At 44.2% G+C, this 60,948-nt stretch overlaps 1 protein-coding gene across 1 annotated transcript; it reads right to left on the bottom strand.

The window, feature by feature from the left end:
- Positions 1-1,056: 1,056 nt before the first annotated feature.
- On the bottom strand, positions 1,057-27,778 carry LOC147747643 (uncharacterized). The gene is made up of 2 exons (XM_086925798.1): positions 25,794-27,778; positions 1,057-1,096 (listed from the first exon to the last, which is right to left on the bottom strand). Exons 1-2 carry the CDS (start codon positions 27,764-27,766, stop codon positions 1,057-1,059), a joined length of 2,013 nt encoding a protein of 670 aa, XP_086781924.1. The 5' UTR covers positions 27,767-27,778.
- Between the last annotated feature and the right edge of the window lie 33,170 nt (positions 27,779-60,948).

Below are 60,948 nucleotides of genomic sequence, written 5' to 3'. Positions count from 1 at the left end.
AGCTAGGGCTAATGGGAAGGGCATATCGCCCATTCGGTCTTGCAAGATTTTCTGGGCTGAGCCCACTCCACAGACCCTCCACCTTTGGGTGGTACTGCTTTGGTATCTGTTCTAAAACTAGTTTGGTATCTGTTCAAACAGGATAGCGGACTTCTTTGCCGAGAAAGTGGGTAGGATTTATGCCACTTTCCCTATCTCAGCTCAACAGGGATGCGTCAGAAGCGAAGGGGTATCCAGGATTCCAGAGGCGGACTGCATCTGTGATTTTGTAGTTCCCAGTGAGGACACACTTAAAGTAGTAGCCAACAGCATTAAGTCCGGCTCACCTAGAGATCTGGCCTCCCCTAAGATCTTGAGTGGGATGCTCACCGTATTAGAACCTTACATCAGGCATCTTCTGGAGCTCTGTTTTCTTCAGGAGTCATCCCGGAAAAATGGAAAGAGGCTATTGTCATTCCTCTAAAAAAGAAATCTAATATCAGCATAAGTCAGCTGGGTAATCTTCGCCCCATTTCCCTTTTGCCTTATCTTGCAACGGTAGCAGAGAAGGTGGTAAACACTCAACTGAGTGCGCATATCAATAATTAAAACCTTCTCCACCCTACACAATCTGGATTCCGTGCCACTTATTCTACAGAATCAGCTCTGCTTTTATCTACTGAGTTTATTCGTAGACGGGTAGATGCAGGACAGACGGCGGCTCTAGTCCTCTTAGATCTTAGTGCCGCCTTTGACACTGTTGCCCATCACACGCTATTACTGCGCCTCAGAGAAGGCAGCGTAGACGGTAAAGCGATGGAATGGTTGTGTGCCTTTCTACGTGACCGTTGTTTTCAGGTGTCACAGAAACCTTTCCTCTCAAAGTGTCAAGCTGGACCAGGGGGTCCTACAAGGTTCCATACTTAGCCCCACTCTCTTTAATTTGTAAATGACTACTTTGGCTGAGATTGTGGAACGGTTTGGAGTTAGTGTGGTGTCATATGCTGACAACACACAACTTGTGGTGACCCTGACCCAAGCTTCTGAGGAGGCAGCACAGAATTTCTCACTGTGTCTTCAAGAGTTGGCGTCCTGGATGGCCTCTAATTGCCTGAAACTAAATGGCAATAAAACAGAGGTTTTAGTCATAGGCAAGGCCACCTCGATCTGGTCCTCTGTCTGGTGGCCCCAAACATTGGGCCAGGCCCCCTCCCATAAGGATCTGGTGAAGAACTTGGGAATATGGCTGGACACCAAATTGTACTTTGAGACCCAAACCAGGCGAGGGATGGGAAGCTGTGTGGGAATCTTACGCACGCTCCGGAAGACCCTAGATGTGCTATGGGAATGTTTTATATCTAGGAGCTAATATCAAGTGTGTTCAGAGACTCTAGCACATCCAGAATGCGGCTGCACGTCTTGTTTTAATGCTCCCGAAGAGAGCTTCATCCAGCAAGGCTCCTGCTGCTCTGCACTGGCTTCAGATGAGCAAACGTGTCCTGTTTAAAGCTATGTGTATCAGTCACTGTGTTCTGCAGAAGAAGGGCCCCTCCTATCTATATGATCTCCTTACGTTCCCACGTGAGGTTTAAGATCTAGCAGAACAGGCCAGGTATGCATACCAATCATCAGAAGAGCCAGGATGGCCGGACGCTCCTTTAGTTTTGTAGCGGCTTCTTACTGGAACAGGCTCCCAATGGGGCTCCGGCTGGAATTATCGGAGATGACCTTTCGGAAAAAGCTCAAGATGTGGCTTTTTCCATCTGATAACTCCATTGTCTGATTTCTTTCTTGTCACGCTGGCTTGGTACGGAATCTTGTCGCAGCGCGGGGAAGCACTAGCTAGTGCAACCGGGAGCTCTATAAACTTAATTTGATTGATTGATTGATTGATTCTGAGGTGAGGGATCTGCAATTTGTATACATCAGAAGAACAAGTTTCATACCATCGGCAACACACTTTCTGGTGTATGCTCTAACTGCAGATTCCTCACTGCCTTTCCACCTCCCCGATTTTTGGAGTGGTCTCTTTTTACCACCTAAATAGGTCCCACATTAGATATTGACACTGGCACCTCCAATTGATGTGTGCATTGTGTCAGAGCTGGATATAATATCAGGCAAGAAACTCTTCTGCGTGAAGGGATGGCACTTGTATACGGCTCCCCTCTATCACTTCCAGTGCAGAATAAAGTCATTCCGGAGCCTCATTACACTACCTAGCGGCATGCAGGAGCACAGCTAGGAAAAGTTTCAGTATCCAGTCTGGCGCCTGTGGGATATCCTAATTTGAGGAATCTGCAGTTAGAGTATTCAGTAGAAAGAGCAATATCAAAGGTAAGCAATTTGTTATTCCTCTCTCCCCTTTCCACCTGTCTCTTTTTTCCATTGCCCTCTGCTAGTTTTGTCCTCTTTCGCAATCCCTTTTCTTTTTATTTATCCTTCTCTCTGTTTATCTGGCACCCCCTTTTCTCTGTCTGGAATTAAATTATCGAAAATAAATGACACCAGTGCTTGCCTGTCTTTAACTACACAGACCACTATTCTGTTTTTACAATTTGAAATGTCACATTAGACATAGTGCATGACAGCTCTCAGAGTCACAGGAGAAATGGTTTATGGAATGCGCATTCATGGCGAAGACTCCAGAGAAAGGAAGTGAAATCTTTGTGGAACCTTTATCCGAGGTAGACTAGTCAGGTGGGAAATACACTCTTTCCGTGCATCATCTTCCGCTCTACAACACCGACTCCTTGGTACTGGTCAGTTCGTCACAAGGCTCTCTACCTTGTAGATCAATCAATCAATCAATCAATGCATTTATATAGCGCACTACTCACCCAGAGGGTCTCAAGGTGCTAGGGGAGGGGGTCCGCTACTGCTCGAACAGCCAGGTCTTGAGATGCTTCCTGAAGGCGAGGTGGTCCTGGGTCAGGCGGAGGTGGGTCGGGAGGGAGTTCCATGTCTTGGTGGCGAGGTAAGAGAAGGACCGTCCCCCTGTGGTGGCTCTTTGGATGCGGGGTACGGCTTCGAGGGCGTGGCCGGTCGATCGAAGCTGGCGTTTGGGAGCGTAGAAGTTGAGGCGGCTGTTGAGGTATCCTGGGCCTTGGTTGTGTAGGGCTTTGTGTGCGTGGGTGAGGAGTCGGAAGGTGATTCTCTTGTTGACCGGGAGCCAGTGCAGGTCTCTCAGGTGTCCGGAGATGTGGCTGCGACGGGGGATGTCCAGGATGAGACATGCTGAGGCGTTCTGGATCCGCTGGAGTCTCTTCTGGAGTTTGGCAGTGGTTCCGGCGTAGAGGGAGTTGCCGTAGTCCAGGCGGCTGGTGACGAGGGCCAGGGTGACCGTCTTCCTGGTCTCGGTGGGGATCCACCGGAAGATCTTACGTAGCATGCGCAGGTTGTTGAAGCATGACGAGGAGACGGCGTTGACTTGTCTGGTCATGGAGAGCGAGGAGTCCAGGATGAAGCCCAGGTTGCGTGCGTGGTCTGTTGGTTTGGGTGCGCTGCCAAGGGCGGGGGGCCACCAGGAGTCGTCCCAGGCGGAGGGTGAGTATCTCAGGATGAGGACTTCCGTCTTGTCCGAGTTCAGTTTTAGGCGGCTGTTCTTCATCCATTCGGCTACCTCTTTCATCCCTTCGTGCAGGTTGGCTCTGGCGGTGGCGGGGTCGTTGGTGAGGGAGAGAATCAGCTGGGTGTCGTCGGCGTAGGAGATGATGTTGAGGTTGTGCTGGCGTGCGATGTCTGCGAGGGGGCCCATGTAGACGTTGAAGAGGGTTGGACTGAGCGAGGAGCCTTGAACGCCGCAGATGACTTCGGTGGCTTCAGACCTGAACGGGGGGAGGCGGACTCTCTGTGTCCTTCCGGCGAGGAAGGAGGTGATCCACTTCAGTGCCTTCTCCTGGATTCCGACGTTGCTGAGTCGCTGCACTAGTGTACGGTGGCAGATAGTGTCGAAGGCCGTGGAGAGGTCTAGGAGGATGAGGGCTGCTGTTTCTCCGCTGTCAAGCAGTGCTCGGATGTCATCGGTGGCTGCGATCAGGGCGGTCTCGGTGCTGTGGTTGGCCCGGAAGCCAGACTGCGAGGGGTCGAGGGATCCGTTCGTCTCGAGGAAGGCGGCCAGCTGCTTGTTGACGGTCTTCTCGATGACTTTTGCAGGAAACGGGAGCAGCGAGATGGGGCGGTAGTTCTTGAGGTCGGTGGGGTCGGCTGATGGCTTCTTTAGTAGAGCGCTGAGTTTGGCGTGCTTCCAGCTCTCCGGGAAGGTAGCGGTGTCGAAGGAGGTGTTGATGATGTCCCGCAGGTGGGGTGCGATGACAGTGTCGGCCTTGTTGCAAACGTGGTGATGGCAGGGGTCGGTAGGAGATCCGGAGTGGATGGAGTTCATTGTGCGGACGGTGTCTTCGGTGCTGATCGGGGTCCAGGCGCGGAGGGTGGTGGTGGGGGGCGGTGGTTCGGTCGTGGCGTGCGTTGGTTGAGTGCTGAAGCTGTTGTGGATGTCCGCGATCTTGTTGTGGAAGTAGGAGGCGAGGGAGTTGCAGAGGTCTTGCGACGGGGTGATGTCGTTGTTTCTGGCGTTGGGGTTGGAGAGCTCTTTAACGATGTTGAAGAGTTCCTTGCTGTTGTGTGCGTTGTTGTCCAGTCATTCCTTGAATGCGGTTTTCTTGGTGGCGTGGATGAGTTGGTGGTGTTTTCGGGTGGCGAGCTTGAGGGCAGTCATGTTGTCCGGTGTTGGGTCTCTGCGCCAGGTTTTCTCGAGGGCTCGGCAGTTCTTCTTGGAGCTCTTGAGTTCTTCGGTGAACCAAGGGGCTTTCTTGCTGCCGGGTCTGCTAGGCGGGGTCTTCAGAGGGACAAGGTCGTCTGCGCAGTTGCTGATCCACTTTGTGAAGTTGGTGGCCGCCTGGCTTGGGTTCGTTGCGCTGGTAGGGGGGTTCATGCTCAGAGAGGTCGCGAGCTGGTCGGCTGTGATCTTGTTCCAGCTTCTGCGTGCAACCTGCTGCTGGTGGTGGTGGATCGTGGTCCTTCTGAAGCTGAAGTGGAGGCAGCTGTGGTCCGTCCAGTGGAGTCCGGTGGCGTAGTTGAAGACGATGTCCTTGCTGGATGAGAAGACGGGGTCCAGTGTGTGACCGGCGTAGTGGGTGGGGGTGGTGACCAGCTGCTTTAGTCCCAGGTTTGCGAGGTTGTCCAGCAGGGTGGTGGTGTTGCAGTTGTTGTTGTTCTCCAGGTGGAAGTTGAGGTCCCCGAGGAGGATGTAGTCAACGGAGGGGAGGGCGTGCGGGCTGATGAAGTCGGCGATGTCTTCGCTGAAATTTGTGCGTGGTCCCGGGGGTCTGTAGATGAGGGTGCCTCTGAGGGTGGTCTTGGGTTTGATGTGGACCTGGAAGTGCAGGTGCTTGGCGGATTGCCAGCTTCTCATTTAAAAAACATTCAGCAACACTAGTCAGGTAACAGAATTCAAAAGTACAAATATGCCTATTGCTTTTTCTAGGACGGTGGATACATTATGAAACCAAGATAGGATCTAGCAGGGTACCCTGTTTCTGGAAAAATATTCCTATTCCAGATCATTGGGCTCTGTATCTATGGAACAGTTACCACCATCCAAGAAGCCTCAGAGGGGAGTTTCCTCCCATACCAAAGTGGTAGGCTGGTTATCAGAATAATAGCTTGCGCAATTCGTGATGGCTGTCAGGCTGTAATCTTCCTCTACAGCAATATAAAAGAAATTGTCTGGCTACATTCCCATGTCTCTACAAACTACTTCTGTGTCAGCTCAGAGACCGTTCCTCTACCTTTTATACCACTCCAGTTTGTGTTGCATAAGGTGCATAGCACAGCAACTGTAATTTCGACCAGGAAGAAAAATCTTTAATGAACAGGAACCATAATAGTGAATCGATATTAAAGCTTTGGTGAAAAGTTTAAATGTTTGCTGGCAACAGAAAACTGGAAATGACAGGAACTCCCCTGCAAGGTAAAATCCAAAGTATCTAGAGTGATCCGAAAGATGGCTGATGCAAATTCTATTATAATCAAGGCTTCCGGGTTTCTGTTTTTACAGATAGAGACAGAAAACAATGTGTTTCCTGTCTGTATTTATTTTTAAAAGCTGAAAAATACTGAAAATGGTGCTTCTTGTGAGAAACTCTCAATGCTGTCTTTCATGAATTCTAGGCAATTGCTGAGCAGGCAGAACGCATTGAGGGTTAAAATACAGGATGAGATTTCCTTAAATACAGGCATATGTTAACATATATTTGTAGTATGATACTAATATGTACCTGTAAGTGTAGTCTATTGTTATACGTGGCTGCTTATTTTGCTAAAATTGATAGGCGTCCATGTTTGAATGCACATCGAAGAATTATATAAACGTGGAAATGTACCATTTTACAGCTACATTTATTCTTGGAACACAAAATAAATATAGATACATACCACTAAGATGGGCAAAAAATAAATCTGGATAAATACAGATGGAATTGATAAAAAAATAAATACCATAAAACCGGGTGCCCTAATTATAATATACCATGAATATGAAGTTTTGTATAAGTGATGTAAAAAGTAGCACATGGCTGAATCTAAGTAACTGGAAGGGATTGGTTGTGTTAACACAATATTAACATGTTTCAGTATTGCCAGGTTGGATTAAAAAGTTGTGGTGAATAAAGACATAGCAGTAATATTTAAAGTTTATATTTTTGCAATAAATAGCCATTCTGAATGCTGTGTTCATTTGTGTTTGTCAAAATGTAAACAAACATTAGAAAAAGAAAGATAACCGTGTCTAACAACAATACAATTTAGAAACTATTATGGGAACTAAGGGCCAGACTAATATTGGGAATAGCGATTTCCAAATTGTAATTTTCTCCAGTTCACTATTAGGAAATCCCTATTCCTAATGTATATATTTTTTTTATTTTTATTACTCATTCCTAGTGGGTCTCAAAAAGGTTTTATACTTGCTTTACTCTCCATGAATTAGTATTCTTGTGTACTTTACATCATAACACAGAAGACACAGGGCCACACCTCTCTCTCCAATACATATATATATTTACTGGAAAAAAAGGTTTCACTGATGTTATAGTTAGAAAATAAAATTTAAAAAACCTTAGAAATGCACTAAAAGCAAAAGATCACAGGGGTGTTATAGTTAGGTTCAGATATTGCACACATAAAACCCCATAAATTCTGCAGTTCTAGTGATCTCAAGAAACTATAATTAGTGCCCTAGGGTAACTATAACTTGCCCCCCCCGCCAGGCAGTTTTCTCATCAATAAATGTATCAAATGTTACAGGGATATTATCAATGATGTCTTTGCAAATGGCATGACTGATGTAATATGCGGGGTAATTAGAAGTGCATGGCTCGGGAGCAAGTTATAGTTTCCTTAGGGCATGACTGAAAGTTCCTTGGGATAACTATAACTGCTGAATTTCTATGGTTTTATATGTGTAAAATCAGAGCCTAGCAATAGCGTTGCTGTAACCTTTGGTTTTTTTGCTATTATTTATTTTATTTATTTATTTAATTTCTTGTATAGCGCAAGAATCGACCCCGGTCGAGGTATCTCCGCGCTTTGCTCGCCAGGATAGTGAGAGATGAGCTTTTCAGATGAGCTAGAGTCTTGGTAGCTAAACTAGGGCCAGTTATTCCTCTAGGAACAGGTTGGTTTTAAGCATTTTCCTAAAGGATAGATGGTTGGAGATTTGTCTGAGACTGAAGGGCAGGTTATTCCACAGGGTCGGCCCCACAAGGGAAAGAGCGCGGCCACCTTGTCTGGTCTTTTTAATAAGAGGGGGTTTTAGTAGCAGTTGATTGCTTGAACGCAGAGATCGATCTGGTTTATTAAGTTGTAACTTTTGGGTCAAATAATTGGGGCCATTTCCAAACAGGCACTTATGGACGGTGCAACAGATTTTAAATTTGACACGTTGCCGTATTGGGAGCCAATGGAGTTCTCTCAGTAGGGGCTTGGAAGGGGTTCTTGTGGGGGCGTTCAGAATCAGTCTTGCCGCTGTATTCTGGACCACCTGTAGCCGATTTATGGCATCCTCGTTAGCTAATATCAGGAGCCCATTACAATAGTCTAATTGACTTATCACTAGGGCCTGTACCAGGGTCTTTCTATAGGTATCCGGCAAGAGAGGGAAGACTCGCCTCAGCAGGCCAATGGTGCGGAAGCACGCTCCAGCGATCACATTTGCGTGCTCCTTTAAAGTTAGATTTTGGTTTAACTTCACACCCAGATTTTTTACAGTCAATTTTGGGGAGGGCACTGGTCCTAAGTCCAGAGGCCACCAGTCGGGGGACCAGAGTATAGTAGCTTTCCCAAAGAGCATTACCTCCGTCTTCCCGACATTGCATTATAGGCAGTTGGAAGCCATCCAATTAGAAACAATCCTCATACCTTCAGCAAAGTTTTCCCTAACATTAGAGTTAAGGGAGTGGAAAGGGTAGAGAAGTTGGGTGTCATCGGCGTAGGACACCGGTGTGAATCCATATTTCCTCACAATTTCAGCAAGGGGGGCCACATACACATTGAACAATGTGGGGCTTAGGCATGAGTCCTGTGGCACCCCGTTTGTGAGCGTCCTTGAGATGGAACGAAAGGGGCCCAGGCTGACAGATTGTGAGCGCCCGGAGAGGAAGCTCTCCAACCAGGAAAGGGCCTGTCCTCCAATGCCCACTCCCTGCAAGCGGCTCAGAAGAATTTTATGGGACACAGTATCAAAAGCGGCCGACAGGTCTAACAGCACCAGAATCATCGAGCCTCCTCTATCCTGTGACATCTTGATGTTATTGGTCACGGAGAGGAGTGCTGATTCGGTGCTGTAGTTGGGCCTGAACCCAGATTGTGAGTGATCCAGGCCCCCTGTCGCCCTATGAAACTGGAGACCTGGGTGTTGACATGTTTCTCAGCCAGTTTGCTCAGGAGGGGCAGAAGAGAGATGGGGCGGAGATTGGAGAGTTCCGTCCAAGGAGAGGTGGAGTTTTTACGTATAGGATTCACTACTGCCTCTTTCCATTGCTGAGGGAGTTTTCCTTCTTTAAAAGAGAGGTTCAGGATTTTACGGATGATTGGGCATAGTGTCACGCTCAGGTTGTTCATCAATCTGGCAGGGAGAAGGTCAAGGGGGAGCCAGTTTTCATGTTGTTTAGTAGTGATAATATATCACTCTCAGTGGCTTCAGGGATGTCAAGAAAGGTGTCTGTGTGAGTCTTTATGCAAGTGACACTAGAGTCCTCAGTATTATTAGGGTGTTTGGCCAAAATTTTATTGTAAATAGCGTCAATCTTATCCTCAAAGAATTGGGAAATATTATCACACAGCTCTTGAGAGAATGTGTCGGGGCTTTCACATACCGAAGGGTTAGTAAAGGTTTGGAGAATTTTATATAGTTCTCTGGTCGAGTTGCCAGCTTCATCAAGCTGAGATATTAGGCAGGTTTTTCTTGCCTTTTTTATATTTTTATAATAGGTGGATATTGCCTGCTGGTAAAGCTCCTTACTAGCGCTGGAAAGATTCTTCCTCCATAGTTTTTCCAACTTTCTACACCTTTGTTTCTCTAGTTTTAATGTTTCAGTGTACCATGTCTCTTTTTTGGTGGTCGAGGGTTGTTTAACTAGTTTTTGAGGGGCTAAAAGGTTTATGGCATCCAGGAGTGTATTGTTAAGTTTGGCTAGAGCTGACTCAGTATTGTCAGAGTCAGAGACAGTTGGCTCTCTCCAGACTCGAATGTGTCCGGGGTGATTTTATGCCATGATCTCCGTTTAATGCTCAGAGTAGCAGGAGGATCAGAAGGTTTAGCTAGCTGTAAGAAGGAGAATTCCAGCATACTATGATCAGACCAGTTTATGGATTTGGGGGGGTGACAGTGTATAGAAGGGTGATTAGTGAAGATTAAATCCAAAGTGTGGCCTCCCCTATGGGTGGGGCCGCAGTTACGCAGATGAAAACCTAAAAGAGCAAGGTCAGCTAAAAGGAGCTTTGTGTCAGAGTCTTCTGATACATCAGCATGAAAATTAAAATCCCCCAGTAAAATAAAATTTTCTTTGGCCCTCATGTGTGGAGCTAGTATTTCGGTTAGGGTTAGTGAGAAGCCAGCATTAGGGCCAGGGGGCCGGTACACTAGAGCACCTTTCCAGTGGTCCTTAGTTCCTGTGTTTATTTTAAAGATCATTATTTCCATAGAAGGTAATATAGTTTGTTCTATCACTGTAATGTGAAGGCTTTCTTTGTATATAATGGCGGTTCCGCCACCTATTTTTTTCGGGCGGTCCTGTCTCAGAATTTTGTATCCTAGGGGAATTCCCAGAGTTATAGATGGGACAGTATGTGGCTTTAGCCAAGTTTCCGTAAGGAAACATACTTCCGGTTTGAGGCTCTGGATAGTGTCCCATATCTCGACGCAATGTCGCGGGAGTGATCGAACATTTAAAAGAAAGCTTTTCCAGCCTTTTGTTTCTGTTTTAGTAGCCTTTGTGAGCCCAGGAATAATAGTATTGGGAGTGGCTTGAAATCTGCATAATAGACACGAAAAGGGACCTTCTGGACATGGCCAGTTATCGCAGGCGCATCTCTGTAGCCCCTGAGGTCGAAGAGCTAATAAAGATTGAGGAGTGTACCTGAGACGTGTGTCTTCTGAAGAGGCCATGATAGTTAGAAGAGAAATGAACAGAGTGAGTTGCCCCTGGCCCCGTCCTGTCGCGGACGGGCGCAGACGGGCTACTCTTTGGCTACTCTTCGGCGTAGCTTCGGCTCCACTACGCGCTCACCAAGGGGCGAGGGCTAAATAGCCCCGAGAGACCCAGCTGCTAGAGCGCTAACTGCCAAGCAAATTCTAAACAGGAAGTGGTGTCCTCCCCCTTGCTAATCAGAGGGAGAACGAACAAACAACCCGAAATGCGGCTACTGCACAACAATCAGATGAGTGTGGCGATTAGATCAGTGAGTGCAAGAAATGCGAGTTGCAAATTTTAAAAACACAAATAATTCCGTAAGGTCCCTATAACCTTTGGTTTTCGTCAGTGAATTTCTAGGGATTTTTAAAGTAAAGAAATATTTAATTACCATATTTTAATCAAGACCTTAGGCAGTGAGCAGTGTGGAATTGGCCACAGGGCTTGGCCTGCGGCCAGGACTTATGGCTAACACCACACATGCAGCAAACTCCAAGCATGCAGCACATGGACTTTGGCCATACGCAGAGGGAGGGGTTGACACAGGGCCTCCATGCAACCAACCTCGCACTGCACACAGGGGTTGGGCACAATTCCTGGCCTGTGGCCAGTCCTTGTGGCAAACCCCCCCAAAGGCAGCCAACCCAGGGGACTTTAGGTGTGTAAGTGGCTGTGTGGGTCTTCGAGTTGGTGTGTCACTAGTTGTATGAGTGTGTACATAGGTGTGTGTGCATGCGTCAGTGGGTGTGTGAGTGCCTATGTGGGTCTGTTAGTGGATGTATGAGTGGGTCTGGGTCTGTAGGTGGGTATGTGAGTGGATGTATGAGTGTGTAAATGGGTGTGCGAGTGGTTTTTGGGTCTCTGACTGGGAGTGTGTTTGGCCGTATGGGTGTCTGAGTGGATGTGTGAGTGGTTTTCTGGGTGTCTGAGTGGATGTATTAGTGACTGTATGGATGTCTGTGTAGCTGTATGGATGTTTGGGTGTGTGAGTGGCTGTATGAGTGTGTAAATGTGTGTGTGTGTATGGTTTTCTGGGTCTCTAACTGGTTGTGTGAGTATCCGTATCAGTGAGTGAGAGGGTGTGTGAGTAGCTGTATGGATGTGTGACTGGGTTTTCCAGTGTCTGTATTGGTGTGTGAGTAGTTGTTTGGGTGTATAAGTGGGCGCATGAGTGTGTGGTGGGTGGGTGTATGAGTGGGTGTATAAGTAGCTGTGTTGATCTCAGCGATTTGCGAGTGGGGTGTCAGTAGTTTTGCTATAGGGGTGTGTGTGTGTGTGGTTGTGAGTGTGATTGTGTAAGTGGCTGGGTCTTTGAGTGAGTGTGTAAGTGGCTGTATGGGTATGTACGTGGCTATGTGAGTGCCTGTGTGGTTATGTGAATGAGTGTGTGAGTGGTTATCTGGGTCTGTGAGTGGATGTTTCAGTGACTAGGTGTGTGTGAGTGTATGGGTGTGAATGGGTTTATCGATCTATGTCTGAGTGGTTGTATGTGTGTGTTTTTAATTGGGGTCTGGATCTGCAGGTCCACAGCAGATTCATTCCCGGACCTTCGTGCGCAAAAAATAAAATGTTTTTGGGCAATTTCTTGTCCATGAGTGGTCCTTCGCAAACCCCTCTATCAAGCCCATGAGGTCAGGATACTTCTTTCTTGACACCTTATATACTATTTATACTTTTTACCCCTCTATAGGAACCTTGTACTGATTCACAGAATGCCGGCCGCAACTTTTCTCTCATGTCGCCAAAAGTTAATCAGGGCATTACTGTTGGCGTGTGGATCCACAGATCCATTGTGGTAAATTTATGTCTCTAAATACATAATCTTTTTTCTTTAATACCTCCAAAACTATGGAACGGATTTACATCAAATTATAAAAAGCACTCTTTCTGGACCAAGATCTAGCTTTCTGCCAAATAAGATTTACTCCGTTCAGCAGTTCCGACTGTAGTCGTGTTTAAAATCCCTATGGGAAATTGCATGAGAAAACTCGTTTTTAGAGCCTCCTCCTTATCTCATGCCCACTTGATTAATCATTCAGACACTTTCCAGGCAGCTAAAAGGAAGTGGCAAACTAGTTTTGAAAATTTCATGAAGATTCGTAAAACTGCACCTAAGTTATTAGCAAAGCAAAAAACGCTTTTTCTATGGAAATTAGGTCCTAACTACAACTACCTAGTGGCACCTGCTAGTAGTTTCTTTTATAGTTCGGACATAATGTCCATAGGAAATGTGTTTTTGGTGATACTAATAACTTGGCCACCGTTTGGTGAATCTCCACAAAACTTTCCAACAAAAGTACTGCTTCTTGCCTAGAATGTGCATGGAAAGTTTTTGGGTAATCTGTCGAGCGGAAGCCAAAAAAAAGGGGGCGGGGGGGTCCCAAAATAAAAAAATCCCATGCATTTTCCACGGACTTCTTTAGGCAGGGTGTAATGACCTGTGTGTCATCTTGTTCGGTATGCTTCACTCAAATGGGTTTGTACATTCCATAGCTTTCATCGTGTTTGAATGTAATCTGAACTCTCACTAGTCCGTTCCAGATGACGCTGTGTGGATAGGACGTTATTACTGAAGATGCTTGATGTTCCTTCAATAAATCATCTCCTTTCAACCTTATCCAGTGTACCATCTTTATGACACTGCCGACAATCTTGAAACGGACCCACTATGTTCAACTATGCTGCCCTGCGTCTATAACCCTCTGCAGACGTCCTAACACACTACGGTATTCAGCCTACTTCAAGACCACTCTTCAAATTAACAAGGTCATTTTAGCGTTATTTACATACTGTGCGCTCTTTCCCAAGCTAAATTAGTGGTCTCTTTGCTGTTTACCCCTCCTACCCGCTACGCTCCTTCTGCAAGCTTACTGAATAAACAGATAACACACTGCTTCTATTTGAAATACTGCGTGATCAGCTACATGTACTTCCATGAACATTTTGATCGCTAACATTTTTCCCCTTATTTGTTACTGGAATTGAATGCGCAGCCCGCACCATCTGTCTCGCGCTGATCTACAGGCTAATTTCTGCATCATCCAATCACAGCGCGACCTCCATTTCCATGTGACTAAACCTCCTTCCTATCAACAAATGATGCAACGCCCTGCGAGTCTCATTCCACTTCGTGAGTGTTGCCTAGCAACCTGGAAGGCTACAGGTTGTGTGAACTGAGTCAACGCTTCTTCCTGAACTCTGTCTTGCCTGCAGCTTGCACGTGACTTCAATTTCTGCCCTTAAACACATGACGCAAAGCTCTGTGAGCCTCTTTCTGCTGTGTCAGGTGTTGCCTAGCAACCTACGAAGCTACAAGTTGCATGGTCCCAGAGAGCGCTTCTTCCTGATTTCTCCGTTTTGCCTGCAGTTTGTTCTTCGCTGACAGGCACAGCCCAGTTTACCACCTACTCTCTACTCTCCACTTCGCTGGTAGGCACAGCTTAACAGCCTTCTTCTTTTATCTCGCGCTGGCAGGCACAGCTTAACATTCAGCCTCCACAGAAGTTCGCTGGTAGGCACAATTATTTCCTTTTACAAAACCTGCCTATGTTGACAGCCTGCTTTCTATTTTCTCACTGGCAGGCACAGCTTTATATTTAATCTGATTACTCTTCAAATTGATTGACACCGCTGTTTATTGTGTATTGTTATCTACTTTACCTTCATTTCAGTGCCTCACAGGCACAGCTCAATTTTCATTCAATTATTAGATTTTTACGACCACCAGTAGTTCATCAAGCCTACATTTTCTTTGAAATAATAATTCTGTGATTAGCTCCCTTCCCATTGAAGTGCTTTCACTATCTTCGGTGACAAGCACACCTCTAAAAATGCAAAACGTCACTCCACCACCTTTCTTCTTGTCTAATCCAGGTGAACCATCTATTCGCTGGTCTGAATTAAAGAAAGTTGATCTCAATTACCCTAGAGTGTGCCAAAGTGCTGAGAGGAAGTCAGCTTTACTTTTACACTGTCTGGGTACTGAAGGACAAGACGTTTTTGAACATTTACCAGATCTCATCAACACTGAAACCGACAGTCTCAACGAATTCGAAATATGTCTTAAAAAACTAGATAAACACTATCTTCCCAAAGTCAGCACAATTTTAGAACGGTACCATTTTGGGAAGCGTGTACAACAACCTAAAAATTCTGTTGAGATGTATGTGACTCGTTTGCGCAAATTAGCCTCTACTGTAGTTCCGTAGTTTGAGGGTCTGTGGTTTGGTGGTTCCGAACCTGTTCTATAAAGGTCGTCGGAAATAGACAATTTTGGTGTCAGCGGACCACAAATCACGAGTGCGGTGTGGACGAGTGTTTTCCTCTTAATCGATCAATGAGAACACTACGTATTCAGGGATTCCGTTTGAACCCTCGAGTGCCATTTTGTGTACGGCAGCCATTTTGTGTGGTTGCCCTCACATAGGCCGATGACTGCGGCCGAGCGAGTCCTTGGGACACGTACACCTTAGCTGACTTCTGAATGACCTGGCCGAACTGACTCCCTTGCCCGAGGCTGACCTCGCTGAGCCAGTTTCCTTGTTAAGCAGCTGGTCAGATAAAGATCAAAGAGCAGGACATGCCGAAGTTTATAGTACACTGCACCCAATTTTCTATCTTGCTTCCAATCTGTTTCTGCTCCTTCCTTTACAACTTAATCACTGATTTGGGTTAAGGTTTTATGATGGGTTTGTCCGGCCTGATCGAACAGGATATTGGAATTTGCTTGGTCATTTCTGGTGGGCTGGACAAGGGAAAATGGGATTGTCATCATGCGCTACCTTTGAAATGTTACATTACCATTGGCCAGTTTGTGTGTAACCGATGCTACTTTGGAATGTGATTTTTGGCATAAAAGACCATGCTCCGCTCATTGAAATTGTGCAGTCTCTAGCGAACCACCCGTGTTGTGCTTCGTAGACCTCTGTTCCTGGTTGCAGCCAATAAACTTTGGTCTTTGACGTCATCAAGAAGTGTCCCGTGTCTCTGTTTGCCGAGGCAGGGGAATCTGAAGACTTCGAGCGTTTTCCCTGGCGCTGCTGGGTTCTAAAACCCGGTTCTTCAGTTGGTGCCCAACTTGAGCGACTTCAGCGGTACCGGTCCAAGCCTGAAGATCGTGGAGAGCTTTGTGTGGAAATTCTGGAGGAAGGCCTGCCACTTCATCGACCCCTGTATGTCGCCGTGGTCGGAAAGTCTTTGCTGCGAGGTTCCCCGCTTTCCGACGGCTACGAAGGACTGCTGCCCTGACTATCGCCCTGTCTTGGAGCCATAGACGATTTGTAGAGCGACACGATAGACGGGTCTTCTGGTGACGCCATCGACATTTCAGTTAAGTATGAGTGGAGCATCTCCCAGTCCTTAGTTTGTTTTGGTATCCCTTCGAGGATCGCTTTGATTTGGTACCTGCAGGTCCCAAAGCCAAGGGACTCGTGTATTCGCGAGATTATCGTTTTTGAGATTTCCCTTGAAGTTTGAAGCTAGACTAGTGAGCGAAGATGCCTGGTCTTAGCAGACTTGGAAAGATATTTGGTTGTGGTTGTTTTAGGGATTCCCGGTTGGAGGATTCGTGTCCGGTTCCTCCAATTGGAACTCCGACCTATGAGCTATACGTAAAACATGGAGTGGACCCCATCGGATATAATGACATTTGAGTAAAATATACGAAGAAAGACAGTGTCCTATAGTGGCCCCGTTATGGTAGCTTTGAAGCAGAGATTTTAGATAATCTCGAAGTTAAACTGTTCAAGAAGAAAGCCCGGCCGGCAATGTTTGACTCTTTCCGCATATGGTGAAAAGAAGCCAAACAGAAAGAAATTAAATTAGCAAAGAAGAATAAAAGAGAACGAGGTTTGTCAATGGTGCAAGCTGCTATAGCGTTTAGGGATAATGAGGAAGAGCAAGAGAGCGAACAGATGCTTAGGGTTAGGAAGTTAGCGGTAGATAAGTGCTACCCAGTTTTGTAACTTAAAGCAAGAAGAGAAGAAAGATCTTGCGAAAGATCCTTTAAAGTCGCATCTATTGAGTTCGCCACCCCCTTATGCACAGGATGCTACGGCACCACCACTACCAGTTGTAGTTGCGCAACTTCCGGTTGCTTTGCCACCTGCGATTCCTCCACAGCCAGCTCCTCTTCCATTGGCTACTCTTCCTTTGGCGCAGCCTCCTCAGGGGCCGCCAATTTGCAAATTTGAAGGTGCACTTGAGGAACGCATACAAGACCAATTTATGTTAGGATTGTCGTGTTCTAATCTAGGACCCCGATCAATATTGTTACCTTATGCCCCAATACGGCTATAATCCATCCATACCCCTATAATGGCATAAACGATCAGAGCCATATTTCAGAAACTCGTCTCTGGCATAAACGATCAGAGCCATATTTCAGAACCTCGCCTCTGCAGCTCATTACAGTAGATGACACAGCAGAAGCCCCTATCTTAGATTCCTAGATTACACACCGAGTTCTTTCAACAGATAAAACCCCCAGCAACCTGGGAAAGCCCCGCTTGCTATGTTTTGATTAATAATAGAACTCTAATGAGCACTGTAAGAACGACTGGTTCTTAGTGACATCTTTATTGACGTCTTATGACCAAAAACTTACGTCAAACAAGGCACCTTCCAGGTATGAATAATAACAACGTTGCCTTAAGCAAACACAGCGGTGGTGATAGAGAATACAGGAGCAGAACAGCTGTCCCTTGCAGAGCCCAGCAGATGCGAGAAGCCCACGGACGCTGCCCCTCCTCCTCCTTGACGCACTGAGAAAGACGCTGTCTTTTCTCCTGCCGAGAAAATCCAGCTCCGGCGTTTCCAGCCTACCCTTGCGGGTAACTGATATATCGAGTCCTGAGAGGAGATACAAGACCTCCAACATTCTATTCCAGAGATACAGTGTTGACTAAACCCTTAGAGAGAATTCTTGCAGCAAACTCTTGGCAAAACCAACTTAACTTAAACTGCTACTTACTTACTCCCTTCCACGTATTAGCTTAGGGCAGGTACACTGGGGTAGGCGTAGTTAGAAGCACCAGTTGAGTACGTTAGCTAAATGTATATATGAATGTATATATTTTATTCATTTTAACCATTGTATGGCTAAGAAACCATATCAATGCTTTCACAGTATTATTCCGCAATCCTCCAGTAGATGACACAGCAGAAGCCACTATCTTAGATTCCTAGATTACACACCAAGTTCTTTCAACAGATAAAACCCCCAGCAACCTGGGAAAGCCCCGCTTGCTATGTTTTGATTAATAATAGAACTCTAATGAGCTCTGTAAGAACGACCGGTTCTTAGTGACATCTTTATTGACGTCTTATGTCCAAAAACCTACGTCAAACAAGGCACCTTCCAGGTATAAATAATACCAACGTTGCCTCAAGCAAACACAGCGGTGGTGATAGAGAATACAGGAGCAGAACAGCTGTCCCTTGCAAAGCCCAGCAGATGCGAGAAGCCCACGGACACTGCCCTTCCTCCTCCTTGACGCGCTGAGAAAGACGCTGTCTTTTCTCCTGCCGAGAAAATCCAGCTCCGGCGTTTCCAGCCTACCCCTTCGGGTAACTGGGATATCGAGTCCTGAGAGGAGATACAAGACCTCCAACATTCTATTCCAGAGGTACAGTGTTGACTAAACCCTTAGAGAGAATTCTTGCAGCAAACTCTTGGCAAAACCAACTTAACTTAAACTGCTACTTACTCCCTTCCACGTATTAGGCTTCGGTCAGGTACACTGGGGTAGGCGTAGTTAGAAGCACCAGTTGAGTACGTTAGCTAAATGTATATAGGAATGTATATATTTTATTCATTTCAACCATTGTATGGCTAAGAAACCATATCAATGCTTTACAGTATTATTCCGCAATCCTCCTTTTACTGTACGCACTTTTTATAATAACAAGTCTTGCAGTTGTGGCAATTCATTTCTCTTGCATGAGAAGAAAGACTGTTCAATAAATAATACCTTTTATTGAAAACGCCCGTCTCTCTATTCTCTGCATCTTGGTGAAAGTAATATTGCACAACTGACTGAGTGAAATAGCTGTCTATTGTTTCACACGACTCTAGAGATTAACTCTTATTCTAAGGAGCAAAGTTGTCATGTTTATGCGGTTGTTGGAAAACTGAATCCCTTCTTGTCTGAGCCAGGGGAGCTGATCACTTCCTATTCAGTCAAGAAAGTTTCCAGTGACCTCTGAGCTAGTTGGTACAAACCCAATTAAGTTTAGCATAGGCAGTAGAGACCTGGAAGAACGCACTTCTACGTCTAAACTGCTGTTTATGTTATTCCAATGCGCAGGGCCTATAGGGAAAATAGGAACTACACTACATGGCGCCCAACGTTTGGTAAGGCGATAAAACTAACGCAAGACGTTAGAGTAACTCAGTCGTGCTTTTTCACACAGACCCTTTCTCCCGTAAATACTCCAATAGACGTCTGAAGTGGGTGAAAGGTTAAAATCCGCCCGAACTTAGTAGGAAGAGATTCCTATGTAAAGCTCTGGTTTATTCAACGTTGAAAGATACAGTGTTCCAAAATATTGTGCACCTAATCTTTGTCTCCTTGAAACCTGATCTGCAACAAAAGACCTTCCTGACAGTAAAATGCCAGGAGAAGGCGGTAACAACGGAACCACTGATGCCGCAGTAAATGCGACTCAGCAGGGTCCCGATGAAATTAATGAACCGGGTGTGATAATCATCCCGGTCAACATAAGAAAAACTATAACGTTAAAACTTATAGAAAACGGACTGACCACACAAGGTGGCACAGTCGTCTTCGTGATAGAGGCACACGAATATCGGCAGACAGAGGTATTCTATTCATGGATAAAATTTCCAGCGGCAAACGCTGCAACACACGAGTTCCACTATTACAAAATAGAGAAAACTCCGGAAGAGTATGCTCCTTTTGAGGAGATTGAAATCCCATTAAAATACCAAGAGCATTTGCTCTGGTTTAAAAGCGCCCTAAAACACAATGATCATATTACCAGGCTCGGTCCACTAGGTAGACCAGGAGCAACGTGGCCGGTTCTAGCCAGCTACACACCATACCCGGACATTGCAAAAATCTCGAAAGAAGAACTTTTAGCACAGCTAAAAACATTAATTAAAATACATAGACAGTCCAATATGTAATGCGGACTGCAACAGTCCAAACAGCTGTTAATGCCCCACAGCTGACCCCTCATCAGGGGAACACAAATAAAATTACACCACAGAACATACAATCATGTCTTGGTAAAACACCCATAAAACGGGAACAAATTCCTTTCTGGTTAGCGCAGAAAATTACTCAAATAGAGGCAGTATTTCTGAATACTACCCCTATTGAGAAACAGAATTCTGACCATCTGCCTACCAATGGGGTCGCACCACACGTGGAGGACTGTGACACTTGGGGTACAGTCTTTGCTTCCATTTACACAAAAACACATGGTGTTCCGTCAATGGCGGTAATACCAGATGTGCTAAAACAGATTCAGAATGAATACAGTCCAGAACCTGCTTTAACTCTTGGTATGAAATTACTGAAAGACTTCAAGCAGGTCTCGGCTATATTACTAGCCAATATAAAAGGAGAAGCAGCATCTGTGGCGATCCGCCAGAAGTTGAAGGAAACAGATATAATGTAAATGTATTTGAGCTTATATAGCGCACAGCTACCCGCAGTGGGTTTCCCGGCACTTGCTTAGGGAACCCGTCCTGGTATTCCCCTGTGAGATAACCCCGGCAGGTGTATCCACAAGGTGAAAGCCAGGCATCCCGCCGCGAGGGGCCGTTGTGGAGATTAAGCAAGCTATTGCCCAGAGTCGCAGAGTGTGAACCCGTGAGTCGAGAAGGCACCGGAGCGAGAATTATCGAGTCCATGGAATTTTTAGCCCAAGACCCGCCGAGGCGGGGAATTGAACCCTGGTCCAGGGCCGATCTCAGCTTCCGGGTCTGCCGCCTCTAACCCCTGAGCCACACTTCTCCACATATAACAGATCAACCAATTGAGCTTGCCAGAATTATAGAAAAATTTTATGAAGAATTAGGTAGAGACAGCTTGGGTGGGAAACCAGTAAAACCCCAACTACTCGAAAATCCTGAAAAATTATTTATTAAAAATATTTCAAACACTCCGAAAAAGAACTGGGATGGAAATAAACAATCCACTCCCAAGGAAAAAGTTTTCCAGTCCAGAGGAAGGTCTCCTCGACGGAGGGAAAGGACTCCGACTCGAGAACACCAGTCTCCCCAGAGGGAGCCCTCTGAGAAAAGATATAACCTTAGAAATAGGGATAACTTGAAGAAGCCTGATAGATATCAAAGTATTGATACACGACCCTCTCGATCTTTTTCGCAGAAATCAGAAAGAAGAGGACCCAGGAGAGCACACCAAGTCCAAAGACTAGGAACCTGCTCAAAGTAAAAAATCACAATTTCAAAGAAGTAAGGTAGCCAGTATTAGAGTAATCGAACATGCCGAGAATACTGAGGACACAGCTGAAAAACGGGGAGTGGGCACAGACAATGTTAGACAGTGCAGCAGAAATCACCATAGCTCGCAAGATCCTGATGAGTCATCTGGAGACAGTGGACACGAATGAATACATTCAAGTAGAAACTGCCGACACCAGAGTTAGCGAACCTCATAAGATATACGAAATAACATTGCGTATAGAGGGAGATAAGACTAGGAAAATAAGGGGCCTATTTTGGGATAACCTCTCAAAAGGCTATGACATCCTGTTAGCTGAAAAAGATTGGCCCCCGGAGTTTGTCAGGGAGTTTTCTCGTGGCGAAGAAATGATTATGCCTGCCTTCTCGAATCGCATTCCGATTCACACTAAATATATATACGCAAGGAAATGGGCAGTGGCCCAGGCACCAGCACTATATAAAAATCATGTAGGATGGGATGAGGACTCTCCTCCTCACAAAATCCAGTTAAAAAGTCAAACGACTGCACAAAGGCAGTATCCAATTAAGCAAGAAGCTAAAAAACAAGTCAGGGAGATTTTAGATCAACTTGAATACCAGGGGGTGATTGAAACATGCACCTCTCAAATGAACAATCCTTTGTTTCCTGTCTCCAAACCGGACGATTCATATCGTCTAATCTTGGACTACAGACACCTTAACTCATGTTGCAAAACATTTGCAGTACAAAATTCGCATAGTGCTGCACTAATGAATAACATAGTTCGTAAAAAATATAAAACGACATTAGACATATCTAATGGTTTCTTTTGTCAAAATATAGCACCAGAAAGAAGATACTTGACTGCTTTCTCAGTAATGGGGTCACAGAAAAATTTCTGTAGGCTCCCACGGGGATTCAAGAACAGCCCAGGACTATTCTCAGCCAGAATAACATAGTTACTAAAAATATATGATGATGAGGCATTATCTTACGTCGATGACATCTACCTAACAGATGACGACTTGGAGACTCACTTGAAAAGGGTGAACACCATTATACTTGGGTTCGCTGCAGAGGGTTACAAATTCAACTTTAAAAAGTCAAGAATTGCCCATCTGACAGTACTATTTCTAGGATACAAATTATCAAGTGAAGGAAAAAGCCTAGCGGACAACTTCTTAGAGAAGTGCGCTGTACTCCAAGCACCTAAAACGCTGAAGAACTTACAATCAATTCTAGGCTTCCTGAATTTCGGACGAACTTACATTCTAAATTATGCGGAGAGGGTTAAACCTCTCAACGAATTAATTAAACCTGATTTTAAACCAATCAACTGGACTCAAAAACACACAGAAAGTTTGAGATCATTTCAAACAGACATGTTAGCAAAAACAAAATTAGATACACGTGACAATACACGAAACCTTGTAATCCGAATCATCCCAGGAAGATGCAGATTCACGTACCTGACCTCTAATGAGGGAGAAACGGTACCAATAGCTTACAAATCTCACTTGTACACACAAGCAGGAAAAACATTCAGTCTCACAGAAAATACTGTGAAAGCAGTACAAACTGCAATAGCGAATGAACGAGAACTAGCACACGGCAAAAGGATCACTGTCCTCACAGCAGAATCTGCCTTCGAGGCGCTATTCAGCTCAGTAAACCTGCCTACAGTGTCACTGGATCCGAAATGGATACAGTGGGAAAATTCTCTTGCTGTGGAAGACGTGAAATACTATTTCGTCCCGCACATGAAAAAACTGAATGATTTAACTTATGAAAAAGAATATCCTCTGCCAATCGAAATTCTGCCCCTTGAACAGTACTCCTGTATAATCTACATAGACAGATTTGTACAGCATTACAATGTAGAAAATAAATCCTACGATGCAGCCTGCGCAAATGTTAAAGGTCGCTGGCTGTGCGGTAAATTCAGACCGAAAATAACAAAAACTGAATCACTGAGAAACTGTTCGGCTCAGCGAGCTGAAATCAGATCTTTAAAGATGGCGCTTGAAAATGCAGGACGTGAATTCCCGACACTAATCGTGTGCGATTCACATTTTTGCGTCAACTCTTACAATAATAAGTTGCAGAGCTGGATTCAAAATGATTACAAAGATGACACAGGTGCCACAATCAAGCATAAAATGCTTTGGAAACAGGTAGTTCTTTTACAGAAAGAACTACAAAAGACTCACGTGATACACACTCTGAGTCATCAACGTGATGGTGTTCACGTTGTAGGGAATTCATTGACTAATACAGCCACAGCGGAAGCAACTAAACCATCTTCCGTAGCCACAAAAAAGCGTTCAGAAAAATACATAGACGGGGAAACCATGCTGGCAGTAAAGACGTCCTTAAAAGGCGACTGTGCAGCACTACCCGTGAACTACCCACTCAATTATGCATGACCCCGGAAGGACAACCCCCTCCAACAGTATGCACCAATCACTATCAAGTCCACTGTATATCTGTCCATGTTTATCAATACGACCTCCTCTTTCTTTGCGACACATCATCAGTCCAACAAGACCGGAGGCCAACGTGGCAACCATCGCATCCATCGTCGAGGAAGGCATCTCCTGCACCACGTCACAGATTTCCAGAGCATAGACTGTTCACCTCATGTCTGCTTGTGCTGATCTCCTGAAACAAGAACATAAGTCGTAATGGCCATTCCCAAACTTGGAAAGACAACAAGCCAATAACAATCATTCGGGTGGGTACAAGAATTCATCAACCATATAACATTGCATGAAGTACAATCCTGCAAGCCCGGGTGGGATAATCCTCGCCTCCGTGTCCTTAATAGAATTGAAAATTCTTTGTCGCGTCTGCTAGACAATTTTTCATTCTATGTCAGTCCACGGAGGCTCAGATTATGCTAGTTTAAAGTTTATCCACCACCACCGAGGCCACATCCACAATAGGCTTATGATAAAACACTTTAAAGGTGGAATCAGAAGACCAATCTGCCGCAGTCATGATATCTTGAAGCCGGGAGCCGGCACCAAAGGATTTTGAGGCCATAGCCCCTCTCACAGAATGAGCCCCAAATATAGAGGTATCAATACCCGCCAGGCCCAACAACCAGGTAACCCACCTGGCCAGAGTTGCACTGGTGACTGGGCGGAAAGGTTTCTGTAATGAAATCAACAGTTGACCAAAACCAGTTCTAAATTCCCTAGTACAATCCTCATATACCTTCAAACATTTGACCACACATAATTTACTGTGATGAGGAAATGCAGGATATGCAATACATTTTGTATGCGTTTTTGTACGCCTAGAGATCGTAAAAGAAACTCCCGTGGGAGTGAATACTCTACCTGATAAATCCAAGGCCCGAATATCCGACACTCGCCTGCATGAGACCAGGCAGAGGAGAAGTGTAAGTTTAGCTGAGAGCTGTTTGCGAGACAGACCCTCATTAGCCGGCCAGGCCGCCAAAAAACGTAGGACCACTGACACGTCCCAGAGTTCAGTATACCTGGGTTGAGGGGGCTTCACTAAGCGGACTCCCCTGACTACTCTGCACACCAAAGGGTGTTCCCCAACGGGCTTACCGTCAACATGCGGGTGCCCCGCGGAGATCGCCGATCGGAAGTTATTCACTGTGCGATAAGCCAGACCAGACCGCGCCAGTTCCGATAAGAAATTCGCTATGACAGTAATATCGGATCCCATCGGATCCCCCTGCCGTTCGTTACACCAACCAACCCATCGTCTCCAAGCTGACTCATATCGCTTGTGGGTGGAAGGTGCCCATGCCTGAGATAGGAAAAAGAGAGTGTCCTCTGAAACTCCCGGCATTTGCCAACGTCGCCGGAAAGTCTCCACGCCATGAGGGACAACTGATTCTGAAGGACCAGCGGGTGGGGAAGACCCACCGGGTCCGTGAGAAGATCCGGGAACGTCGAAATTTGCACCGGCGCTGCACAGGTGAGACTCATTGCCACCGGGAACCACGCTTGCGCTTTCCAGCACGGTGAGACCAAGACCAATTCCGCTTTCTGCCTCCGAACCTGAGCCAGAACTCTCGGGATCATGATAAAAGGAGGAAACGCATACAGAATGCCCGTCGTCCACGATTGAAGGAAGGCGTCCGAGCTGATCGCCAAGGGATCCGGGCGCCAGCTGTAAAACTGGGGAAGTTGCCTGTTGAGCCGAGAGGCAAAAAGGTCTACCACACACGGACCCCATTTGTGGTTCAATGCCCCGAAGATTCGAGGGTGCAGTCTCCAATCGCTCGCATCTCTCAAGTATCGAGAGTTCCAATCCGCCGTCACGTTGGCAGACCCCGGAATATACTCCGCCGTCACCGAAATTTGATGGGCCAGGCAATAATGCCAAAAGTCCTTGGCTATCTCCGCTAGGAGACGCGACCTGGTGCCTCCCAGGCGATTTATGTAGCGTACCGCGGACACATTGTCCATGCGGAGGAGAATACAACACGAAACTCCCTGAGGGGACAGAGTGCGGATCGCAAAAGAACCTGCCAGGAGTTCCAGACAGTTGATGTGGAGACTCAACTCCTCGCGGGACCACCGGCCCCCGGTCTCCACCGAGCCGCAACGGGCTCCCCAGCCCCACCGGCTGGCATCCGACTCTATCACCACTTCCGGGGTGGCCGCGAAAATGGCTCTGCCGTTCCACGCATCCATATGCTCTAACCACCAGTTTATCTCCGTACGTGCCTCCGCAGAAAGAGAAATCTGTTGGGCATAGGTCAGTCCCTTGCGCAAATGCAAGGCCTTCAAACGCTGCAGGGCCCTGTAATGCAAAGGACCCGGAAAGATCGCCTGGATCGAAGAAGCCAGAAGCCCCACCAGGCGTGCCAACGTCCTCAACGAGATTGTCGGAGAGACAAGCGCTCTCCTCAACTCCTTCCTCACCGCCACCCTCTTCTTGAGGGGCAAGAGTAATTGAGCTTTCACCGAGTCCACCTGGAAACCCAGGAACTCCATCACCTGAGAAAGCTGCAAGATCGACTTCTGTATGTTCAGGAGAAAGCCCAAGTCCTGAAGGAGGTGGATCGTCCATGACAGATGGAGCGACACCACCTTCGGTGACTGACCTAAGATCAAGATGTCGTCGAGGTAAATAATGAGGCGAACACCCCGTTCCCTCAACGTCTGCACGATGGGTTTCATCAGCTTGGTGAAACACCATGGGGCGGACGACAGTCCAAAGGGCATGGCGGAAAATTCGAACCACCGATCGCGCCATTGAAACTGCAGGAACCGCCTGTGTGGGGGATAGATGGCCACTGCTAAATAGGCGTCTTTTAAATCCAGACGCACCATCCAATCCTGTTCCAATAGTATATCTCTCAGGAGGTGTATCCCCTCCATTTTGAAGTGTCGATAAACGACCCAGCCATTGAACTCCTTGAGATTCAACACCAGTCGATACCCTTGGTCCTTCTTCGGGACCACAAAGACGGTGCTGACGAAGCCTAGCTCGTGTGGGGAGGATTCCACAATCGCCCCCTTCTGGATCAAGGAGCATATCTCCGCATCGATGAAACTCTGCTCTGCTTGGGAAAAACACAGTGGACCTGGTCTCCGCCGCTGCATCGGGGAGGCATAAAATTCTATGTGGAAACCCTGTATCGTTTGTAACACCCAAGGGTCGTTCGTAAGTTGGCGCCACCTGTGGAGAAAAAGTGACAGTCTGCCCCCCACCATATGCTCTGATGGGCATAGAAGTCGTACCTGAGTAGGAGTAGTCTCCTGAGTTCGCCTGTTGTCCACAATAGTCTCCTCTTTGCCCCTTGCCACGACCTCCTCTATCACGGGAGGGGTAGAAGTTGGGGCGTCGATTACCTCTGCCTCTCTGCTCTGCTCCACGTGAGGTCTGTGCATAACCTCGGCCGGACCCTCGACCTCTTGGGCGTCCGGCCCTATCAAAAACACCACCATGGAGAACCCTCTTGATGTTGGACTGGGCCCTGTCTAATGCGGAGAAGGTGGCAACATATTTGCCCATCTCCCTGACAAATTTGTCTCCGAATAGCATACCATTAGCTAGGACACCAGGTTCGGAAGGGGCCATCTCCGCCAGCTGGGAGTCAAGTCTCATAAGAAAAGAGCGCCTCCGCTCTGTAGACACGGCCACATTGGCATTACCTAAAAAGCACATGGCACGCTGTGCCCATTCCAGAACCTCCGACACATTCAGCGGCACATTCCTATCCTTGGCTATCACTGCCGCGTCCAGAATCTTTGTTAGGGGACCGGCGACATCCAACATTTTGTCCTGGACACCTCTCCATGCTCTATCCAGCCCCTTCTTTGGATCCTTCGCAAACTTGCGCATAAACGCCGCCATTGTGGGATCTAAATCCGGTGTGTCAGCCACCTTCCCTGTCAAGGATGGCCTGGGGCATTCGGAGCGCAACGTGGCCCTCACTCCATTATCGAAACCCTGACGCAGGTTGTTGCTCACATATTGTGCCACCTCAGGGCACGGTATCCACTCAGTGGACCGAGGGTGCACAATATTGTTTGGGTTAAAAAGAAGATTCCTGGGTACCTGACCATCGTCCGCCTTTTGGGTGTGCTTCACCTTCCTAGATCTCTTTCTGGGGGCCACTGAACCCACCTCCGAATCAGATGAATCCGGCGGAGTCGGGGAAGAATCCCCAGACGTGTCATTCGCCATTGAGCCATGGTCCTTCAGGACATTCCTGGCCATTCGGGCCAACACCTGGGCCGAGGACTGAGAAGAGGTACCACCCATCCCGGCAGATTTGAACTTTCTCTTTCCATAGTTTTTAAGGGGTTTAGCAAAAGGCTTAAGAGCCTGGACTAGTGCAGTCTTCACGGACCCCTGGACGTGGGAATCCAGGGCCTCTACCAAATTCTCCTCCAAAAGCTCTTCCTGTGGCTCATAGTCTACATATTCATCGTATTCTGCCCACTGGTTATCCTCCTCGGCGTAGTACGCCATAGCTCTGAAGCAGGGAGGTGTGGAGGAGCTTCAAGGGGGGGGAGTAGCCCAGGGGAGCCTCCAACACACACACAAACTTAAATAACCAAAATCACTACAGGCAATGAGGCTGAATATTAGGTGGAAGGAGACCCCTATTTTGCACACTGTAAGCTCCCCTAGAGCAGAGCTCTAATGCGGATGCGCTCCGTATAGCGTTCTACTGAGGCCAGGATTGATGCAGTCTGAAAGCGCGATGCGTGAGGAGCCGGTAAAGTGAAAAACGAAAGTCGGCTCCTCGCGCATGCGCAGTGCGTGTGGGGGCCGGGTTCGACTGCTTCCTGCGCGCGAGCGTCTCGCGTCTGCCTCCTCCTGCTCCACCGCCCCCTACCGGTACACCGCCGGTCGCGCTACAAACAGAAAAACGCCCGCGCGGGCCAATAAACAACAAAACCTGAAAAAAAGGCAATTAGCACAAAGTCACCAAAACACCTCAACCACGAGCGGAGGTCCGCTCAGCACATATCATCACTGACGCGCGCGCGCGCCGTCTACAACCACCGCCCTTACACACATTACCCCCAAGAAAGAAGTAAAATAGAAGGGCACTTAACTCGCTGCTGCAGCAGCAAAGAAAGAGGAGGTCGTATTGATAAACATGGACAGATATACAGTGGACTTGATAGTGATTGGTGCATACTGTTGGAGGGGGTTGTCCTTCCGGGGTCATGCCAGTTTAAAGTTTTTTATTGGCTGCTGTTTATGTCAGTAAAGTGAAGAGAAGCATAATCTGAGCCTCCGTGGACTGACATAGAATCTCATTCCACTTCGTGAGTGTTGCCTAGCAACCTGGAAGGCTACAGGTTGTGTGAACTGAGTCAACGCTTCTTCCTGAACTCTGTCTTGCCTGCAGCTTGCACGTGACTTCAATTTCTGCCCTTAAACACATGACGCAAAGCTCTGTGAGCCTCTTTCTGCTGTGTCAGGTGTTGCCTAGCAACCTACGAAGCTACAAGTTGCATGGTCCCAGAGAGCGCTTCTTCCTGATTTCTCCGTTTTGCCTGCAGTTTGTTCTTCGCTGACAGGCACAGCCCAGTTTACCACCTACTCTCTACTCTCCACTTCGCTGGTAGGCACAGCTTAACAGCCTGCTTCTTTTATCTCGCGCTGGCAGGCACAGCTTAACATTCAGCCTCCACAGAAGTTCGCTGGTAGGCACAATTATTTCCTTTTACAAAACCTGCCTATGTTGACAGCCTGCTTTCTATTTTCTCACTGGCAGGCACAGCTTTATATTTAATCTGATTACTCTTCAAATTGATTGACACCGCTGTTTATTGTGTATTGTTATCTACTTTACCTTCATTTCAGTGCCTCACAGGCACAGCTCAATTTTCATTCAATTATTAGATTTTTACGACCACCAGTAGTTCATCAAGCCTACATTTTCTTTGAAATAATAATTCTGTGATTAGCTCCCTTCCCATTGAAGTGCTTTCACTATCTTCGGTGACAAGCACACCTCTAAAAATGCAAAACGTCACTCCACCACCTTTCTTCTTGTCTAATCCAGGTGAACCATCTATTCGCTGGTCTGAATTAAAGAAAGTTGATCTCAATTACCCTAGAGTGTGCCAAAGTGCTGAGAGGAAGTCAGCTTTACTTTTACACTGTCTGGGTACTGAAGGACAAGACGTTTTTGAACATTTACCAGATCTCATCAACACTGAAACCGACAGTCTCAACGAATTCGAAATATGTCTTAAAAAACTAGATAAACACTATCTTCCCAAAGTCAGCACAATTTTAGAACGGTACCATTTTGGGAAGCGTGTACAACAACCTAAAAATTCTGTTGAGATGTATGTGACTCGTTTGCGCAAATTAGCCTCTACTGTAGTTCCGTAGTTTGAGGGTCTGTGGTTTGGTGGTTCCGAACCTGTTCTATAAAGGTCGTCGGAAATAGACAATTTTGGTGTCAGCGGACCACAAATCACGAGTGCGGTGTGGACGAGTGTTTTCCTCTTAATCGATCAATGAGAACACTACGTATTCAGGGATTCCGTTTGAACCCTCGAGTGCCATTTTGTGTACGGCAGCCATTTTGTGTGGTTGCCCTCACATAGGCCGATGACTGCGGCCGAGCGAGTCCTTGGGACACGTACACCTTAGCTGACTTCTGAATGACCTGGCCGAACTGACTCCCTTGCCCGAGGCTGACCTCGCTGAGCCAGTTTCCTTGTTAAGCAGCTGGTCAGATAAAGATCAAAGAGCAGGACATGCCGAAGTTTATAGTACACTGCACCCAATTTTCTATCTTGCTTCCAATCTGTTTCTGCTCCTTCCTTTACAACTTAATCACTGATTTGGGTTAAGGTTTTATGATGGGTTTGTCCGGCCTGATCGAACAGGATATTGGAATTTGCTTGGTCATTTCTGGTGGGCTGGACAAGGGAAAATGGGATTGTCATCATGCGCTACCTTTGAAATGTTACATTACCATTGGCCAGTTTGTGTGTAACCGATGCTACTTTGGAATGTGATTTTTGGCATAAAAGACCATGCTCCGCTCATTGAAATTGTGCAGTCTCTAGCGAACCACCCGTGTTGTGCTTCGTAGACCTCTGTTCCTGGTTGCAGCCAATAAACTTTGGTCTTTGACGTCATCAAGAAGTGTCCCGTGTCTCTGTTTGCCGAGGCAGGGGAATCTGAAGACTTCGAGCGTTTTCCCTGGCGCTGCTGGGTTCTAAAACCCGGTTCTTCAGTTGGTGCCCAACTTGAGCGACTTCAGCGGTACCGGTCCAAGCCTGAAGATCGTGGAGAGCTTTGTGTGGAAATTCTGGAGGAAGGCCTGCCACTTCATCGACCCCTGTATGTCGCCGTGGTCGGAAAGTCTTTGCTGCGAGGTTCCCCGCTTTCCGACGGCTACGAAGGACTGCTGCCCTGACTATCGCCCTGTCTTGGAGCCATAGACGATTTGTAGAGCGACACGATAGACGGGTCTTCTGGTGACGCCATCGACATTTCAGTTAAGTATGAGTGGAGCATCTCCCAGTCCTTAGTTTGTTTTGGTATCCCTTCGAGGATCGCTTTGATTTGGTACCTGCAGGTCCCAAAGCCAAGGGACTCGTGTATTCGCGAGATTATCGTTTTTGAGATTTCCCTTGAAGTTTGAAGCTAGACTAGTGAGCGAAGATGCCTGGTCTTAGCAGACTTGGAAAGATATTTGGTTGTGGTTGTTTTAGGGATTCCCGGTTGGAGGATTCGTGTCCGGTTCCTCCAATTGGAACTCCGACCTATGAGCTATACGTAAAACATGGAGTGGACCCCATCGGATATAATGACATTTGAGTAAAATATACGAAGAAAGACAGTGTCCTATAGTGGCCCCGTTATGGTAGCTTTGAAGCAGAGATTTTAGATAATCTCGAAGTTAAACTGTTCAAGAAGAAAGCCCGGCCGGCAATGTTTGACTCTTTCCGCATATGGTGAAAAGAAGCCAAACAGAAAGAAATTAAATTAGCAAAGAAGAATAAAAGAGAACGAGGTTTGTCAATGGTGCAAGCTGCTATAGCGTTTAGGGATAATGAGGAAGAGCAAGAGAGCGAACAGATGCTTAGGGTTAGGAAGTTAGCGGTAGATAAGTGCTACCCAGTTTTGTAACTTAAAGCAAGAAGAGAAGAAAGATCTTGCGAAAGATCCTTTAAAGTCGCATCTATTGAGTTCGCCACCCCCTTATGCACAGGATGCTACGGCACCACCACTACCAGTTGTAGTTGCGCAACTTCCGGTTGCTTTGCCACCTGCGATTCCTCCACAGCCAGCTCCTCTTCCATTGGCTACTCTTCCTTTGGCGCAGCCTCCTCAGGGGCCGCCAATTTGCAAATTTGAAGGTGCACTTGAGGAACGCATACAAGACCAATTTATGTTAGGATTGTCGTGTTCTAATCTAGGACCCCGATCAATATTGTTACCTTATGCCCCAATACGGCTATAATCCATCCATACCCCTATAATGGCATAAACGATCAGAGCCATATTTCAGAAACTCGTCTCTGGCATAAACGATCAGAGCCATATTTCAGAACCTCGCCTCTGCAGCTCATTACAGTAGATGACACAGCAGAAGCCCCTATCTTAGATTCCTAGATTACACACCGAGTTCTTTCAACAGATAAAACCCCCAGCAACCTGGGAAAGCCCCGCTTGCTATGTTTTGATTAATAATAGAACTCTAATGAGCACTGTAAGAACGACTGGTTCTTAGTGACATCTTTATTGACGTCTTATGACCAAAAACTTACGTCAAACAAGGCACCTTCCAGGTATAAATAATACCAACGTTGCCTTAAGCAAACACAGCGGTGGTGATAGAGAATACAGGAGCAGAACAGCTGTCCCTTGCAGAGCCCAGCAGATGCGAGAAGCCCACGGACGCTGCCCCTCCTCCTCCTTGACGCACTGAGAAAGACGCTGTCTTTTCTCCTGCCGAGAAAATCCAGCTCCGGCGTTTCCAGCCTACCCTTGCGGGTAACTGATATATCGAGTCCTGAGAGGAGATACAAGACCTCCAACATTCTATTCCAGAGATACAGTGTTGACTAAACCCTTAGAGAGAATTCTTGCAGCAAACTCTTGGCAAAACCAACTTAACTTAAACTGCTACTTACTTACTCCCTTCCACGTATTAGCTTAGGGCAGGTACACTGGGGTAGGCGTAGTTAGAAGCACCAGTTGAGTACGTTAGCTAAATGTATATATGAATGTATATATTTTATTCATTTTAACCATTGTATGGCTAAGAAACCATATCAATGCTTTCACAGTATTATTCCGCAATCCTCCAGTAGATGACACAGCAGAAGCCACTATCTTAGATTCCTAGATTACACACCAAGTTCTTTCAACAGATAAAACCCCCAGCAACCTGGGAAAGCCCCGCTTGCTATGTTTTGATTAATAATAGAACTCTAATGAGCTCTGTAAGAATGACCGGTTCTTAGTGACATCTTTATTGACGTCTTATGTCCAAAAACCTACGTCAAACAAGGCACCTTCCAGGTATAAATAATACCAACGTTGCCTCAAGCAAACACAGCGGTGGTGATAGAGAATACAGGAGCAGAACAGCTGTCCCTTGCAAAGCCCAGCAGATGCGAGAAGCCCACGGACACTGCCCTTCCTCCTCCTTGACGCGCTGAGAAAGACGCTGTCTTTTCTCCTGCCGAGAAAATCCAGCTCCGGCGTTTCCAGCCTACCCCTGCGGGTAACTGGGATATCGAGTCCTGAGAGGAGATACAAGACCTCCAACATTCTATTCCAGAGGTACAGTGTTGACTAAACCCTTAGAGAGAATTCTTGCAGCAAACTCTTGGCAAAACCAACTTAACTTAAACTGCTACTTACTCCCTTCCACGTATTAGGCTTCGGTCAGGTACACTGGGGTAGGCGTAGTTAGAAGCACCAGTTGAGTACGTTAGCTAAATGTATATAGGAATGTATATATTTTATTCATTTCAACCATTGTATGGCTAAGAAACCATATCAATGCTTTACAGTATTATTCCGCAATCCTCCTTTTACTGTACGCACTTTTTATAATAACAAGTCTTGCAGTTGTGGCAATTCATTTCTCTTGCATGAGAAGAAAGACTGTTCAATAAATAATACCTTTTATTGAAAACGCCCGTCTCTCTATTCTCTGCATCTTGGTGAAAGTAATATTGCACAACTGACTGAGTGAAATAGCTGTCTATTGTTTCACACGACTCTAGAGATTAACTCTTATTCTAAGGAGCAAAGTTGTCATGTTTATGCGGTTGTTGGAAAACTGAATCCCTTCTTGTCTGAGCCAGGGGAGCTGATCACTTCCTATTCAGTCAAGAAAGTTTCCAGTGACCTCTGAGCTAGTTGGTACAAACCCAATTAAGTTTAGCATAGGCAGTAGAGACCTGGAAGAACGCACTTCTACGTCTAAACTGCTGTTTATGTTATTCCAATGCGCAGGGCCTATAGGGAAAATAGGAACTACACTACATGGCGCCCAACGTTTGGTAAGGCGATAAAACTAACGCAAGACGTTAGAGTAACTCAGTCGTGCTTTTTCACACAGACCCTTTCTCCCGTAAATACTCCAATAGACGTCTGAAGTGGGTGAAAGGTTAAAATCCGCCCGAACTTAGTAGGAAGAGATTCCTATGTAAAGCTCTGGTTTATTCAACGTTGAAAGATACAGTGTTCCAAAATATTGTGCACCTAATCTTTGTCTCCTTGAAACCTGATCTGCAACAAAAGACCTTCCTGACAGTAAAATGCCAGGAGAAGGCGGTAACAACGGAACCACTGATGCCGCAGTAAATGCGACTCAGCAGGGTCCCGATGAAATTAATGAACCGGGTGTGATAATCATCCCGGTCAACATAAGAAAAACTATAACGTTAAAACTTATAGAAAACGGACTGACCACACAAGGTGGCACAGTCGTCTTCGTGATAGAGGCACACGAATATCGGCAGACAGAGGTATTCTATTCATGGATAAAATTTCCAGCGGCAAACGCTGCAACACACGAGTTCCACTATTACAAAATAGAGAAAACTCCGGAAGAGTATGCTCCTTTTGAGGAGATTGAAATCCCATTAAAATACCAAGAGCATTTGCTCTGGTTTAAAAGCGCCCTAAAACACAATGATCATATTACCAGGCTCGGTCCACTAGGTAGACCAGGAGCAACGTGGCCGGTTCTAGCCAGCTACACACCATACCCGGACATTGCAAAAATCTCGAAAGAAGAACTTTTAGCACAGCTAAAAACATTAATTAAAATACATAGACAGTCCAATATGTAATGCGGACTGCAACAGTCCAAACAGCTGTTAATGCCCCACAGCTGACCCCTCATCAGGGGAACACAAATAAAATTACACCACAGAACATACAATCATGTCTTGGTAAAACACCCATAAAACGGGAACAAATTCCTTTCTGGTTAGCGCAGAAAATTACTCAAATAGAGGCAGTATTTCTGAATACTACCCCTATTGAGAAACAGAATTCTGACCATCTGCCTACCAATGGGGTCGCACCACACGTGGAGGACTGTGACACTTGGGGTACAGTCTTTGCTTCCATTTACACAAAAACACATGGTGTTCCGTCAATGGCGGTAATACCAGATGTGCTAAAACAGATTCAGAATGAATACAGTCCAGAACCTGCTTTAACTCTTGGTATGAAATTACTGAAAGACTTCAAGCAGGTCTCGGCTATATTACTAGCCAATATAAAAGGAGAAGCAGCATCTGTGGCGATCCGCCAGAAGTTGAAGGAAACAGATATAATGTAAATGTATTTGAGCTTATATAGCGCACAGCTACCCGCAGTGGGTTTCCCGGCACTTGCTTAGGGAACCCGTCCTGGTATTCCCCTGTGAGATAACCCCGGCAGGTGTATCCACAAGGTGAAAGCCAGGCATCCCGCCGCGAGGGGCCGTTGTGGAGATTAAGCAAGCTATTGCCCAGAGTCGCAGAGTGTGAACCCGTGAGTCGAGAAGGCACCGGAGCGAGAATTATCGAGTCCATGGAATTTTTAGCCCAAGACCCGCCGAGGCGGGGAATTGAACCCTGGTCCAGGGCCGATCTCAGCTTCCGGGTCTGCCGCCTCTAACCCCTGAGCCACACTTCTCCACATATAACAGATCAACCAATTGAGCTTGCCAGAATTATAGAAAAATTTTATGAAGAATTAGGTAGAGACAGCTTGGGTGGGAAACCAGTAAAACCCCAACTACTCGAAAATCCTGAAAAATTATTTATTAAAAATATTTCAAACACTCCGAAAAAGAACTGGGATGGAAATAAACAATCCACTCCCAAGGAAAAAGTTTTCCAGTCCAGAGGAAGGTCTCCTCGACGGAGGGAAAGGACTCCGACTCGAGAACACCAGTCTCCCCAGAGGGAGCCCTCTGAGAAAAGATATAACCTTAGAAATAGGGATAACTTGAAGAAGCCTGATAGATATCAAAGTATTGATACACGACCCTCTCGATCTTTTTCGCAGAAATCGGAAAGAAGAGGACGGTCAGACCCAGGAGAGCACACCAAGTCCAAAGACTAGGAACCTGCTCAAAGTAAAAAATCACAATTTCAAAGAAATAAGGTAGCCAGTATTAGAGTAATCGAACATGCCGAGAATACTGAGGACACAGCTGAAAAACGGGGAGTGGGCACAGACAATGTTAGACAGTGCAGCAGAAATCACCATAGCTCGCAAGATCCTGATGAGTCATCTGGAGACAGTGGACACGAATGAATACATTCAAGTAGAAACTGCCGACACCAGAGTTAGCGAACCTCATAAGATATACGAAATAACATTGCGTATAGAGGGAGATAAGACTAGGAAAATAAGGGGCCTATTTTGGGATAACCTCTCAAAAGGCTATGACATCCTGTTAGCTGAAAAAGATTGGCCCCCGGAGTTTGTCAGGGAGTTTTCTCGTGGCGAAGAAATGATTATGCCTGCCTTCTCGAATCGCATTCCGATTCACACTAAATATATATACGCAAGGAAATGGGCAGTGGCCCAGGCACCAGCACTATATAAAAATCATGTAGGATGGGATGAGGACTCTCCTCCTCACAAAATCCAGTTAAAAAGTCAAACGACTGCACAAAGGCAGTATCCAATTAAGCAAGAAGCTAAAAAACAAGTCAGGGAGATTTTAGATCAACTTGAATACCAGGGGGTGATTGAAACATGCACCTCTCAAATGAACAATCCTTTGTTTCCTGTCTCCAAACCGGACGATTCATATCGTCTAATCTTGGACTACAGACACCTTAACTCATGTTGCAAAACATTTGCAGTACAAAATTCGCATAGTGCTGCACTAATGAATAACATAGTTCGTAAAAAATATAAAACGACATTAGACATATCTAATGGTTTCTTTTGTCAAAATATAGCACCAGAAAGAAGATACTTGACTGCTTTCTCAGTAATGGGGTCACAGAAAAATTTCTGTAGGCTCCCACGGGGATTCAAGAACAGCCCAGGACTATTCTCAGCCAGAATAACATAGTTACTAAAAATATATGATGATGAGGCATTATCTTACGTCGATGACATCTACCTAACAGATGACGACTTGGAGACTCACTTGAAAAGGGTGAACACCATTATACTTGGGTTCGCTGCAGAGGGTTACAAATTCAACTTTAAAAAGTCAAGAATTGCCCATCTGACAGTACTATTTCTAGGATACAAATTATCAAGTGAAGGAAAAAGCCTAGCGGACAACTTCTTAGAGAAGTGCGCTGTACTCCAAGCACCTAAAACGCTGAAGAACTTACAATCAATTCTAGGCTTCCTGAATTTCGGACGAACTTACATTCTAAATTATGCGGAGAGGGTTAAACCTCTCAACGAATTAATTAAACCTGATTTTAAACCAATCAACTGGACTCAAAAACACACAGAAAGTTTGAGATCATTTCAAACAGACATGTTAGCAAAAACAAAATTAGATACACGTGACAATACACGAAACCTTGTAATCCGAATCATCCCAGGAAGATGCAGATTCACGTACCTGACCTCTAATGAGGGAGAAACGGTACCAATAGCTTACAAATCTCACTTGTACACACAAGCAGGAAAAACATTCAGTCTCACAGAAAATACTGTGAAAGCAGTACAAACTGCAATAGCGAATGAACGAGAACTAGCACACGGCAAAAGGATCACTGTCCTCACAGCAGAATCTGCCTTCAAGGCGCTATTCAGCTCAGTAAACCTGCCTACAGTGTCACTGGATCCGAAATGGATACAGTGGGAAAATTCTCTTGCTGTGGAAGACGTGAAATACTATTTCGTCCCGCACATGAAAAAACTGAATGATTTAACTTATGAAAAAGAATATCCTCTGCCAATCGAAATTCTGCCCCTTGAACAGTACTCCTGTATAATCTACATAGACAGATTTGTACAGCATTACAATGTAGAAAATAAATCCTACGATGCAGCCTGCGCAAATGTTAAAGGTCGCTGGCTGTGCGGTAAATTCAGACCGAAAATAACAAAAACTGAATCACTGAGAAACTGTTCGGCTCAGCGAGCTGAAATCAGATCTTTAAAGATGGCGCTTGAAAATGCAGGACGTGAATTCCCGACACTAATCGTGTGCGATTCACATTTTTGCGTCAACTCTTACAATAATAAGTTGCAGAGCTGGATTCAAAATGATTACAAAGATGACACAGGTGCCACAATCAAGCATAAAATGCTTTGGAAACAGGTAGTTCTTTTACAGAAAGAACTACAAAAGACTCACGTGATACACACTCTGAGTCATCAACGTGATGGTGTTCACGTTGTAGGGAATTCATTGACTAATACAGCCACAGCGGAAGCAACTAAACCATCTTCCGTAGCCACAAAAAAGCGTTCAGAAAAATACATAGACGGGGAAACCATGCTGGCAGTAAAGACGTCCTTAAAAGGCGACTGTGCAGCACTACCCGTGAACTACCCACTCAATTATGCATACGTAATTGATGCAAACTCCGTTCCTTTTGCTGGAATCCCTGGAGTGGGGGATAGGGTAATTCCAAACATGAACCGGAGAAAGTTATTAATAGCAGACGCACACATGGGTGAAGGTCCAAGGCACATACAGATGAGGGAATCTCTGACCGAATTACAATCAGTATACTGGTGGCCGGAGATGAGTGTGCACCACTATAGATATGTAAAGAACTGTCCAGACTGCGACAGAGACCGCAGCAGCGAGTCAAGCACAGTAATGCCATGGCCTTGTATGTAGGTAGCAGAATGCGGTCTATATGCAAACCAGCGTCCTACTAATTGTTTAAGACTACATTCACTTAGAAAATGTGGCCCCAGGGCTCGGCTGACGCCAAAACTATTATAAAAGATCTGCAAGTCTTTATCGGCACATACGCAATTGCCATGTTCCATTCTGACCAAGGTCCTGCTTTCAGCTCTCGAGCTTATAAGGAGGCCATGGCCAGTATGGGAGTTGGGTTGCGATACTCTTGTCCATCACACCCTGAGGGGAACAGTGTAGTCGAAAGAATAAAACGAGACATAAAGCAATCTGTAACAGCGAAGGTATTAGGTTCGGGTGATGGGTGGGTCAAACATTTAATAAGTGTCCAACTTAGTCTAAATAATTTGCCAAGAAATTCTCTAAAAGGTTTCAGCCGGTACGAACTATTGTTTGGAACTAGAATGCATGTTCAGGACCTCGATAGTCAGGCTTCAGTGGTAAAAGATAAGAATAAAGACTTTGACATCAAAGATCGTTTGGCTGTTTTACAGGACTTGAATGAAACAAGAAAATCCTTAAGCAACATAAAGTTAAAGCAACAGCCAACTACCACTGAAGACACACCACCTGTCCCAGCAAGACCTGTCTGGATTCCAAAGATTGTTGATCTAGTCAGAGAGAAAATAGCGGTGAAGAAGGAATTTGGGCCTTCTTACAGAAAAGCAGTACCTGTCTTAGCAATCAACGGAACAAGATCAGTAGTACTACCGCCTCTTGCTGGTAAAAAGGAGAACCGAGTTGTATCAATTGACCTAGTAAAACCACAATCATGTGGCCTATAATCAACAGTAGGCCAAGTGGACTCCCAAGAAATAACAGAATACGCAAATTTGCAACAATCCAAGAGGTTCAAACTGAAAGACTAATCACATTTGATAAACCTGCAGTGCACAGAGAGGGACTATGCAATAATGCCATGGAACTCGTGCCTCTTGAAACACAGATTGAAACAGTTCGTCATGAAACACCAGTCTACAATGATGTGGCATCAGAATGTGCTACCGAAAGACAAATTGAGAAACAAATTCCAACAATTGACAGAACTGCCTCTGGCTACTTCATCAACTTCGATACCTTTTCTGAAGAGCAAAACGACCCTGAAGTGAGACCAGAAACAAAGACTTTTAAAGAAAAAGCAACAGAACTCTTTCATCAACTCAAGGAAACATATCTTATTTCTCCATGGTTAGAGTTTTGGTTTGGGCTAGGTTTATTTTTCCTCCTACTTTGGCTCATCATGATACTTTGTTTGGGAAAATTCATTGAAGGGAAATACAGTTCAATGGACACAGCAAGTCAGAACATCAACTTAGTCCTGAAACCACACAAATCATCCCACGTGAAGAAAAGAGGACTATCATCAGTAAATGTCACAGCCATTCCAATACCCGGCGGGGTAGTATGGGACAAGACTGACTATGAAGTATATGGCCCGGTCGAAATCCTGAAATATCCTCACCAGTTCAAGGTTTCATTAAGTGAGTTTGTAAAACCAAGTACATTCTCTGATGATTGGGATTTTGAAAGTATAAATAATATGATGTCTGATTTAGTGATGTCAGCAAGATTTACAGAACATGATTATTTACAAGGTTCGTCTAATTATGAACAGATGTACTGCTTCTCACATTACAGAGACCATTACTTACATAAATCTGCACAACCTAGAAATGTTTTTAAATATAACCAATGGGAACATTGTGCTACTCCACCTAAAAGTAGTTCGAAAACATTCTATGAGAAACTCCAGTACTTCTCAGGGTTTAACACAAGTGATGCAGAAACGTTTTATTACAAACTGTTGGATAAAACAGGGTTGAAAACAATGCTGACAAATACTAAATTGATATATTCAGAAGCATTTTATGAAAAAATTATGACATTTGGTTTTGATTTCTGGAAAAATATTATTGAAACAAAAACCATCTGGGGTACAAAAGATTGGCAGGTACAAAGTGTAGAAGCATTATTTCGAGCCTGCATGATCCCAGAACAAATAATGTTCTTAAATGACACAATTCACCAAACATCCTGTCTTGGCCTAGCTAAGATTAAAGACCTTAACAAACCGTCTATTCCAAAGCCAATACCTGATAATGCAACCACAGATATTGAAATAGACGTATCAAAATTTTACATCTAAACAGAACACATCCTGATTGGAAAAAGTGGTTAATCTGGCCTACTGACACGAATATCTGTCAAGATAGATTCCTGAACAAAACACAGGGGTTAAAACTGACCAGACCAGACCCTAGATTCTCCCAGAGACAACATCCAGGGATAGTAACAACATACAGTGTAGGGAAGCTGTGCCTTGAATGGCTAGAATCATCCACACTGGCAGCAATTAAGCCACACTTATCTTTACTTAAAGATGGTGCTGATTTGCGCGATTTCATTCTGGGACCACGCAAACCGCGTCAAAAACGTTTCATAGCGGCCAGCATATATGCGGCATACAACGAGGCTTGGAAAGTAACACAAATTGAAACAGCTGAAAAAATACGAGAAATTGATCGTATTAATTTGGAAAAATCACTTTCTGTTGTGGACAATGGGTTAATGACTCTGTCTTCCAGAATATATTCACTGGACAGTATTGTATCATCTGCCATCGATATAATAGACAAAGACTTGCTAATGTTACAACATGGCCAGTCGCAATTGCGTTCTATTGTACAGCTAGGCTGGACGCTGCAAAATCTTCGTTCCGTCTATGTGCCATGGCGTTTAATCAACACAACGTCATTGTTTTCCATCTTTAACCTTACTGATAAACAAATCAGCTTGGCACAGAAAGGAGCAGACTATACAATCCTGAGCATCGAAAAACTTGAGAGATTACCATTGACAATGTCAGAAAGACCTGTCATTGAATGGATAATACACGGGATTATCACAATTCCGATAACAACTTTCCAATTTAAAAATTGCCTTGAATATATACTGACTGTCCAGTATGAACGATTGGGTAAAGGGTACATTAAGTCAGCATGGAAATTACCATATACACACACATGCTATAGTGACAGCAACAAAAATGTATTTCTTAGTGGTGAAAATTACAAACATTCACTAAGCGGTATACTTTTGTGCCAGGGTATTAATTTACACGGGGCCTGTGAAGGAACTTCAAACAACCTTTCATGCCACCAACATGTCACACCTGCAACGCAGATAGAGCCTTTCTTTAACCAACTCCTTAACGGGAGTTACATTCTAATAACGGATCACAACTGTTGTGGCTTGATGCCAGGGAAAGCATATCCCGTAAGCGTAACTTCCATGGTCACTTGCTGTATGCAAGCATTGTTTCCAAACGGCCCTGGAGACTCCGAGACTCCCATTTGGCCTCGTTTGAATGTCTCTTCAATACGAATTGATACTTTAAGCAGAATGAAGTCTGTGCTTTTACAGACAACAGTGCCCATAACGTCATCAAAAGAGACGTATGATCTCCAAGTTGCAAGGACAGTTTCGGAGATACATGACCTTTTATCAACAAATTGCCCCGTGCATTTCACAGAAATGCTTAGCCAAATTCTAAATATGTCAGATGCCGTAGGTATCTCAGGCGTATTTAAGACAAGTTTTTTCGGGACTGTTAACACCATTCAAAGCAATCCTAGGAATTATTCCTAATTTTGTCCATTCAGTCTTTGGCGGCATGCCCCTGATTTTGGGACTTTTAGCAGGCATTTTATTTTTGACCCTCCTGCAAGCCAAAACACAGACATGACTCCGGCAAGGATGGAAGAAACGATCCTAGCAGTACACTACCGGGACCGTATAACTAGAGTCCTTGGATTAGCCAGGCTGAGAGATCTGAACATGACCTGGTTTCTTTCATTCAGACCTATATGGCAGACCTGAATCTTACCTGTGCTTCGATGTATGCTATGCGGAGAAGAATGCGTGTTAGACACCTGTCTTGCACTACCATCAGCAGTACCAATGGATATCGATACTTTGCTAAGTCCTGTAACGGCTCACGCATCGTGTTGTCCCCAGCGGTTACCAATCCTGATGACGGCATTCATTGAGACTCCTGTGCTACGACTAGGTGGCGGCAGTGAAGCGATACAAGAAAGCAACATCACCCAGGTACGGCCTTCTGTGAGCATTGCTGATCCAAACATCGATGATAGCAATCATTCTCACACCTGCCAAGTAACAGCATTATCGAACTTGGTCTAACTGTCACCTGAATATGTAGACCTATTCTTTAAGAGCCTGTCTGATATGATGTTCTCCCCTGAACAACAACAATGAATTTTGGAAATACATTCTGGTGCACAGCGTTCCCATAACTCTGAATTCGGCCTTCAGTTTTGATCAACAAAAACTGCTGAAAAGCGTTTGGAACTCTATTCCCCCGTTCACCATGAACAATTCTTTTTAAATTGAACACTTTTTCAAAATATTTACCTTTTTTCTGGCACGAAAACCTTTGCTTAAAGTAGAACTATTCATAAAGAACAGAACTTCTATTTTTAGGTCGATCTAGAGACATATTAACTTTACCTCAGCCTCTAGCACATGTTACAGCAAATGCATTTATATGTGATGAAATAATCTCGCCCTTCTTTTCTGTATAAAGAGATATTTCATGTGTAATTTTTTCGCAAAATCGTTCAACTGATTACATATGCTATAATTTTTGAATGATTTCTATGCTTAAAGACGTACACTACCTATATTTTCATGTATTTCAAATACGCCATTTCAAATGCAAATATGTATTTTGGGGTGGGAAGTATTACACACGCATCTTATTGCTTTATTTTTTAGTAATTTGATGGACATAAATTCGTGGAGTTGGTGTTGTGTTCTAATCTAGGACCCAGATCAATATTGTGACCTTATGCCCCAATACGGCTATAATTCATCCATACCCCTATAATGGCATAAACGATCAGAGACATATTTCAGAAACTCGTCTCTGGCATAAACGATCAGAGCCATATTTCAGAACCTCGCCTCTGCAGCTCATTACAGTAGATGACACAGCAGAAGCCACTATCTTAGATTCCTAGATTACACACCGAGTTCTTTCAACAGATAAAACCCCCAGCAACCTGGGAAAGCCCCGCTTGCTATGTTTTGATTAATAATAGAACTCTAATGAGCACTGTAAGAACGACTGGTTCTTAGTGACATCTTTATTGACGTCTTATGACCAAAAACTTACGTCAAACAAGGCACCTTCCAGGTATAAATAATACCAACGTTGCCTTAAGCAAACACAGCGGTGGTGATAGAGAATACAGGAGCAGAACAGCTGTCCCTTGCAGAGCCCAGCAGATGCGAGAAGCCCACGGACGCTGCCCCTCCTCCTCCTTGATGCACTGAGAAAGACGCTGTCTTTTCTCCTGCCGAGAAAATCCAGCTCCGGCGTTTCCAGCCTACCCTTGCGGGTAACTGATATATCGAGTCCTGAGAGGAGATACAAGACCTCCAACATTCTATTCCAGAGATACAGTGTTGACTAAACCCTTAGAGAGAATTCTTGCAGCAAACTCTTGGCAAAACCAACTTAACTTAAACTGCTACTTACTTACTCCCTTCCACGTATTAGGTTTAGGTCAGGTACACTGGGGTAGGCGTAGTTAGAAGCACCAGTTGAGTACGTTAGCTAAATGTATATATGAATGTATATATTTTATTCATTTTAACCATTGTATGGCTAAGAAACCATATCAATGCTTTCACAGTATTATTCCGCAATCCTCCTTTTACTGTACGCTCTTTTTATAATAACAAGTCTTGCAATTGTGGCAATTCATTTCTCTTGCATGAGAAGAAAGACTGTTCAATAAATAATACCTTTTATTGAAAACGCCCATCTCTCTATTCTCTGCATCTTGGTGAAAGTAATCTTGCACAACTGACTAAGTGAAATAGCTGTCTATTGTTTCACACGACTCTAGAGATTGACTCTTATTCTAAAGAGCAAAGTTGTCATGTTTATGCGGTTGTTGGAAAACTGAATCCCTTCTTGTCTGAGCCAGGGGAGCTGATCACTTCCTATTCAGTCAAGAAAGTTTTCAGTGACCTCTGAGCTAGTTGGTACAAACCCAATTAAGTTTAGCATAGTCAGTAGAGACCTGGAAGACCGCACTTCTACGTCTAAACTGCTGTTTATGTTATTCCAATGCGCAGGGCCTATAGGGAATATAGGAACTACACTACAGGATGCTCTGTGGAAAAAGTGAAAGATGAACTGTGGAAAAAATATGATCCGAAGCTTGATGAAGTTATCTTAATTGCCAAATGTATTGAACACTCCCTAGCTTGTGTAGAAGTGATTAAGAAAAAAAATTGCTCTTTTAATACAACTAATGACAAGGTACATGTTGTTCCCAATATTAAGACGTTCAAACTACCTCAACCTTCAAATTTTAAAAAGATCTTCACTGGTAAATGCTATCATTGTGACATGGTTGGTCATCTGGCAAATGACAAGTCGTGTCCTGTCCTGAATTCAAAGTGTCTCAACTGTGGGAAGGTTGAACACATAGCAAAAGCCTGCAGAGTGTCAAGGTTTAAAAAGAGCAAGCGGGTGAAGGAAGTTTGGGTTCGAGATGAATCAGACCCTGAGCCTGATGATTTACATTGTGGTGAGATCTTGACTCAAGTCTGTCAGAATAAGTGCAAAAATCATATTAACAGCATTCTAATAAACAGTCATCCAGTCAAGATGCTTGTTGACTCCAGAGCCAAAATCACTCTGGTTCCTAAGTGTTTTTATGACTCATCTCTTGTGGGCAAAGTGAAAGTATTCAAGCCTGACATTAAGCCTCTTGCGTATGGTGGCCAACCCATCAAGCTGTTTTGCTACTTTGAGAGCGACATTAAGTACAAGAATAGACTAACTGCTGGGAAGATTTACATCTCCTCAAAAGGGGACAGTATAATAAGTTGGGTTCACCAAGCTGATCTCTGGATGATGCTGGTTCCTGGTGGAGATCCATGCATAGTCTTGAAGGAGGATTTACCCCTGTCACTTCCAGGTTCTGCTGGTTCACCTGAGCCTGCCAAGGTTGATCAAGTGAACGACTACGCACTGAGCTCGCACAAGTATTCAGTGAAAGGTTGGGGTGTTAGTCTGACTATACACATAAAATTATTCTGAAACCAGATGCTGTCCCTGTCACATGCAAAGTATGTAGTGTACCATTAGCCATAAAGGAATCCATGCAGAAAAAACTATAGAAGTTGTTAAGAGAAGAAATCATTGTTGAAACCGAGGCAAGTGATTGGTTAGCTCTTGTAATACTCGCTCGCAATGCCTCTGGCGAGGTGAGATTATGTGTGGACTTGCGTGCGCTTAATCGCGTGGTTACTGCTGACAAGTACCCTCTTCCTATTTGAAAATGTGCCATCTAGCTATAGAACATGCTGACAGTTTTGCAGCTTTGATTTAATCTAGATAGTGTTCAGGTAAATCACACTCTTGTCATAAATTCAGAATGTTAATGCTCTGGAAGTACATTAGAACACAGTGGGAGCTAAAGTAGAATGCTGGGGATTTAACTGAGTGGCGGCTGCTGTTCTGAGAAGTACATGTTTTACTCAGAATATGAGACTTTATTCTCATATGGCTGAGGAACATACAGTGAAGTTATAGAAAATGTGCTTTGTGGAGCACATTCCAATACATGACAAAATCATGAGGGAAAATAATTTTCTGTCCAACATGGTTAATCAAGCCCAGTAGAGGGTCAGCGTTTTCCCCAGAGAATAATCACATGAGAACTCACCAGAATTTCTAAAGTGAATATTACCGCACCAATAATGATTCATACTGTGACTAAATCAGTTGTCACATTTGTTCCTTTTTGTGACGCTCAAAACCGTGCATTTACTACAGTGCATTTAAAGGGGAACCATGTCCATGAGTACTCTAATGGCTGCCACAACATGATAGCCATTTTGTGACTAGCTCAAATGGAGGTCCCATTGTGATTCCTCCCCCACAGCCCCCTAGTGGTCAGAGTGTGCTCACCTTGCCCCATTAATATATTTTCTTTAACTCATTTCCAGGGCACAGTTACCATGTCTCTGAGTCCTGTAATGGATAATGCAATATTTTGTTGAAGTTGTGGTCAGTCCATCAGGATTTATTAATCCAATTTAAATTGTCCAATCAGATCATTTCTAGACATGTATCAGTCGACATCACACACATTGCTCAACTCTTGTGTATTTTCTAATCTATAGCCAACACATCCTTCTCCTGGAACTGGAACCACTGACTCAACCCTTCTCTTGACTTGCAATTTTCTTCTGCATTCATGTGGCAGTATGTCATCATGCGAGGTCATGTAGCATGACCTTACCTGCCGCCATATTGGTTGTTATTTTTTTCAGTAATTCAGCGTAAACTGTAATGCAGACATGATCTGTATTCCTGTATGAATTGCGCATTGTTCAATGCACTGAAGCAAATCTTCCATTTCAAATTGTATAGCTTAAGTATGGTTTTGCTTCACAGTTCTTGGATTTTAAATTTCTTGTGTGTACAAATTTCACATAAATCTCACCAGGTTACTTCAAAGACTCAAAACAATTTAGTGTGGCTACATCAGCTTACGATGCACTCTTAAGGAATTTCTTTCGGCTGCGTGTGATCCATGTTTCAAATGGATTGAATGGAAAGAGTATTTTATTATTTACATTGCAACCTTTGAGTACAGTGAAAATGCAGTATTTGCTGAAAGGGAAAATTAATTCTTATGTGTTGTTTATGTCCTGAAGTTCTTTAAATATATAATCAGCTGCAGAAAGTTGATAGGAGTAGGGGTGACACAGATGTTTCTTCAAATGCAATTTTGGATCTAGATGAATATGTGTTGCCAACTGTAGGCGTTTCAGTTATAAGACAAGCATTTTTTCAAGGGAAACAAGAGAAAGGTGAAATTATTGAGGATTATGTTTCATCATTAAAAAAAAATTGTCAGCAACGAGTACGTTTGGAAACTTACACAATGAGTTGATTTGTGAGACCAAATAGTGATGTATTTTAAGAACACAGGCATAAAAGAAAGGTGTGGGTTGAAGGAGATTCCAACCTAAAGGATATCATTGCAATAGTAAAAAAAGCAGAACTTTCAGAGCGGTGAGTAAACACGGCTTTACTGCTCGACCAAAAGGTTGGTTATGGGACAACTAATAGGATTCCGGTTGGGATATGAAAAAAACATGAAACCAGAAAGAGTTAACACAGAAACTTTGATAGGAGTGAGAAATAGTTCCAAAAAGGGTGTATCTTAATTAAGGGATGAAACCAACAAGGTATTTTAGTGTTATGGAAGTACTGCTTATTCAGCGAGGTTTGACAAATGTCCAGCAAAATCAGCCAAATGTATGGAAGTGGCATCACTGGTATTTTTACGAGGGTGTGCAAGACAGACTATGAAGAAAAATATTTTTAAGCTTGATGACGAAGTTACAGAAGAAGTTTAACACAAGGAATAAACTAAAAAAAAGTTGTTGGTGTTAAACATTAGTGGTAATTATTGGAACAAACCTTTGTGTTCGGTGGAGTTTCTTTACGGGTGTTTCGCACAAAATGCTGATTGAGGTTCTCTCTGATAACGGTTGACGACTGATGAGTGTCCAGGCATGTGCCTTTGATTTTTTACAAATTGTAAGCTGTGCAGTGATTTTAAGCATTCGCACATGTATTGTATATTGGATTTATATAGCGCTTATCCCCCAAGGGTCTCTAAGCGCTTGCCTTGGGAACCCGTCCTGGCTTTTCCCTGTGAGATAGCCCCTACAGGGCATCCCCAAGGTGAAAGCCAGGCATCCCGCAACGGGGGGCCGTTGTGGAGACTAAGCAAGCCCAATGCCCAGAGTTGCAGAGTGTGAACCCATGATTAGGTCAGGCACCAAAGCGAGAATTATCGAGTCCGTGGACAATTGAGCTCAAGACTCTGCCGCGTCGGGAATTGAACCCTGGTCCCGGGTCTGACCTCTGCTTCAGGGTCTGCCTGCTCTAACCAGTGAGCCACACTTCTCCATGTCAACCCATGCAGGAATACTTTTGCGCATATACATAGATAGAGGTGTCTGCCTAGTAATTCTGCTAACGTTATATTATGGGACTTGGTGCTGACTAACCAAAGCGACACACATTTATACTCAAAGCAGGTGTGTTTTATAGCGCATTTGCCTAACTTTGGGATATGTGCACCCACTGTAGTGTTTGTTATGCACGAACTAATTAGGATAGAATATCTAGCTATTTGCATCTTAATGTCTTCCGTCTCTTGTTTTCGCCTGCACAAGGGAGCATTGTATACTGTTCCTTTTGTGATGGATATAGCTAGACTTATCTGAAACTAATGTGACTTTTGGATGTTTTTTACTTGAAGGAAGAGGTCCACAGTGACCACATATCATTTGAGAAGTTGTCCGTTTTATGTACGCCTGGTTGAAACTTAATGGGCCAAGGACAACGCGTGACTTTTTGGATTAAGGTATGTCCTTCTTTATTGTGATTACTTGGTTCTTTTCGGGTAGATGGCTAACCAACAACAATGTGCAGTAGATGTTAAACATAGTGCACTCTACGTATGGTAACTCAGGGATACTATGCATGTTATGTTCATCGACAGGTCCCTCTGTGTATCCTGAAAACCGTGCGATACTTTGGGGAGAGCCAAATAGGGGATATAAATTAACTCTGTCGAAAAAAGAAAGTGACAGATCCCATGCACGATTTTACAGGTACAATGAATATGTGAAATACATCTCTTGTAAGTCTAAGGACAATGATAATTGTGGAGTTGAACGTATAGTGATAGATTTAATTATTTTTAAAAGAGGGATCTAATTCCACGTTGGCTATAAAGAAAAAGGAACGCTCAGTGGAACATATACATAGAGTGAGGAGGTAAATATTTATTTCAATAACTCTCCCACGGCTAATGTTCTAAATACCACAATATGTTAATGAGATAATGAATGGTGATATAGTGAAAACTACAGAGGGTGAAGCCAAAAAAGAGTTCTCTGGGTGACCCATTAACTCCGTTTGCCTCCCAGGATGAGAATAATGCATTCTAAAAATGTGTACTGACTATGTTATATTCAAAAGATATCACCTGTTTTAATGGAAATAGTTATACTTTTTGTGATGATGTAACTATATGATCCGAAATCGTTGAATCTCTTTCTCTTTCCTTCTTAAAATGAATAAGGATTAAGTGGTGTACATGATGTAGTGATCAGCAAAGGACGGTTCTTCTATTATAGAGTTTCCCATACCGTCCAGAATATGATGACAGTTGTGTCAAATGTGTCAAAGGTGTGAATAACATTGTTCTTAGATGTGTTTCTGGACTTAGTCTAAGATCATGGTCTCTTTTCTGATGAACTGGTTCGGTGTGGAAGAAATGTAAATATGTAAATATGAGAGTGTATTTTTATAATTATGTGGTTTTTAAAAAGAACATTTTGTATATTATTCATTTCTGTTGCCCTGAAGAAGTCCTTCAATAGGACGAAACGCGTTGACTACTGCAGAATGCCAACAAGAAAATAAAGATTGAAGAAACACAGATTAGTGTGATTCATCATTGAATGAACGGACTTTCCTGTTTTTTGTGTGTGCGGGCCACATATATTTATATAATTGTTTGTAGTGGAAGATTCTTTCACGACTAGGAGACTCAAAAGGGTCTGGCTCTCTGTTGGTTGACGCACCATATGCTAATATAATTCCCAGCTTCAAATAAGTGAGGTATTGTTTCCTAGATCGTTGTGTGTGAATCTCTTAGTGTCTTAACTTATCTTGATATTAATGAAACAAAGTATCACAATGTTGTAAGTGCTAGGGGTGAGTGAGACACATTGAGAATATAGGTAGAGTATTGTGTAGTAGCATACCCCAGAGTAGTATTAAGATAAGGAGAGAGAGAGAAGAGAAAAGGTCAAGAGGAGATGATGGAAAGAAAAGATGCTGAAAGAAGAAGTAGTAGTGGAGGAGGGGGATAGTGGATGGGAATGGTTGAAGTGGGAATTAGGGAGGGTGGGTGTGGAGGGGACGGAGGTTGGGGGAGGAGGCAGGTAGGCATCTATGTTGATGTATAGTTAGAGATGTATGAATCTAGTTTTAGCCATATTTTTTTCCTTCAATGGTATTTTTAGGTAGGTATTTAGAGAGTTATCCGCCCCTATGTTAAATTGGACCCATTCCCACTAAGCTTGTACTGAGTGTTTGGAGAGGTCTTTCCATTCAGGCAGAATAACTTTAAGACCGATTGCCACAAGTAGGGCAATAACATACTTCCTTTACTGTCTTGATGATGACATGTTTAGGGGAGAGAGTGTCCAATGCAATAGAGGCGAGGTCAGGGGCACATCTTATCTGTAGAATCTGCGAGATGGTAGTTCCAAGTTCAGACCAGAATCTTTTAGAAAATGCATTTGAGCAAGCCTCCTGTTGCATTACTGCAGCTCTAGAAATTGTCTAAGTCTCAGAGAGAGTTTGGAGGGGGTCCGGTGGGCCATGTATGCAGTCCACAGCCTACATTAAGCTAAGGAGGGTGTAATCTTATTAGTTGCTAGGTTGGACAAATAGATTGCCAGTTTATGGGCATATTATTTGTAGTGTTAGGTTTGCTCAGAATAGATTCCTTTTTAGTTTGGAATGATTTAGTTAATAAGGTATTAGTGGGAGTAAGTATAGAGTAGCATTTAGAAGCTATGTGCCCCCTTTTAGCTATGTTCTCTAGTGTGGTGGGACGGTCGGATGTTCTCGGGGGTTTATATCTGGCGATAACAGCTTCAATCCTTGGAAAGTGATGTCTATTTTCTCAAGTTCAAATTTGAATTTGAAGTGTGAAAAGGGTGTAAGTTCTGCAGGGGAGTCCTGGTCCCCTACTAATTGGATCTCCTTATGTGCCCACCTCTCTAGGAATAGTGTTTTTTCCTTTGATTTGAGGCTATCGTTATGCCATAGTGACACAAGTGTTGGGTAGCGTATATTGTTAGGGAGTTTGTCCTCGGTTTTCTGTAGGGCCTGTGCAGCGTTGGATAGAATGATTGCAGAGTGTACTGTTCTTATTTTCTTGGTAGTAATGAGTAAGAGGAGAGAGAGAGTACTAGGATGAGATTGTTTTCAATAGTAAGGCAAGTTGGAGGAGAGATATTGGGTAGGTGAAACCAGAAACGCCCTTGTTTCGCTGGGTAATGCAGTTTGGAATCTTCAGTAGTATGAAAGTTTTCTTTGGAAGTTGTAGTTTCTTTAGAGCTATTCTTGGATTTTTGGTTTGCCAAAGAAAATGATTGGGTATAAGATCTAACTTAGTGAAGAAGATGTTTGACAGGTAGAGTGGTGACATGCTAATTAGAAAGTTGATGAGAGGGGAGAACACTATTTGAAAGGAAAGGTTTCAATACATCAGTGATGAATCTGGTTGCACATTTATCTAGTACAATGATACTCAAAGTACGGCCCGGGGTCCTCTTGTATCCCTCTTAACCTTTACCGGAGGCCTCTTGTGAACAGCTGCACGAGCTGCTCTTTAGTTGCTCAGCACTTATATTCTGAATTTTTTTTTAATAAACGGGAAATCATTTATTAACCTGCAAATAAATGCTTGCTGGTTGAACTTATTTTTAGACCTCCTTACACAATCCCTGATCCACCCAGACCCTCCACCGCCACCCTGCTGGCATCAGTGCAGCCCTCGGTCACACCACAGACCATACTTTGTGGCCCCTGGGCAAATGTTTGCGAGTAACCATGATCTAGTATAGCTTTAATTTTGGTTAGGGTTATTCTTTTATTGTGGTCAAAGTATTCTCTAAGGTTTTGACTGAACCAAATGCCTAGGTATTTTATTTTGTCTGGTGCCCATTTGAGGCTGTGGCCCCGAATAACTGAGCTATTGTAGTTGACATTCAAGGGCAGGACCTCTGTTTTGTCCTTAAGAGTATATCCTGAGGCTTGGGCATGATGTTGGATATGGCACACTCAGCCGGAGATATGAAGAGGAGAATGTCATCTGCACCTACTGCCACTTTTTGTGGTCCTGCAGAAAATGGGATATGGGGAATAAAGTAGTTCTCTCTAATTTCTATAAGGAGTGGTTCCATGGTGAGTAGAAAACGTAGAGGGGAAATGGGACATCCCGGTCTAGTGTCTTGTTGTAGGTTGAAGTTGTTTGATAAGGTTCTGTTAATGTTTATTCTGTAATTGTGTTCCTTACATAATGCGAGATTCATTCTAGATAGATTAGGATCGAGATTTAATCTAGTAAGGGTAGGCTGTAGAAAAGACCATGAGACCTTGTCGAAGGCCTTTTCGGGATCGAGTGCAATGGAGCAGGCTGGTTGCTTGAGATATTAGGTTTTCTCAGTGACTAAAGAGTTCTGTTATTGTCTGTGCTGAACCTATCCATAATGAATCCTTTTTGTGACATGTATTATTGTTCGGAGGATGGGTTGGAGTCTGAAGACTAGGATGCTTATTTTGCAGTCCATTTTTTTAGGGAGATTAAACAGGAGTTCTTGGGAACAGAGGGGCGTACACCTTCTTTAGGGATGACTATTACTGTGGCTTCGGGAGTGGTCCCTGTGGCCATTCCTGTGGCCGAGCGTGAGAGAAGAGATCCTCCAGGTGTGTGATAAAGGAGGATCCCCAGGCATGATAGAAGGAGGCGGGGAGGCCCTCAGGCCATGGGGCCTTCCCAGGTTTAAGTAATTTGATTGAGTTTATTACCTCACTTTGGTTAATGGGTTTCTCTAGCAAGGTTATAGTTTTGTTGTCTATTTTTGTGATGAGGTTTATGTGAAGGTATTGCAGGCAGGTTTAGTAGGAAGTGTGGTTGCTTTTAGACTAAAGATTGTGCAAAAAATGTTTAAAGATGGCAAGGATATCCTCTTCCTTGCTGGAAGGTGTGCCATCTTCATTAATGAAGGATAAGAGGCTAGTATTGGTTCAGACTTGTTATGTCCACAGAAGGAGATACCTTTGTTTTTTGTGCAATAAGGTGTGCTTTGTTGCTTAAAATGTTTGTTGTAATAATATTTTACCTTTGTTAGTAGATTTAAACATGATCTGTCTAGGTTTAGTTTAAGATCTATCTCTAGGAATTTTATTTGTTGTCCTAGTTTATCTTAAGTTGTTTTTCCAAAACCTTAGTTTGATCATGTGATCATGTGAGGGTGTCCCATATAATTTGAGGGTTGGGACCTGAATTTCTATTAATTGAATAATTTCAATTTTGAACTTATCTCTAAATATTGGATCTTCTATGAGAAGGTTATTCTCCAGGTTTTTGCTTTGCTTGTTAGTTACGAGACATTGTATGGGACTGATATGCAAGCATGGCCTGAAACTAAGATTGGTTCAATGGTGAGGTTTGAGGTGCTTGGGTAGTGAGCCTCATCTACTAAAATACAGTCTGAGCGAGAGTTGTGGGGATGGGAGAAAAATTAGTAATCTTTGCCTGCAGGGTTAAATAGTCTCAAAACGTTTTTCAGCTTGAGTGCCGTGCCTAGATATAGCATGTGTTTGTCAGATTTGCACAGGTGAAGCTACCTTCTAGGATCCTGTCCTATGGTAGGTTGAAGTCACTACCCAAGATATTTCTACATTTTAGGGGGCTGTGTGATAACATTTTGTGTAACTGTCACCAGAAGGTTGGGAAGTCATTGGAAACATAAATATTTACAACAATGATTTCATTGTGGTCCTTTTGGAGTTTGGTTATTAGCCATCTGCATTCCAGGTCAGCTTCCCAGGATGTGATCCGGAGGTCCAACGAGTTGGAGATAAGTGTATTGTGGCCATTTTTCTTTTTGATGGCTAGGGCGGAAGAGAGGTCATTCAACCACAGTTTACATAGAAGGGTGGCTTCCTTCCTAGCGACCTTTGTTTCTTGTAAGAGGATTAGGTCAACCTTAAGATTGTGTAGATAGTCTCGAATTTTCTGATGGTTCATGGGGTGGTAAGTATCTTAATATTATGCATATTGGGGGATATATTCGGTTTGTGAAGAATTTCTACAGTGTGTTGTAGTGAGAGAGGTTGGATGTATGGTTTTGATGCCACCAAGTGTAGGGAGAAGGAGAGATGTGGTGGGGTTGGGATAGCAATAGCGGAGTGGTAAGGGGGGGTCAAATGGAAGGATGGGTAGAGGGAGGATATGATGGAGGGTAAGGAGAGAAGGGAGTCATGAGGAGAAGGAGAGAATAAATAAAGGGAGAAAAAGAACAAGAGCCCATAAACCTGAGAGGGGTAAAAAGGTAGAGTGATAACTTCAACAGGAGGATAGGCGGTGGAGGCCACAAAGAGTCAAGCCTAGATCCACAAAGCTAGAAACCACGCCCTTGGTGTGGTATTAGGATGTTATACCTTAGAATGTTTATGATAGGGGGTTGATAAATGATACCGGGCATAGTATAACACCAGAATAGAGATGCAACAGTTTTAGAACTGAGTGTGCAAGCGGAATAGGACTTGGGGAGCTCTAGGGACCTCTTGAAAGATGACTATTCAGGGAGAGTCATGACTTTATAGCAGTGTTATTAAGGAACCCACCATTAAGAAGGTGTGTATTGTACTGGATATGGTGAATACAGGTACCTCTTGATGGAACAGCAGACATAGCTATCAAAGACAGATTAACAAATCAAACTTAAAAAGAAATGAAGAATTTGCTGTGGGATATGAGACCCATTGTGGTGTAGTATAAACATGGAGTATGTTAGATTACAATCTTTGGTAGACACAGAATTCATGGTATGCATGGTACTCATGGTATTCAAGGTACACATAATGTTCACATTGATCACACAGTTCACAGTCTGAAACCTCTTATGGAAATAGCACAAACTAAGGTACCACAGAAAACCCTTTTCATTTTTAAACACCTACACTGCACATCTGCCCTCACACATCTAAACCTCTAGGCCCCTCACCCACACTGCACCAAACGGCTTGGGACAGAGAGCCCCTCATAGGGTTCCCGTCAGGCATTGCAGCACCGGCCTGACGAGGATCATGCCCTACGATGATGCATGACACCCAACCTGGGTGTGTGAGGGCCCCACTTCCCAAACTAGGAGACACCCTGTCTCCATCATAGGATCAGGGCATTACCTTCCTAGCTTTCCCGTTAAACTACATCCTCTTTCCAGGAACTGCATACCCTATTAATTATTATTGTCTCACCGGGGGCACGTATGCTAGACCTCCGAAAAAGCCCTTAATCCCTCCTTCTTTGTTGATACATTTCAGCGCGGTTCACCACCTTGGGATATTGTTCTCAAAGAATAACCCATTGGTATTACTCTGCCTTTCCCTGACCAAAAGTATCCGGTATTTTGTTCTCATATCTCCTCCTTCTTCCCTCCTTCTGTCCGTTCGTGTCAGCATCTAAGAGACAACTATAGAAGATCACCAAGGATTCAGTTCCGGTGATGAAATGGTAGCAGAAATCCTCAGGGCCACATCATAACTGGCGGCTGACAGTAGCACAGCTTCAGGCACACAATCCAGAGATTGGCCACAAGGAAAACAGAATGGATTAAGATCACACTCCACAGAGCAATTATTACAGAATACTTGAGGGCGAACATAGCACCCAATGGCCTAATAGTTAGTAATTTCCCACAGTTATTTCTGGAAGATGTCATTTTAAAAAAGAATGGTCCCTGGTTGCATGGAAATGCTCCAGGGACTGGCTTATATTGATGATCAACACAGCAAAACGCCTGGCTGATGCACTGATGATTAAAATTCAGAATCGCAGAAGGAGCTGTCAAAACCAGCATTCAGATAACTGCTTTCAAAAATAAATTAGCTGAGATTAACAACGATATCTCAGAACACAAGGAATACCTTTTGAAACAAAAAATAACTTGCATTTTGTTTCATCACATGTGAATAAAACAACTCCAATTGCAGCACATTCTGCTGCTCACTATTAACTTGAATATGAAGCAGTCTGTCTGTGTGAAAGGCACACAGCCTTCCCGCTTGTCACGTCATCTCCATCTCCAACACATCAGCTCAAAGGAGGACCCCATCCGGTCCGTTCAGCAAAGGAGGACCCCATCCGGTCCGTTCAGCAAAGGTGGACCCCATCCGGTCCGGTGAGCCACAGGACGTCAGCTTTCACTGTCCAGTGATCACTCCAGGCTTGAGGGGGGAAAAAGAAGGTGGGGGAGAGGAGAAGGGGGGATCCCACTCATAGAAGGACTGGGCACCACGCACACCTAGGCGCCACAGTATGATGACCTGAGAAAAGAAACAAGCATCACTCTTCTTGCAAAAAAAACATTTTTCAAAAGCACACGTTTTCAGTCTTGCATTTCAGAAAGTACAATATTTTCATCACTGTCTGCATAGCTCTCCTCTAGCTCTGGGTAATTGTCTGAGAATTCTACCCATGCTTTAACCTCTAAATACTTCATATGAGAGTGAAACTCTCTTTTTCTATGTACAGTAAGAAGGGCTGGGGCAGTTTCCTTCCTGACTATTTCTCCACTCACTGCTGGATACGTGCCCCCTTTATCTATTGGCAGAAGCCCAATGCACTTCATCTGCTCTGGTAATTTTCCTTTCCTCAACTGGCAGTTCACCTGCTATGGGACTTGTCTGGTTTGTGCATTCTAGCACATAAGAATCACAATTCTGAAGATTAAATCTAGGGGAGATCCCTTCATTTTCTGCCCACCTGTTTGTATGATCCTTATCTCCTAGGTGCTCATATTTAGGTATGCACAGCAAATCTGAAATGTGTGTCACCACTCTGTCTCCAAGATTTTAGCCTTGTGATCTGTAAGGATTTTAAAGGTTATGTCATGCACTGTAACTGCATTTTGCAGCACACTCTGGGGAATCCTATATTCTCAATCTCCACCCCTGGACTTTTCATTAGGACCTGAGAAATCACATTGTATTTTATTTGTTTTTTTTCAGTATCTGTCAATGCACAATGGCACATAAAAATATCTGTAACTATTAAAAAAAAAATGTTTTCCCTGTTCATTACAAAAACTATAAAGAACACCTTTCTCTTGAACTGGCACTCAAAATACACTGTCACATTTCTAAATTGACCACATTTTAAAAGCATTCTACACAAACTGCTTGTGCAGAGTTCCATTCATTTACTATAATAACATTCCTTTCTGTAAAACAGAATGTATTATTCATCAACATGTCTAATTCATACCTATGAACAGCGATCGTTAACTTGAATAAAAAAAAACTGGTCTGTTCATTTTCCTCACATTCTCTAAACTCAAATTTTTCACATCTGACTCATCCTAGCTGGTCAAAACAAATGGCTTGGGTACATGTTTAATTCTCTCTTTAAAAAAAAAGCTAACTTATTTTCAAATTGCTTTAAAAATACATCTCTTCATTTAATTTTCAAATCTATTACAAGGATGGCAAAAGGACACCTTTCCTTCCAACTTGTTCTGCTCGGGAAATAACACCCTCAAACTTGCTCTCTGTTTATCCTCTCTTTACTTCATTCTTTCAAACTGTCAGCAGTTGCTCTCTATGTGCATTCTCTCAATCCTCCTGAAGTGCTGCCCCTCCTTTCTAAGGCTTCCCCGGAACCTGCCTGGTCTCTTGCCAAAAATAACAAGCAGTGCATTCTTCCTCTGCTGCCCCTAGCCCCCACCTTATCTCCTCCATGGCCAAAGAGCCATGCCCGCCTGCCAACTCTCATCAGCTCCCATCTGCTCTGCGACTCTCCTCATGGCGGGAGGGACCTGCACCTTTGTAAGCCTCCCAAACATCTGTCTCAAAGAAGCTGTCTCTGTCTGCTGGGGCGAGGAGCTGGGATGACGCCTCCCATAGGATTTCCTCCTCAGTCTTCACTGAAAGCCTGACTTCTTCTCAGCGCTGCTGGATGATCCCACTGCAAGCCTCCCAAAGCCTCTTAAACATCTATCCTAAAGACCCAAGCCATTCACCATCACTCAATTACAGACTGTGTATTTCATCTCAAAGCCAAAAACTGTCCCCTGTCAGACCATGAGTCTGTATTTCACGTCATAGTGCACATTTAAATGCGTGTCTGTGCAGCACAAATTCACACTGGCCTGAACATTCACAGAACTGCCCTTGATTTAAATGCACATTTCTTTTTCCTAACATTTCTGTCATTTGGAATGACTTCCCATGTTAAAATAATGTACATTCTAGTACTTCTAATCACACTATATTTTTAACATTTGTTACATTTTACAAATAAGAACAACCAGGGCAACAAGAAACTCATTCCATGTATTTTCAGAAAATGATCAAATTCATTAATTTGCCTAGCAAAGCAATTGCAAATGCTCCTTTTTAAAAAAAAATGTTATTCATCATGTTCTTAAAGAATCCAAACAATTTCCAGCGCTTTTTTCCGAAGACGTCAAACAAAGAACATCCCACATTTCAGGGTTCCAGTCAATTCCAACCTTTGAACGCACTGCTCTCCTATTAACCCATCCTCTGCATTTTCCTATATTTATTTTGCATGATATAAACCATATCCTTTTTCTGCCACAGTCTGGTAGGTTTCCCACTTATCTATGCAGGTTAACAATGCAGAGGTGTTTTTGGGCTCCAACAAACGGTGTCTCTCATGTCTCAAATTCACGCTGCAGGTAAATATACTTCTCATGCATATAATAAACACTTAAGGGAATCCAGCCCCTTCTTCCTAGAATTCCAATTGGTATCTGAGAGTCCGCCTTTAATTCTCTAGAAAAAACATATGTTTCCCCTTTTTTTTTTTTTTTTTTTTTAAATTTTTGAAAACCTTTATTGTGCATTAAGAAAAGAACAAATACGGGCCCACAACCATCAGGCCGGCCACGAATACTGTTGAAGCACTAGAGCGCGCAATACGGCGACACAGTATCACAGCATCACATAGACAAGCATTTAAAAGTTACTGTCAGGCTTGCCAAGCTGCGCCAACAAAGCACTGAACTACATCTCCCAGAACTCTAGTGTGGGGGCGGGGCACCATAAAAGCAGGGCGGCCCATCTGCACGTTGTTCGTGATTTTGTTTTTCAACCTTGTTTGGGAGAGACTGGAGAGGAGTGCGGTCTTGGTTTCCTTCAGAGGAGGAATTGGTTCTGGAATTGACTTTTGACGCGTTTGCTAGGATTAGCTAAGCGCTTGAGAAACAGAAGTCTTTTGTTATCCCCGTAGCGCAAGGTCGGCGCTTCCTGTTGATTCCCCGCAGCGCGAGGTCAGCGCTTCATGGATATTCGATTCCTCGCAGGAGTGGCGAGGTTACAAGTCCTCGAAGGCGGGCGATAGAGAAGCCCGGACAACGCGGAAACCGGGAATAAGCAGCTACAGTACCGTGAGTGTATCAGAAAGACGCGTGAGGTTTAACGCGTTGTTTGCCTAACGCTGATGTGTAAATAGCACAGGCTGCTTGGATTTAGGGCCAAAGGAAGCAAGGCGCCTGAACTGTTGTAGTTGATTGGGAAGGATTTTGTTATTCTTTTTGTGAGAACGGAGTACAGCGGATTATTCTTTCTGCGTACTTCCGTTACGAAGAAAGTCACTAGTGCTTATCTCGGCAAGTGCCAAAGCGGAAGGTAGTGGGGGGAGATCCTACACCCTTCCGTATTTGGAGTGGGAATACTAAAGGAACGCTGAGTGTGAACTAGAGAGCGGAAGACAGTAGTAGGAGGCTACGTCTTACCGTGTCCTTCCTGAATCATTCTTGGAGCATTGTATATATGTGAACCTAATTATCTGAAGAAGAGTATTGTTGCTGAAATCACATAGGTTTTTGGGGTTATTCACTGGATTATAATTTGAACACTTTTCAACACAAGGCAGGGTAGGTCTAACACTAAATACAGTATTGTATATTAGTTCCGGTAAAAGGCTAGTCACTAACTGTGTTTGTGTTCCATAGGGACTAGTGTGACGTACATCAACATTCAGGGAAACACAGGGAGGAGGAGGAGCAATCTTCTTTTTGTAAAGGTGAACCATTACTCTTACTTAGTGAGACTACTATGAGTGTAGGGTTTCAAGGTGAATATGAATAACCTGTATGA

Source organism: Lissotriton vulgaris, chromosome 1_1 (genome assembly GCF_964263255.1).
Source record: "Lissotriton vulgaris chromosome 1_1, aLisVul1.2, whole genome shotgun sequence".
In the NCBI taxonomy this organism is placed as follows: domain Eukaryota; kingdom Metazoa; phylum Chordata; class Amphibia; order Caudata; family Salamandridae; genus Lissotriton; species Lissotriton vulgaris.
The sequence above is the reverse complement of the archived record's forward strand: the minus strand, read 5'-3'. Positions and strand labels throughout refer to the sequence as shown.

Coding starts and splice junctions, on each gene's coding strand:
- LOC147747643 (XM_086925798.1), bottom strand. CDS start 27,766: ATGGCGAATGACACGTCTGGGGATTCTTCCCCGACTCCGCCGGATTCA. Junction 1,097..25,793: donor TTCTCTTTCTGCGGAGGCAC/GTACGGAGATAA, acceptor ATTGCCATTTAG/TTTCAGGCAATTAGAGGCCA.